Source organism: Triticum urartu, chromosome 4A, assembly GCF_056163025.1.
Source record: "Triticum urartu cultivar PI428250 chromosome 4A, HENAU_Tu73, whole genome shotgun sequence".
Classification (NCBI taxonomy): domain Eukaryota; kingdom Viridiplantae; phylum Streptophyta; class Magnoliopsida; order Poales; family Poaceae; genus Triticum; species Triticum urartu.
In genome coordinates this window covers 503915492-503987580 of record NC_141876.1, presented here as the reverse complement: position 1 = coordinate 503987580, position 72089 = coordinate 503915492, and the positions used below count along the sequence as shown (strand labels likewise).

The 72089-nt window shown below is 47.2% G+C and overlaps 1 protein-coding gene across 1 annotated transcript; it reads right to left on the bottom strand.

Annotated features, from left to right (window-relative positions):
• Nucleotides 1–36837: 36837 nt before the first annotated feature.
• LOC125552362 (uncharacterized) lies at nucleotides 36838–40935 on the bottom strand. The gene is made up of 3 exons (XM_048715876.2): nucleotides 40537–40935; nucleotides 39958–40414; nucleotides 36838–37631 (listed from the first exon to the last, which is right to left on the bottom strand). Exons 1-3 carry the CDS (start codon nucleotides 40706–40708, stop codon nucleotides 37013–37015), a joined length of 1248 nt encoding a protein of 415 aa, XP_048571833.2. The 5' UTR covers nucleotides 40709–40935; the 3' UTR covers nucleotides 36838–37012.
• Between the last annotated feature and the right edge of the window lie 31154 nt (nucleotides 40936–72089).

Sequence of the window (72089 nt, the reverse complement as noted above, 5' to 3'; positions counted from 1 at the left end):
ATGTTCCATAGCTTTCTGTTGTTTAGTTGCAATTTTAGCAAGTGTTTTGTAGCTAGGTTTTGAATCACATTCAGAGTCATCGTCACTAGATGTTTCATAGCGAGTAGTGCGTGTGTTTACCTTGGCACCGCGTGCCATGAAGCAGTAGGTAGGAGTGGAGTCGTTCTTGTCATTTGCGTTGGTGTCGGTGATGCAGTCATTGTCTTCAGTGTTGAAGATGGACTTGGCGACGTATGTTGTAGCCAGACTCGCAATGCCAGAATCAGACTCCACCTCTGCCTCCTCAGATGCGGACTCTTCCTCTGAATCCATCTCCTTTCCAACAAACGCACGTGCCTTGCCAGATGAGCTCTTCTTGTGTGATGAAGACTTTGATGAAGACTTGGAAGAAGACTTTCAGTATTTCTTCTTCTTCTTGTCATCAGAATCATATTCCTTGCTCTTCTTCTTCCTTCTGTTCTCATTGTCCCACTGTGGACACTCAGAGATGAAGTGTCCAGTTTTCTTGCACTTGTGACATGTTTTCTTCTTGTAGTCATGAGCAGAAGCTTCATCATTCCTTGAGCTTGATCGTGAAGATTTTCTGAAGCCTTTCTTCTTGGTGAATTTTTGGAACTTCTTCACTAGCATTGCAAGTTCTCTTCCAATGTCTTCAGGATCATCAGAACTGTAGTCAGATTCTTCTTCAGATGAGGAGACAGCTTTTGCCTTCAAGGCGCGAGTTCGCCCATAGTTTGGACCGTAGATATCTCTTTTCTCAGAAAGCTGAAACTCGTGTGTGTTGAGCCTCTCAAGTATGTCAGACGGATCGAGTGTCTTGAAATCAGGACGTTCTTGAATCATCAGGGCCAGGATGTCAAACGAACTATCACATGATCTCAGCAGCGTTTTGACGATTTCATGTTTGGTGATTTCAGTGGCGCCGAGGGCTTGAAGCTCATTTGTGATGTCAGTGAGTCTATCAAATGTGTGCTGGACATTCTCATTGTCATTTCGCTTGAAGCGGTTGAAGAGATTGCGAAGGACACTGATTCGTTGATCTCTCTGGGTTGAGATGCCTTCATTGACCTTGGAGAGCCAGTCCCAGACCAGTTTGGATGTCTTCAAGGCACTCACACGGCCATACTGTCCTTTGGTCAGATGACCACAGATGATGTTCTTGGCAGTAGAGTCCAGTTGAACGAACTTCTTGACATCAGCAGTAGTGACACCTTCTCCAGCCTTGGGAACGCCGTTCTCGACGACATACCATAGGTCGACGTCACTGGCTTCAAGATGCATGCGCATCTTATTCTTCCAGTAGGGATATTCAGTTCCATCGAAGACGGGGCACGCAGCGGAGACTTTGATTATCCCTGCAGTCAACATAGCTAAAACTCCAGGTGGTTAAACCGAATCACACAGAACAAGGGAGCACCTTGCTCTGATACCAATTGAAAGTGCATTATATCGACTAGAGGGGGGGGTGAATAGGCGATTTTTATGAAAGTCTTCAAAACTTGGGAGTTATGAAGACAAACAGTGAAGATTATGCCTATTACTATGCAGCGGAAGTTAGATTACACTAGGCCAGCCATGGTCATGTATTCAATAGAGTGAAAGCACAGTGACAAACAGCTTCAGTGTAATAAGGATCAAATAGGAAGAAGTTATGAAGCCAAACAGATCATGCATTCACATTGTGAAGACAAATGATAAAGCAAGCACGCAATGACTTCACAATGAGTAACAGCAAGAGAAGGAAGTGAAGATGAAACCAATGACTCGTTGAAGACAATGATATGTTGGACCAGTTCCAGTTGCTGTGACAACTGTACGTCTGGTAGGAGTGGCTAGGTATTTAAACCTTAGGACACACAGTCCCGGACACCCAGTCCTGAACACACAGTTCAGGACACCAAGTCCTCACCGTAATCTCCTTGAGCTAAGGTCACTTAGTCCTCGCCCAATCACTCTGGTAAGTCTTCAAGGTAGACTCCCAAACCTTCACAGACTTCGTTCACTGGCAATCCACAATGTCTCTTGGATGCTCTGAACACGACGCCTAACCGTCTGGAGGATTCACAGTCCTCAAGTGTAATAAGTCTTCAGATCACACAGACAAGAAGACTTAAGTGATGCCCAATTTACTCTGGCTCTGGGTGGTTAGGGCTTTTCTCCTCACTAGGAATTTTCTCTCAAAGGCTTCGAGGTGGGTTGCTCTCAAACGACAAAAGCCGTGCACTGAAATCCGAGCAGCCAACTGTTTATGGTTGTGGGGGTGGGCTATTTATAGCCACTTGGCAACCCGACCTGATTTGTCCGAAATGACCCTGGGTCACTAAGGAATTGACACGTGTCTCAACGGTCAGATTTCGAACTCTCATGGCAACTTTACTTGGGCTACAAGCAAAGCTGACTTGTCCGGCTCTGGACAAGATTTGCTCTCATTGTCTTCACTCGAAGACATAGGTTTTTGATTTAGGCATCACTTAAGTCATTCTGACTTGTTCTCCTGTACCCCACTTAACAGTACGGTGGTTCCTATGACTCAACAAAAATAAAAAGAACTACGAAAGATCTAAGTCTTCGAGTTCCATAGGCTTCATAACGTGTCTTCTGTTGTCATAGTCTTCAATGTGAATATCTTCATATACCACCTTTGACTTCAATGTCTTCATTCATTTTTAGGGGTCATCTCTGGTAGTAAACCGAATCAATGAGGGACTTCTACCTGTGTTTTCCTGCAATTCTCACAAACACATTAGTCCCTCAACTAGGTTTGTCGTCAATACTCCAAAACCAACTAGGGGTGGCACTAGATGCACTTACAATCTCCCCCTTTTTGGTGATTGATGACAAACTAGTTGAAGTTTTCAACGGGGAATATAAAGTGTGAAGTCTGTAAAGGAATTGTCATCATAAGTTGCAAGTGCTCCCCCTGAAGATGTGCATATAAGTTAATTTGCTTTTGGAATGCAAATGCACATGGCAGGTTGTACTTGTGGAGATCAGCTTCAGCTTATGATGACAATCTACTATGCATGTGAAAGTATATGAAGATAATAACATGCATAATGGAAAATGGACGTCTGCAGAATGAGATGAGTGCGGAATTTATCGTCGCACATGCGGAATTTATCTTCGCAAAAGGAGTGGTAAAACAAGTAGCAGACGACCATCGAGTTTTAGTGTTTACAACTCAAAAGAACCAAATGAAGCAAAACAAGAGTTGCAAACACGAAGCAAGTATAACAAAACAAGGCACCCGCCCATATTGACCCGCTTGAAGACTATAAATATCATATGCTTCTCCCCCTTTTGTCAGGAATGACCAAAAAGGTTTGAAGACATAGAGTTTTCTACGCGTTCCCAGGCGCAGCAGGGTCGGTGGAGTTGTTTGGCGGTGCTGAGCTTTGAGGTGCTGAAGCGGGTGGTGGTGAAGTAGCATCATCATCTTCATCAATGATCCTCGCAGTGACGGTGGCAGCAGATGAGGAATACTCAGAGTCTTCAAGTGACGGTGTGTTGCCCATCACAGCCCTCCTAGGAGGTGTGGTGTCAAATTTGAAGCGCTCTGTGAAGCCATCCTCTTCAAGTTCAGCTTCAGTGCAGATCATTGAGAGCCCTTTCCACGTACGACGGCAAGTCTCATGCGTAACGAAGGCATTCTTGGTGGCCAGGTTTCGAAGACGATTGACATCCACCAAGAGGCTCTTCATCTGACGTTTCAGCCAGTCGTGATGCCTATCTTGCTTTTGGTGAAGGGCCACAAGAAGCTCTCGGTCAGTGAGGACACGAGCACGCTTCTTGGGTCTTGGAGCGTTTGTGCTATCTGTGGCTTCAGTTGATGCTGGTGCACGTGTAGTGCCAGCCATAGGATAGACCCTGGACATGGCTTCAACACCTTCAACATTCTGCGTGAAGCTCTGGTGTTCGGCATTCTGAAGACTTATTGGTTGCTTGGCAGGCTCAGGGTATATTGCTTCAGCAGAGATATCCACATCTGGCAGGAAGATGCGATGGTTTCGGGCTGAGGGCTGATACGAAATTATAGAGTGCAGTTTGATCAGCCTCATCACCCAAGGGGCATAGATTTTTAGACCAAATAAGTCCGAGCCTGACGCAGCAAGTTGTCGTATGAAAAGATCCTGTGCATTGAAGCATTTGCCATGCATGATAGAGAATATGAGAGTCTTCATTGCACCCTCAATCTTGGCATGTGGAGAGTGTCCCTTAATGGGCCAGAGAGTCCGCCGGATAATATGATCTATGGTCCTGGACAGGTACTCTAGGTCTTCAACGAAGAACTCAGTTGGATAGGGTGCATCTTGAGGCAATGGCTTCATCATTGAGAGCATCTAACTCATATTGGGTTCAGGTCTCTGAAATATGCTCTCAATAGCTTCAGAATGAAGTTGACACCCTTCCTCGAAGAATTCGCCTGGAGTGGGCAGGCTAGTGAGCTCAATGATATTGAATGCATTGGCTTCATGATGGACATTTCCGGTCATCCACTCCAGGATCCAAGTCTTAGGATCTCTGTTGTAGCCTTTGATGTGGAGAGTGGCATAAAACTGAAGCAGAAGCTCTGCGGACTAGGATTTCCTCTCCACCCTTTCGTCCGCGGCCTCATGTTTTATTATGAGCTAGATTTCCACGATCTAGCCCCAGATTCCTTCCTCCACATTTTGGCGTTCATCGTCGTATGCAAGGCATTCCTCCGCATCCCCCCACTTCGGCCTATGGCTCAAGGTTTTCAACGTGAAGCCGAAAGTGGTCGATGGTCAACATGCAGAGTGTGGCGGCGCCATGGTGAGCAAGCTCCCCAATGTCACCTGGCCCAAGGGGGCCTTCGTGGATACTGTCAAGATATGGAAACAGGAGCGGTTCTGCATCACCAAACCCCACGACACTAAGTGGGCGGCCGCTCCTGAGTTTAGATCCGGACCCCTAATGCGACTCGCATCGTGGATTAATAAGTTCCTGGATTGGGCGTCATCCGATGAAGTGATGACGCTGCATAAGCATATCAAAAATATGATGGAGAAAACACTAGCCTTGCTGATGTGATCCAGGTAATGCTTTTCCGCCGATTCTCCCCTGCTAGCGCCAGTCTCTCCATTTGTGGGAGTTCAATCCGGCTGGCACTCGGACCCTGTAGTGATTCTTTGACATGATGCACGAAGACATCTGGAAGCTGCTTTTCAAGGTCCAGAAGTTGTGGCCGGAGACAACCGAGGACATCGGCCTCGATTGTGCTCATTCGACCACTCTAGTAAGTTTTCTGATTTCCGAACTTAACCTCAACTTGTAAATCCAAGGAGTATGCTAAGCCTTCCTTTCTTCCCTCAGGGCTGGACAAAGAAGCCGGAGCGGATCCAATGTCTGGCTCCGCTAACCGAAGACCCAACCATCCCTTTGCTAACGAGGATGCTAGTCCCGGCGCCGTACCAGGCGCCGGAGAATAAGGCCAAGAAGAAGGGTAAGGAGGCCAGAAGTGGCCTCCGCCGTAGAGGTACTTCAGACGCTGTGTCCGGAGATACCAAAGTTCTCTCCTCCCACGAGGGGGATGAAGATGAAGAGGAGGAGGAAGAGAGCAATTCTCCCCTCAAGGAGGAGAAGAAGAGGGTGGCCTCCACTGACCCAGAAGCGGAGGCGTCCAAAAGGGGGAAAATATCCCTCTCTAATGGCTCGGATTCGGATGCCAAAGCCATCCCCCAGTGGCGCCCCAGGGCAACGCCCCTGGCCAGAATGTAAGTATTCAAAGATATTATGCATATGTCCGGCCTTTTACAAATTGTTAGGATAACATATCATTTATGTATTTCAGTCTGGCCCGTGATCTCCCCCAACCATCATCGTCTTCGGGGAATTCTTTGGCGCCGTAGATGATGGAGAGAGAAACGCCTCTGCGAGCCTCTCCGCCACATGCCATGGATGACATTGAGGTGTTGTCCCAAAGGACCTCTCTAGGCCAGGGAGAGGTGCGGAAGGCCGCTAAAACGGCACCAGAGGGTAATGACTCGGCTGCCGAAAACATGGGGGCACCACCCCCATGGAAACTGACGACGGGGTCCCGGACCAGTCCGGCCCTCGCCGGATACAACTCCGGAGACCCATACGGCTCCGGAATCGAGTGAGCAGCCCCCTTTAAGGGAGGGGGGAGTGCCAACTCCACCGGCGACTTACATCAATCCGGAGCCGCCGGACATATTGAGGGAAGCACTTCAACGTGCTTCTGTCATGGAGGAGCACCGTACCTTGATGGGTACGGTGGTTGAAAAGGTTTAGTCCGCCAAAAGCGGACTGAACGAAGCTTTCACTAGCCTGCTAACCGGCTTTGAGGTATGTGATGTAATTTGCTTAGCCGCTTTTCATATTGGAATATGCCTGTATATAGATAGTAGCCCCTGAGACTCTGTTCGGCTCTTGTGGAAAAAGGGGCCGGACAGAGGATCGAATATACGTCAGAGATAACACACTTGTCTATTTTGATAAACAGGCTTCACTGTTAGTGGCTTCAGCCAAGGACACTGAAGTTTCCGAACTCCAGCAAAAACTGAAGCTGGCTGATAATGAGATCAATCGTATTAACAAGCGGTTCGATGAGGCCCAAGGTATGCTTTTAAAAGACCCTTTACAAGCCTGAATTGTAATGCAGATTCAGAGTTTAAGCTCATGTGCTGCTATGTGTATGATTGCAGGCAGCGCAGCCGGGGTCAAAACCCTCAAAAGTGCCCTTTCCACAGCCAGGGAGGAGGCGAAGGCGACCAAAGTGGCCGCAGACAAAGCGTCCGTGGATTTAAAGACCGAAGAGGTCGCCCGCCACCAGTATGAGGAGAGGGTGACCGAAGTGGAGCAAGCGCTCTAGGACGCCGCCAACAAGTGTGAGGCCTTGGAGGAGAGTAATAAGGCCCAAGCGGTCGAACTCGCCAAGGCCCTTCAAGAGGCAAAGGAGGCGCAGACCGAGTCCCTGGCGGCTCGCGAGGAGACCAAGCAAGCCGCGGCTGGTAAGCCTTTTCTTTTACAGAGTATATTTGGCAGTCGAAGATATGCTTTGATGAATCGACTATGGAGTGCTCCAGATGCTTTTGCGGATCTCCCAAGGAGTCCTGCCGACGCCGCCCAATATTTCCGGGCCCAAGAAGGGAACATGACGGAGAAACTCTTCTGGTCGCAGTACTTGGCGCCGGAGCGGCTAGCGCTGCTGAACAACCAGATGATGCAACTGGCGGAGCTACATAGGATGCCCGGTTTGGCCATGAAGGACATCATAGTCCGGCTATGGCCAGGCGGACCGATTCCGAGCAGTTACTTCGGCTTAGTCAAGCGGCTCGGCGATGCCTTGCCCCGAGTTGACGCTGTCAAGCGCTTGGCATGCATAGAAGGTGCGCGGGTGGCCTTTGCCCGTGTCAAGATGCACTGGGCGAAGATGAAGGCCACCGTCGTGACAGTTGAGTGTCCGCCCGCAGGCAAGGACCACCGCAAGCCAGAGCGCTACTTCGAAGATGTCCTTCGGGGTGCTCGTCTGATAGAGGGTCAATGCTCGAAGGATATTATGTTAGAGTAAATGTATCCGGGCTACCCGGACAATGTATTATAAACCAAGGTTGTGTAATATATTTTATGCATTTATCTGAACTACTTTCCTCCTATGCGGCCGTATGTTATTGTTCTGAAAGTTTACCCGTCGTCGGCTTCAGCCCCACCTAGATGCTAGGGGGGTGTGCGGAATAACATATACTCATTCTTGACCCAACATCTTGGTCCGTAAAGGAGGCGACTTACGTAACGAACTAGGAAATCAGACTATGCAGCTTTAACACTTTCACTTAGCCATAGGAGTTTGACTATGGGGCTAAGGACTAGCCCCTAGTGCGCATGCGGCTGTCTGAACTGGGATGCTTTAGGCGCGTGACCGAGCCGAAGCCGGTCCTTTGTATAAGACGAAAAAAATCGCAAAAGATTTATATTAAGTCACCGAATAGCTGACCAGCTCTCGCCGCATCATGGCAGTCAGTTTTCGGCATTCTCTACTGGGGTGTTTAACCAGACGAACCAGAAACACAATCGCAGTAGTTCTCCCTTTACTACCTTAGTCGAACACGCGAAACATAAGGTGGTAATCACAGGAGTCGGGCAACCCAACTATTGACCAAAGACATGATTCGGAGCCGATTCATATAATGCCATATTCGGGACGCCAAAATATACTTATAAAAGTGTTCGAACTTTTTTGTTGAAGAAAATGTTAATGGCTGAATAAAGCCCCTGGTGATTTAAGTCGTACCGAGGTGTATATGCCAATCTGACGTAAAGGGGGAAAGCAGATTAAGAAATAAGCCAATATGGAACAATGTTGGGCGAAACTATTTTCATTATAATCTGATTGGTATGTTAACACGTATGTCGGAGTAATTGGACACGGATACCCCGAAGACGGCGAGACAATAAATCAAGACATCGGGGCTAGTAAATCCCCCCAGTTCGCCTGCCTGGCCGCTCCTGCCGGCTCCCCGTCCGACTGCTCTGCCCGGCTGGCTACCGACTGCCGGCTCCCGACTACGCCAACTGTTGGAAATATGCCCTAGAGGCAATAATAAAAGGATTATTATTATATTTCCTTGTTCATGATAATTGTCTTTTATTCATGCTATAATTGTATTATCCGGAAATCGTAATACATGTGTGAATACATAGACCACAATGTGTCCCTAGTGAGCCTCTAGTGGACTAGCTCGTTGATCAACAGATAGTCATGGTTTCCTGGCTATGGACATGGGGATGTCATTGATAACGGGATCACATCATTAGGAGAATGATGTGATGGACAAGACCAAAACCTAAGCATAGCACAAGATTGTATAGTTCGTTTGCTAGAGTTTTTCCAATGTCAAGTATCTTTTCCTTAGACCATGAGATCGTGTAACTCCCGGATACCGTAGGAGTGCTTTGGGTGTACCAAACGTCACAACGTAACTGGGTGACTATAAAGGTATACTACGGGTATCTCGGAAAGTATCTGTTGGGTTGACACGGATCAAGACTGGGATTTGTCACTCCATATGACGGAGAGGTATCTCTGGGCCCACTCGGTAATGCATCATCATAATGAGCTCAAAGTGACCAAGTGTCTGGTCACGGGACCATGCATTACGGTACGAGTAAAGTGACTTGCCGGTAACGAGATTGAACGAGGTATTGGGATACCGACGATTGAATCTCGGGCAAGTAACGTACCGATTGACAAAGGGAATTGTATACGGGGTTGCTTGAATACTCGACATCGTGGTTCATCCGATGAGATCATCGAGGAGCATGTGGGAGCCAACATGGGTATCCAGATCCCGCTGTTGGTTACTGACCAAAGAGTCGTCTCGGTCATGTCTACATGTCTCCCGAACCCGTAGGGTTACACACTTAAGGTTCGGTGACGCTAGGGTTGTAGAGATATGAGTATGCAGTAACCCGAAAGTTGTTCGGAGTCCCGGATGAGATCCCGGACGTCACAAGGAGTTCCGGAATGGTCCGAGGTGAAGAATTATATATAGGAAGTGCAGTTTCGGCCATCGGGAGAGTTTCGGGGGTCAACGATATTGTACCGGGACCACCGGAAGGGTCCCGGGGGTCCACCGGGTGGGGCCACCCATCTCGGAGGGCCCCATGGGCTGAAGTGGGGAGGGAACCAGCCCATAGTGGGCTGGTGTGCCCCCCTTGGGCCCCCCATGCGCCTAGGGTTGGGAACCCTAGGGGAGGGGGCGCCTCCACTTGCCTTGGGGGGGCACTCCACCCCCTTGGCCGCCGCCCCCCTAGGAGATCCCATCTCGTAGGGCCGGCGCACCCCCTAGGGGGGCCTATATAAAGGGGGGAGGGAGGGCAGCCGCACCCTGAAGCCTTGGCGCCTCCCTTTCCCCTGCTACACCTCTCCCTCTCGCAGAAGCTCGGCGAAGCCCTGCTACGGTGACAGCTGCATCCACCACCACGCCGTCGTGCTGCTGGATCTTCATCAACCTCTCCTTCCCCCTTGCTGGATCAAGAAGGAGGAGACATCATGCTGACCGTACGTGTGTTGAACGCGGAGGCTCCGTCCGTTCGGCGCTAGGATCTCCGGTGATTTGGATCACGACGAGTACGACTCCCTCATCCCCGTTCTTTGAACGCTTCCGCTCGCGATCTACAAAGATATGTAGATGCATCCGATCACTCGTTGCTAGATGAACTCATAGATGGATCTTGGTGAAAACGTAGGAATTTTTTTTGTTTTCTGCAACGTTCCCCAACAGTGGCATCATGAGCATGAGTAGTAGTAGAAGTAATAGTTGGCGAGCAACTTCATGGAGACACGATGATGGAGATCATGATGATGGAGATCATGGTGTCATGTCGGTGACAAGATGATCATGGAGCCCCAAGATAGAGATCAAAGGAAGCTATATGATACTGGCCATATCATGTCACTATTATTTGATTGCATGTGATGTTTATCATGTTTTTGCATCTTGTTTACTTAGAACGACGGTAGTAAATAAGATGATCCCTCATAATAATTTCAAGAAAGTGTTCCCCCTAACTGTGCACTGTTGCGACAGTTCGTTGTTTCGAAGCACCACGTGATGATCGGGTGTGATAGATTCCAACGTTCACATACAACGGGTGTAAGACAGATTTACACATGCAAACACTTAGGTTGACTTGACGAGCCTAGCATGTACAGACATGGCCTCGGAACATAGCAGACCGAAAGGTCGAGCATGAGTCGTATAGAAGATACGATCAGCATGAAGATGTTCACCGATGTTGACTAGTCCGTCTCACGTGATGATCGGACACGGCCTAGTTAACTCGGATCATGTTATACTTAGATGACTGGAAGGATGTCTATCTGAGTGGGAGTTCATTGAATAATTTGATTAGATGAACTTAATTATCATGAACTTAGTCTAAAATCTTTACAACATGTATTGTACATCAAATGGCCAACATTGTCCTCAACTTCAACGCGTTCCTAGAGAAAACCAAGCTGAAAGACGATGGCAGCAACTATACGGACTGGGTCCGGAACCTGAGGATCATCCTCATAGCTGCCAAGAAAGATTATGTCCTACAAGCACCGCTAGGTGAAGCACCTGCTCTCCCTGCAGAACAAGACATTATGAACGCTTGGCAGACACGTGCTGATGATTACCCCCTCGTTCAGTGCGGCATGCTTTACAGCTTAGAACCGGGGCTCCAAAAGCGTTTTGAGAGACACGGAGCATATGAGATGTTCGAAGAGCTGAAAATGGTTTTTCAAGCTCATGCCCGGGTCGAGAGATATGAAGTCTCCGACAAGTTCTTCAGCTGTAAGATGGAGGAAAACAGTTCTGTCAGTGAGCACATACTCACTATGTCTGGGTTACATAACCGCTTGACTTAACTGGGAGTTAATCTCCCGGATGACGCGGTCATTGACAGAATCCTTCAGTCGCTTCCACCGAGCTACAAGAGCTTTGTGATGAACTTCAATATGCAGGGGATGGAAAAGACTATTCCTGAAGTATTTGCAATGCTGAAATCAGCAGAGGTAGAAGTCAAAAAGGAACATCAAGTGTTGATGGTGAATAAAACCACTAAGTTCAAGAAAGGCAAGGGTAAGAAGAACTTCAAGAAGGACGGCAAGGGAGTTGCCGCGCCCGGTAAGCAAGCTACCGGGAAGAAGCCAAAGAATGGACCCAAGCCCAAGACTGAGTGTTTTTATTGCAAGGGAAGTGGTCACTGGAAGCGGAACTGCCCCAAATACTTAGCGGACAAGAAGGCCGGCATCACGAAAGGTATATGTGATATACATGTAATTGATGTGTACCTTACCAGTACTCGTAGTAGCTCCTGGGTATTTGATACCGGTGCGGTTGCTCACATTTGTAACTCAAAGCAGGAGCTGCGGAATAAGCGGAGACTAGCGAAGGACGAGGTGACGATGCGCGTCGGGAATGGTTCCAAGGTCGATGTGATCGCCGTCGGCACGCTACCTCTACATTTACCTACGGGATTAGTTTTAAACCTCAATAATTGTTATTTAGTGCCAGCTTTGAGCATGAACATTGTATCAGGATCTCGTTTAATTCGAGATGGCTACTCATTTAAATCCGAGAATAATGGTTGTTCTATTTATATGAGAGATATGTTTTATGGTCATGCTCCAATGGTGAATGGTTTATTCTTAATGAATATCGAGCGTAATGCTACACATATTCATAGTGTGAATACCAAAAGATGTAAGGTTGATAATGATAGTCCCACATACTTGTGGCACTGCCGCCTTGGTCACATAGGTGTCAAACACATGAAGAAGCTCCATGCAGATGGACTTTTAGAGTCTCTTGATTACGAATCATTTGACACGTGTGAACCATGCCTCATGGGTAAAATGACCAAGACTTCGTTCTCAGGAACAATGGAGCGAGCAACCAACTTGTTGGAAATCATACATACTGATGTGTGCGGTCCAATGAGTGTTGAGGCTCGCGGTGGCTATCGTTATGTTCTCACCCTCATTGATGACTTGAGTAGATATGGGTATGTCTATTTAATGAAACACAAGTCTGAGACCTTTGAAAAGTTCAAGGAATTTCAGAGTGAGGTTGAGAATCAACGTGACAGGAAAATCAAGTTCTTGTGATCAGATCGTGGGGGGGAATACTTGAGTCACGAATTTGGCACACACTTAAGAAAATGTGGAATAGTTTCACAACTCACGCCGCCTGGAACACCTCAGCGTAATGGTGTGTCCGAACGTCGTAATCGCACTCTATTAGATATGGCGCGATCTATGATGTCTCTTATCGATTTACCGCTATCATTTTGGGGCTATACTTTAGAGACTGCCGTATTCACTTTAAATAGGGCTCCATCGAAATCCGTTGAGACGACACCGTATGAATTATGGTTTGGGAAGAAACCTAAGCTGTCGTTTCTAAAAGTTTGGGGATGTGATGCTTATGTCAAGAAACTTCAACCTGAAAAGCTCGAACCCAAGTCGGAAAAATGCGTCTTCATAGGATACCCTAAAGAAACTATTGGGTATACCTTCTACCTCAGATCCGAAGGCAAGATCTTTGTTGCCAAGAATGGATCCTTTCAAGAGAAAGAGTTTCTCTCGAAAGAAGTAAGTAGGAGGAAAGTAGAACTTGATGAAGTATTACCTCTTGAACCAGAAAGTGGCGCAACTCAAGAAAATGTTCCTGAGGTGCCTGCACCGACTAGAGAGGAAGTTAATGATGATGAAACTTCAGATCAAGTTGCTACTTAACTTCGTAGGTCCACAAGGACACGTTCCACACCAGAGTGGTATGGCAACCCTGTCTTGGAAATCATGTTGTTAGACAACGGTGAACCTTCGAACTATGAAGAAGCGATGGCGGGCCCAGGTTCCGACAAATGGCTGGAAGCCATGAAATCCGAGATAGTATACATGTATGAAAACGAAGTATGGACTTTGACTGACTTGCCCGATGATCGGCGAGCCATAGAAAATAAATGGATCTTTAAGAAGAAGACAGACGCGGATGGTAATGTGACCATCTATAAAGCTAGGCTTGTCGCTAAGGGTTATCGACAAGTTCAAGGGGTTGACTACGATGAGACTTTCTCACCCGTAGCGAAGCTGAAGTCCGTCCGAATCATGTTAGCAATTGCCGCATTCTAGGATTATGAGATATGGCAAATGGATGTCAAAACGGCATTCCTTAATGGTTTCCTTAAGGAAGAATTGTATATGATGCAGCCGGAAGGTTTTGTCGATCCTAAGAATGCTGACAAGGTGTGCAAACTCCAACGCTCGATTTATGGGCTGGTGCAAGCATCTCGGAGTTGGAACATTCGCTTTGATGAGATGATCAAAGCGTTTGGGTTTATGCAGACTTATGGAGAAGCCTGTGTTTACAAGAAAGTGAGTGGGAGCTCTGTAGCATTTCTCATATTATATGTAGATGACATACTTTTGATGGGAAATGATATAGAACTTTTGGACAGCATTAAGGCCTACTTGAATAAGAGTTTTTCAATGAAGGACCTTGGAGAATCTGCTTATATATTGGGCATCAAGATCTATAGAGATAGATCAAGACGCCTCATAGGTCTTTCACAAAGCACATACCTTGATAAGATATTGAAGAAGTTCAATATGGATCAGTCTAAGAAGGGGTTCTTGCCTGTGTTGCAAGGTGTGAAATTGAGCTCAGCTCAATGTCCAACCACGGCAGAAGATATAGAAGAGATGAGTGTCATCCCCTATGCCTCAGCCATAGGGTCTATTATGTATGCCATGCTGTGTACCAGGGCTGATGTAAACCTTGCCGTAAGTTCGGTAGGAAGGTACCAAAGTAATCTCGGCAAGGAACACTGGACAGCGGTCAAGAATATCCTGAAGTACCTGAAAAGGACTAAGGACATGTTTCTCGTTTATGTAGGTGACGAAGAGCTCGTCGTAAAGGGTTACGTCGACGCTAGCTTCGACACAGATCTAGATGACTCTAAGTCACAAACTGCATACATGTATATGTTGAATGGTGGAGCAGTAAGCTGGTGCAGCTGCAAGCAGAGCGTCGTGGCGGGATCTACATGTGAAGCGGAGTACATGGCAGCCTCGGAGGCAGCGCATGAAGCAATTTGGGTGAAGGAGTTCATCACCGACCTAGGAGTCATACCCAATGCGTCGGGGCCAATCAAACTCTTCTGTGACAACACTGGAGCTATTGCACTTGCCAAGGAGCCCAGGTTTCACAAGAAGACCAGGCACATCAAGCGTCGCTTCAACTCCATTCGTGAAAATGTTCAAGATGGAGACATAGATATTTGTAAAGTACATACGGATCTGAATGTCGCAGATCCGTTTACTAAACCTCTCCCTAGGGTAAAACATGATCAACACCAGAACTCTATGGGTGTTCGATTCATCACAATGTAACTAGATTATTGACTCTAGTGCAAGTGGGAGACTGTTGGAAATATGCCCTAGAGGCAATAATAAAAGGATTATTATTATATTTCCTTGTTCATGATAATTGTCTTTTATTCATGCTATAATTGTATTATCCGGAAATCGTAATACATGTGTGAATACATAGACCACAATGTGTTCCTAGTGAGCCTCTAGTGGACTAGCTCGTTGATCAATAGATAGTCATGGTTTCCTGGCTATGGACATGGGGATGTCATTGATAACGGGATCACATCATTAGGAGAATGATGTGATGGACAAGACCCAAACCTAAGCATAGCACAAGATCGTATAGTTCGTTTGCTAGAGTTTTTCCAATGTCAAGTATCTTTTCCTTAGACCATGAGATCGTGTAACTCCCGGATACCGTAGGAGTGCTTTGGGTGTACCAAACGTCACAACTTAACTGGGTGACTATAAAAGTATACTACGGGTATCTCCGAAAGTATCTGTTGGGTTGACACGGATCAAGACTGGGATTTGTCACTCCATATGACGGAGAGGTATCTCTGGGCCCACTCGGTAATGCATCATCATAATGAGCTCAAAGTGACCAAGTGTCTGGTCACGGGACCATGCATTATGGTACGAGTAAAGTGACTTGCCGGTAACGAGATTGAACGAGGTATTGGGATACCGACGATCGAATCTCGGGCAAGTAACGTATCGATTGACAAAGGGAATTGTATACGGGGTTGCTTGAATCCTCGACATCGTGGTTCATCCGATGAGATCATCGAGGAGCATGTGGGAGCCAACATGGGTATCCAGATCCCGCTGTTGGTTATTGACCAGAGAGTCGTCTCGGTCATGTCTACATGTCTCCCGAACCCGTAGGGTCTACACACTTAAGGTTCGGTGACGCTAGGGTTGTAGAGATATGAGTATGCAGTAACCCGAAAGTTGTTCGGAGTCCCAGATGAGATCCCGGACATCACGAGGAGTTCCGGAATGGTCCGGAGGTGAAGAATTATATATAGGAAGTGCAGTTTCGGCCATCGGGAGAGTTTCGGGGGTCAACGGTATTGTACCGGGACCAGCGGAAGGGTCCCGGGGGTCCACCGGGTGGGGCCACCCATCCCGGAGGGCCCCATGGGCTGAAGTGGGGAGGGAACCAGCCCATAGTGGGCTGGTGCGCCCCCCCTGGGCCCCCCATGCGCCTAGGGTTGGGAACCCTAGGGGAGGGGGCGCCTCCACTTGCCTTGGGGGGCACTCCACCCCCTTGGCCGCCGCCCCCCTAGGAGATCCCATCTCCTAGGGCCGGTGCACCCCCTAGGGGGGCCTATATAAAGGGGGGAGGGCAGCCGCACCGTGAAGCCTTGGCGCCTCCCTTTCCCCTGCTACACCTCTCCCTCTCGCAGAAGCTCGGCGAAGCCCTGCTACGGTGACTGCTGCATCCACCACCACGCCGTCGTGCTGCTGGATCTTCATCAACCTCTCCTTCCCCCTTGCTGGATCAAGGAGGAGACGTCATGCTGACCATACGTGTGTTGAACGCGGAGGTGCCATCCGTTCGGCGCTAGGATCTCCGGTGATTTGGATCACGACGAGTACGACTCCCTCATCCCCGTTCTTTGAACGCTTCCGCTCGCGATCTACAAAGGTATATAGATGCATCCTATCACTCGTTGCTAGATGAACTCATAGATGGATCTTGGTGAAAACGTAGGAAATTTTTTTGTTTTCTTCAACGTTCCCCAACACCAACCAGCCGGCTGCCGACTGCGCCAACCAGCCGGCTACCGACTGCAGCCCGACCCGACACCGACAAGACCCTGACGGGACGGCCATACCGCGAACGAGACAGCTGTACCGCGACGCCATCATCTATAGTGTATCTGTCCCTGGGCACTGATTTATAAAGTGCCCCAGGGACAAGGAGGCATGCACATCCCATACACACCTCTCATGGGCATGGTGCCCCATGACCCCTTGCCCCCATGCCACTACCTTAGCTTAGGTAGTAAGCTACCATGCCCACTCCACACTATATAAGCTAGCTCCATCCATCCATCAGGACTCACACCCTCACGCATGCATACATGTTTACTCACGGTGGAGCACTCTCATGCCCACTTGCTAGCTAGCTCATACACACATGAGACATATACAAGTCAGATGCCCATGGCACTGATCTCAGATACAACTCCAGGAGCACTTTGTACTGCCCGATGTACACCCCAAATATATACTCAGACATGCAGGAGTAGGGGTGTTATCTCTCCGGAGAGCCCCGAACCTTGGTAAACTAGCGCGTGCTACTCGCATACCCGTCCCTGGATATTCCGGCAGCAGTCTTGCCCTCACACGAAGCCACCTTGTGGCATATGTCGTCTAGCACCCCCGTGAGAATACCATGACAACGTATTTTTACAGAAGATGCCATAAGCATCAGGGCTATTTTACATGCCACGAACAAGGGAAACCTGTATATAGGTCCTAAAAAGGAAAGATGATCTTGAAGATCCTTTGGACACTCTGCCGCACGTTTGCGCCACTTTGCACCTTGGTGTATGATCCTTTGAGAGGATCAACAATCGAGTATTCATAAGGGGCCTAGACAGGGGCCCTTGTTACCACTAGAAGGTGATGTGGGCTATAAATAACCTGAAAAAGAAAAATAAGAAGGAGAAAATGAAGAATATGATGGTCCGGATAGGGTCGAACCATATTGTGGACTTTGTTTTTGGTAGGCCTTTGTCCTAGCCCATGGTATCTTTAGTGCGTAGTTATGTACGCGCGGTACATATGACGCTATCAGGTAGGGGATTTGACGGAGGCTGAATTGCTAGTCTAGCTCTGGACGACCCGGACTTTCATTCTGCAGGGTAGACCGGACTCATTTAACAGTGTCCGGGGGCTTGACTGTCGATGTGGTATTCGGTTTAACGAGGCCACCCTACACCTTAGCTGCGAGGGCCGTGGTATGCTCCTCGGTACAGAGGGAGCACTCCATGTTTCCATTGACTGTTATAACGCCACATGGTCCAGGCATCTTGAGTTTCAGATAAGCGTAGTGTGGGACTGCATTGAAACGGGCGAAAGCGGACCATACGAGCAATGCATGATAGCCACTACGGAAGGGGACAATGTCGAAGATCAAGTCTTCACTACGGAAATTATCCGGTGAATCGAAGACTACTTCCAGCGTTATGGATCCTGTACAACAGGCCTCTACGCCGGGTATTACTCCTTTAAAGGTAGTTTTAGTGGGCTTGATCCTTGATGAATTGATACCCATCTTGCGGATGGTGTCTTGATAAAGCAGATTAAGGCTGCTACCGTCGTCCATGAGGACGCGCGTGAGATGGAATCCGTCGATAATTGGGTCAAGGACCAATGCTGCCGAACCTCCATGACGGATACTGGTCGGATGGTCTATGCGATCGAAAGTGATCGGACAAGCTGACCATGGGTTGAATTTTGGGGCGACTCGCTCTATGGCATATACGTCCCTTAGTGTGCGCGCTTGCGCTCCCTTTTGGGGATATGTGTAGCATATATCATATTCACTATTTTTACCTCGGGGGGAAATTTCTTCTGTCCCCCTGTGTTCGATGGGCGAGGCTCTTCATCATCGTCCTTATTGGGCGGCCCCTTCCCCTTATGTTCGGCGTTTAGCTTGCCGGCCTATTTAAAGACCCAACAATTTCTGTTGGTATGATTGGCAGGCTTGTCAGGGGTGCCATGAATCTGGCAAGGCCGATCGAGTATTCTGTCTAAACTAGATGGACCATCATTGTTTCCTTTGAATGGCTTCTTCCGCTGACCGGGTTTAGAGCCACTGAATCTGACGTTGATCGCCGTATCTTCGGCATCTTCGTTATTGCGTCGACGCTTGCGTTTGTTGCGTCGTGGCTTGCCATTGCCATCCCAGGCTTCGGAGGTGCCAGGGTCGCTGGTGCTATTGCTTCTACGAGCTAGCCAGCTATCTTCTCCCACGCAAAAGCGGGTCATAAGTGCGGTAAGGGATGCCATGGACTTCGATTTTTCTTGGCCAAGGTGTCGGGCTAGCCAGTCGTCTCGGACGCTGTGTTTAAAGGCCGCGAGGGCTTCGGCATCCGGACAGTCCACAATTTGGTTCTTTTAATTAAGAACCTGGTCCATATCTTCCGAGCTGATTCTCCAGGTTGCTGGACTATGTGACTAAGGTCATCGGCGTCTGGAGGCTGAACATAGGTACCTTAGAAGTTGTCTCTAAAGGCATCCTCCAAGTCTTCCCAGCTGCCAATAGAGTTTTCTGGGAGGATGTTTAACCAGTGTCGTGCCGGTCCCTTGAGTTTTAGGGGAAGGTACTTGATGGCATGGAGGTCATCGCCGCGGGCCACATGAATGTGGAGAAGAAAATCTTCGATCCATACCATGGGATCCGTCGTACCATCATATGATTCAACATTCACGGGTTTAAACCCTTCTTGGAACTGGTGCTCCATCACCTCATCGATGAAGCATAAGGGGTGTGCGGCGCCTCTATATCGGGCGATGTCGCGGCGCAGTTCGGATGAAGTTCGTATGCGGTTTTCGGCCTGGGTGAGGTTGTGCCTGTCGTGCTAGGCCTGATGGCCATCCTCTCGTGTTGGAGCACGCCCTCTTGATCCATAGATTGATCTTGTCTGGCCGGCTCTATTGTCCAGGTCCTTGCGTAGGTAATAGGTATAGCCCGGGGCCACTGCCTCCTTGCCTCGACGACAGGGTGGCACGGGTTGGTGTTCGACGTAAGTAGTCGGTCTGTCCCGTCCACGCGGTGGTTGGTTAGGTTCGTCAACGGGCTTATACTTTGGCGGTATTGGCTCAAGGGCCTCGTCGTCAAATTGTGGTAGCAGCTTGCGCTACATGTAGCTCTTGGTTGGGCGTTCAAGGCCATATTCCTCGGCTGCCAGGACTTTAGTCCATCTGTCATTGAGCGTATCCTGTTCGGCTTGGATTTGCTGCTGCTTCTTGTTTAGGCTTCTTGCAGTGGCGATTAGCTAGCTCTTAAAGCTCTCTTGTTCGAGGGGTTCCTCTGGCACGATGAAGTCTTCGTCGCCGAGGCTCACATCCTCTTCATAGATCGGTAGGTAGTTACTATCCTCCGAGTCCTCGTTCCCGACCAGATCGTCGGGGTTAACTTTCCCATCCTCCCAATCATCATGTTCGGATGTTGGCTTGACAGGGGCTTCGGGGTCTTCGGCATTCTCCGGGGTGTTATTGTCTCCGGTGCCGGTATTGCTGTCATTTTCACGATGCGATTTTGAGCAGCGCCACTGATGTCGACGCTTTGGAGGTGCTTCAGCAGGCTTGTCCTCAACCAGATCCTTCTTGCCGTCATTGTCATCCTCTTTGGGTGTGTCCACCATATACAAGCCATATGTGGAGGTGGCCATCCAACGTCCGCTAAATGGCGGGTCTTGGCCGTGTTCATCTCCAGCATCGTCGTCCATGCCGTCGATGTCTTCGGAGGCGTAGTCCAGCATGTCGGTTAAGTCTTCAACAGTGTCTATGAAGTGGGTGGTGGGTGGGACTTAAAATTCCCCGCTCTAAGCCCCTAGTCTAGGCTGGGCGTAGTTCTGAAGTGATTCTTTTGAAATAGCGAGGGATCGCATTAAGTCCAGAGCCTCGTTTAAGAGCGAGGCTTGGATGTGTAAGCGAGAGTCCGCGGGGCTGGCCGAAGTGAGAGCTTCCTGGCTATGCCTGTTTGGCATGGACCTCGAGAGTTCAGATCTAGAGTCCGGGGGCGAGTCTGGCCTTTCAATGATAGGGGGAACCTAGACTGATTCCGAGTTCGCCATGGACAAGATCGCCTCCGGATCCTCGATAATGATGTTTGTAGCGGAGAGTCTGGTGGACTCCAGACTCCCATCTTCGGAACTGTTAGTTTGCTCCGGATCTAGGGCCAGAGCCGTGGTTGGTGCTACCTCTGAAGCACTGCGTTGGTTTTCCCTTGAAGAGGAAAGGGTGATGCAGTAAAGCAGCGTAAGTATTTCCTTCAGTTTTTGAGAACCAAGGTATCAATCCAGTAGGGGACCACGCGCGAGTCACCTCGTACCTACACAAACAAATAAGAACCTCGCAACCAACGTGATAAAGGGGTTGTCAATCCCTTCACGACCACTTGCAAGAGTGAGATCTGATAGAGATGATAATAATAAGATAAATATTTTTGGTATTTTTATGATATAGATTGAAAGTAAAGATTGCAAAATAAAATAGATTGGAAACTTGTATGATGGAAAATACACCCGGGGGCCATAGGTTTCACTAGTGGCTTCTCTCAAGATAGCATAAGTATTACGGTGGGTGAACAAATTACGGTCGAGCAATTGATAGAAAAGTGAATAATTATGAGAATATCTAGGTATGATCGTGTATATAGGCATCACGTTCGTGACAAGTAGACCGACTCCTGCCTGCATCTACTACTATTACTCCACACATCGACCGCTATCCAACATGCATCTAGAGTATTAAGTTCATAAGAACAGAGTAACGCCTTAAGCAAGATGACATGATGTAGAGGGATAAACTCATGCAATATGATGTAAACCCCATCTTTTTATCCTCGATGGCAACAATAAAATACATGTCGTTTCCCTTTCTCTGACTGGGATCGATCACCGCAAGATTGAACCCAAAGCTAAGCACTTCTCCCATTGCAAGAAAGATCAATCTAGTAGGCCAAACCAAAATGATAATTCGAAGAGACTTTCAAAGATAAACCAATCATACATAAAAGAATTCAGGGAAGATTCAAATATTGTTCATAGATAGACTTGATCATAAACCCACAATTCATCGGATCTCGACAAACACACCGCAAAAGAAGATTACATCGAATCGATCTCCAAGAGAATCGAGGAGAACTTTGTATTAAGATCCAAACAGAGAGAAGAAACCATCTAGACACTAGATATGGACCCAAAGGTCTGAGGTAAACTACTCACACATCATCAGAGGGGCCATGGAGTTGATGTAGATGCCCTCTGTGATCAATGCCCCCTTCGGCGGAGCTCCGGAAAAGGCCCCAAGATGGGATCTCTTGGGTACAGAAGGTTGCGGCGGTGGAAATAGGGTTTCGTGGTGCTCCTGGATGTTTTCGGGGTATGTGAACATATATAGGAGGAAGAAGTAGGTCGGTTGAGCCACGAGGGGCCCATGAGGGGGGAGGGCGCGCCCAGGGGGTAGGCGCGCCCCCTACTCAAGGCCGCCTCGTTCGTTTCTTGATGTCCACTCCAAGTCCTCTGGATCACGTTTGTTCCAAAAATCACGTTCCCGAAGGTTTCATTCCGTTTGGACTCCGTTTGATATTCCTTTTCTGCGAAACACTGAAATAGGCAAAAAAACAACAATTTGGGCTGGGCCTCCAGTTAATATGTTAGTCCCAAAAATAATATAAAAGTGTAAAATAAAGCCCAATAACATCTAAAACAGATAATATAATAGCATGGAACAATCAAAAATTATAGATACGTTGGAGACGTATCAAGCATCCCCAATCTTAATTCCTCCTCGTCCTCGAGTAGGTAAATGATAAAAACAAACTTTTTGATGTGGAATGCTTTCTAGAATATTCTTCAATGTATTTTTCTCTATTGTGGCATGAATGTTCAGATCCGAAAGATTCAAGATAAAAGTTTATTGTTGACATAAAAATATAATATCCAAGTATGCTAATCAAGCAATTATGTCTTATCAAAATACCATAGCCAAAGAAAACTTATCCCTACAAAGTCATATAGTTTGGCCATGCTTCATTTTCGTCACACAAAATGCTCTCATCATGCACAACCCCAATGATAAGCCAAGCAATTGTTTCATACTTAGCCTTTTCAAACTCTTTCAACTTTCACGCAATATATGAGCGCGAGCCATGGACATAGCACTATGGGTGGAATAGAATATGATGATTGAGGTTATGTGAGAAGACAAAAAGGGAGAAAGTCTCAAATTGACGCGGCTAATCAATGGGCTATGGAGATGCCCACCAATTGATGTCAATGCAAGGAGTAGGGATTGCCATGCAACGGACGCACTAGAGCTATAAATATGTGAAAGCTCATCAAAGAAACTAAGTGGGTGTGCATCCAAGTCGCTTGCTCACGAGGACCTAGGGCATTTGAGGAAGCCCATCATTGGAATATACAAGCCAAGTTCTATAATGAAAAATTCCCACTAGTATATGAAAGTGAAAAAAATAAGAGACTCTCTATCATGAAGATCATGGTGCTACTTTGAAGCACAAGTGTGGAAAAAGGATAGTAACATTGTCCCTTCTCTCTTTTTCTCTCATTTGTTTTTTATTTGGTCCTTCTTTCTTCTTTTTATTTTGGCCTCTTTTTTTCGTCCGGAGTCTCACCCCAACTTGTGGGGGAATTATAGTCTCCATCATCCTTTCCTCACATGGGACAATGCTCTAATGATGATCATCACACTTTTATTTTCTTACAACTCAAGAATTACAACTCGATACTTAGAACAAAATATGACTCTATGTGAATGCCTCCGGTGGTGCACCAGGATTGCGATGAATCAAGAGTGACATGTATGAAAAAATTATGAATGGTGGCTTTGCCACAAATACGATGTCAACTACATGATCATGCAAAGCAATATGACAATGATAATGCGTGTCATAATAAATGGAACGGTGGAAAGTTGCATGGCAATATATCTCGGAATGGCTATGGAAATGCCATAATAGGTAGGTATGGTGGCTGTTTTGAGGAAGATATAAGGAGGCTTATGTGTGATAGAGCGTATCATATCACGGGGTTTGGATGCACCGGTGAAGTTTGCACCAAATCTCAAGGTGAGAAAGGGCAATGCACGGTAACGAAGAGGCTAGCAATGATGGAAGGGTGAGAGTGTGTATAATCCATGGACTCAACATTAGTCATAAAGAACTCACATACTTATTGCAAAAATCTACAAGTCATCAAAACCAAGCACTACGCGCAGGCTCCTAGGGGATAGATTGATAGGAAAAGACCATCACTCGTCCCCGACCGCCACTCATAAGGAAAGCAATCAAAGAACACCCCATGCTTCAAATTCGTCACATAACGTTCATCATACGTGCATGCTACGGGACTTGCCAACTTCAACACAAGTATTCATCAATTTCACAATTACTCAACTAGCACACTTCTAATATTACCACCTTTATATCTCAAAACCATCTATCAAGCATCCAACTTCTCTTAGCATTTAAAATTTATAACCAAAGTGAATTACCATGCTGCTCTAAAAGACTCTCAAAATGATATAAGTGAAGCATGCGAGATCAATTATTTCTATAAAATAGAACCACCACCATGCTCTAAAAGATATAAGCGAAGCACTAGAGCAAAAATTATCCAACTCAAAAGATATAAGTGAAGCACATAGAGTATTCTAATAAATTCCAATTCATGTGTGTCTCTCCAAAAAGGTGTGTATAGCAAGGATGATTGTGGTAAAATAAAAAGAAAGGACTCAAATCATACAATACGCTCCAAGCAAAACACATATCATGTGGCGAATAAAAATATAGCTCCAAGTAAAGTTACCGATGGACGAAGACGAAAGAGGGGATGCCTTCCGGGGCATCCCCAAGCTTAGGATTTTGGTTGTCCTTGGGTTTTACCTTGGGGTGCCTTGGGCATCCCCAATCTTAGGCTCTTGCCACTCCTTGTTCCATAATCCATCAAATCCTTACCCAAAACTTGAAAACTTCACAACACAAAAATTAAAAGAAAATCTTTGTGAGCTCCATTAGTAAAAGAAAACAAACCACCGCTTCAAGGTACTGTAATGAACTCATTCTTGATTTATATTGGTGTTAAACCTACTATATTCCAACTTATCTATGGTTCATAAACTCTATTACTAGCCATAGATTCATCAAAATAAGCAAACAACACACGAAAAACAGAATCTGTCAAAAACAGAACAGTCTGTAGTAATCTGTATGTTTAGAATACTTATGGAACCCCAAAAATTATAAAATAAATTGCTGGACGTGAGTAATTTATCTATTAATCATCTGCAAAAATAATTAACTAAATATCACTCTCCAGTAAAAAAAATGGCAGCAATTCTCGTGAGCGCTAAAGTTTCTGTTTCTTACAACAAGATCAAAAAGACTTTCCCCAAGTCTTCCCAACGGTTCTACTTGGCACAAACACTAATTAAACAAAAAAACACAATCAAAACAGAGGCTAGATAAATTATTTGTTACTAAACAGGAGCAAAAAGCAACGAATAAAAATAAAATTGGGTTGCCTCCCAACAAGTGCTATCGTTTAATGCCCCTAGCTAGGCATAAAAGCAAAGATAGATCTAGGTATTGCCATGATAATGATAAGGTAAATCGCGAAAGGTCATCTGATACTCCCTACGTTCAGCAGCAAGCTTTCTTTATGGCAAGCAAAAGTAATCAAAAGGGATAAATTTAATGGGACAAAAGTCCCCAAGATCAAGGTCGGGAGGTGTTGGTTCCTCCTTTGGCCCCTCATATTGCACAATCAATTCATCATTATAAGCATTCTTTTGGCAAAAAGTCATGAGCCTTTGTTCAAGGGAAAAACCTAGCCCGTTGTTTTGGATGGCAAAATTATCATTAAATTTAGAGATTCTATTAACAAGAGCATCGGTAGGAACCTTTTTTCTAAGGTTTTCATTAAAAGCAACATGAGCTAAAGATCGTAAACGCATAGTGTCTCCTTGATAGAAAAGGGTTGCTTCTATGGGAGGACGGCCAGCATCCACCCTATAATGCGCAAAAATTTCATTGGCTTCTTTTATTATAAATCTGAACTCATGAACTAAAAAGATGATTGTTGCTCGCTTAACAGAAGAATGCTCAATATTAGAAAATTCTAGGAAAATCCTTTGTATGGAAGGATGCATATGTAAAAATTGTCTTTCGAGTTCAACTATGAGCAAAGATATAGCATCTGTGAGACTGCTGGTTTTATGAAGGATAGATCCACTCATGGTGGGCAAAGCACCGGCACAAGTAAAGAAATCTTGAATAATTCCCTTCCCAATAATATTACCGCTACCAATACGAAACTTTTTAGTGTGAAAAATAATAGGATTTTCAAGAGGATCATCAATAGAATCAAAGTTTTCTGTATTATTATCCTTATCAATGATAACCTCCCCAGTTTCAGACATGATGGCAACAAATTGCAAAAAGAACGAGCACACAGAAGGCAGGAAGGAAAAAGAGGCGAACGGAAAAGAGGGCGAATAAAACGACAAGGGTGAAGTGGGGCAGAAGAAAACGAGAGGCAAATGGCAAATAATGTAATGCAAAGGATAGAAGTTGTGATGGGTACTTGGTATGTCTTGACTTGGCGTAGATCGCCCCGGCAACGGCGCCAGAAATCCTTCTTGCTACCTCTTGAGCACTGCGTTGGCTTTCCCTTGAAGAGGAAAAGGTGATGTAGTAAAGCAGCGTAAGTATTTCCCTCAGTTTTTTAGAACCACGGTATCAATCCATTAGGAGATCACGCGCGAGTCATCTCGTACCTACACAAACAAATAAGAACCTCGCAACCAACGCGATAAAGGGGTTGTAAATCCCTTCACGGCCACATGCAAGAGTGAGATCTGATAGACATGATAATAATAAGATAAATATTTTTGGTATTTTTATGATATAGACTGAAAGTAAAGATTGCAAAATAAAATAGATTGGAAACTTGTACGATGGAAAATAGACCCGGGGGCCATAGGTTTCACTAGTGGCTTCTCTCAAGATAGCATAAGTATTACGGTGAGTGAACAAATTACTGTCAAGCAATTGATAGAAAAGCGGATAATTATGAGAATATCTAGGTATGATCATGTATGTAGGCATCACGTCTGTGACAAAGTAGACCGACTCCTGCCTGCATCTACTACTATTACTCCACACATCGACCGCTATCCAGCATTCATCTAGAGTATTAAGTTCATAAGAACAGAGTAATGCCTTAAGCAAGAGGACATGGTAGAGGGATAAACTCATGCAATATGATGTAAACCCCATCTTTTTATCCTTGATGACAACAATACAATATTGTTGTTTCCCTTTCTGTCACTGGGATCGAGCACCGCAAGATTGAACCCAAAGCTAAGCACTTCTCCCATTGAAAGAAAGATCAATCTAGTAGGCCAAACCAAACTGATAATTCGAAGAGACTTGCAAAGATAAACCAATCATACATAATAGAATTCAGAGAAGATTCAAATATTGTTCATAGATAGACTTGATCATAAACCCACAATTCATTGGATCTCGACAAACACACCGTAAAAGAAGATTACATCGAATAGATCTCTAAGAGAATCGAGGAGAACTTTGTATTGAGATCCAAAGAGAGAGAAGAAGCCATCTAGCTACTAGCTATGGACCCAAAGGTCTGAGGTAAACTACTCACACATCATCGGAGGGGCCATGGAGTTGATGTAGAGGCCCTCTGTGATCAATGCCCCCTCCGGCGGAGCTTCGGAAAAGGCCCCAAGATGGGATCTCTTGGGTACAGAAGGTTGCGGCGGTGGAAATCGGGTTTCGTGGTGCTCCTGGATGTTTTCGGGGTATGTGAACATACATAGGAGGAATAAGTAGGTCGGTTGAGCCACGAGGGGCCCGCGATGGGGGAGGGCGCGCCAAGGGGGGTAGGCGTGCCCCTACCTCGTGGCTGCCTCGTTCGTTTCTTGACGTCCACTCCAAGTCCTTTGGATCACGTTTGTTCCAAAAATCATGTCCCCGAAGGTTTCATTCCGTTTGGACTCCGTTTGATATTCCTTTTCCGCAAAACATTGAAATAGGCAAAAAAACAGCAATTTGGGATGGGCCTCCGGTTAATAGGTTAGTCCCAAAAATAATATAAAAGTGTAAAATAAAGCCCAATAACATCTAAAACAGATAATATAATAGCATGGAACAACAAAAAATTATAGATACGTTGGAGATGTATCAGTTGGGGCCGCGAACCCTTCGAAGATCAAGTCTCCTCGGATATCAGGGACATAATTTAGGTTCCCGAAACTGATCTGATGACCAAGGGCATAGCTATCGATCTACTCAAGGTGGCCAATTGAGTTGGCGCGCAGTGCGAAGCCGCCGAATATGAAAATTTGGTCGGGAAGGAAACTCTCCCCCGAAACAACATCATTGTAGATGATCGATCGAGTCATTGAACCTTCTGTCGATAGCACAGTGGAACTCTCAATGAAAGCACCAACGTCGGTGTCAAAACCGGCTGATCTCAGGTAGGGGGTCCCGAACTGTGTGTCTGAGGATCGAACGTAACAGGAAACAAGGGACACGATGTTCACCCAGGTTCAGACCCTCTTAATGGAGGTAATAACCTACTTCCTGCTTGATTGACTTTAAGGAGTATAGGGGTTACAAGAGTTGATCTACCTCGAGATCGTAATGGCTAAACCCTAGATGTCTAGCTTGTATGATTATGATCGCCTCTACGGACTAAACCCTCCGGTTTTTATAGACACCGGAGGGGCCTAGGGTTGTACAGAGTCGGTTTATAGAGAAAGGAATCTTCACATCCGAACGCCAAGCTTGCCATCCACGCAAAGGAGAGTCCCATCCGGACACAGGGGAAGGCCTTCTATCTTGTATCTTCACAGCCCATCAGTCCGGCCCATGTCACATAGCCCAGACGCCCAGGGACCCCCTAATCCTGGACTCCCTCAGCCGTACGTTCGGTACTTGATCGGTTGGATCGCAAAGAAGTTCGACTACATCAACCGCGTTGTCTAACGCTTCTGCTTACGGTCTACGAGGGTACGTAGACACACTCTCCCCCTCGTTGCTATGCATCTCCATGGATGGATCTTGCGTGTGCGTAGAATTTTTTTGTTTTCCATGCAACGTTTCCCAACAGTAATATGCATCTGAGGGAGCAATTTAAACACAAGAACGCAAAGAGAACTTGTCAATTTGAATGAGATCTTGGGGTACTTTTACCATCATAGCAAATGGGGCGCAGCAGAACACCGTCCATCGGGAGCGGCTCCCTGACCAAATGATTCGTCGCCATAGTTAGCGAGAACCATCGGCGGGGAGGGGATAGATATGAAGGCGAAGAGAGGGACGGAGAGAGAGAGAGAGAGAGAAAGAGAGAGAGAACTCATTTTATGGAAGGGGATGTGATTGGAGTGAAAAAGGCGGTATTTGGGGAGGGTTGGGATTAGGTGGGCGTGCGGGAAGTTCAAAAATGAGTGGACGAAAGGGAAAATTTGTAACACCCCCGATGTAACTTTCCCAATTTGTACTCCAACTCTTGCCGTTTCCGGCGTTAAGTTATTTTATTTTCTCGGGTTCGGGTCCTTGTCTCCGTGTGTTGTTGTCGTTGTCATGCATCTCATATCATGTCATCATGTGCATTGCATTTGCATACGTGTTCGTCTCATGCATTCGAGCATTTTCCCCGTTGTCCGTTTTGCATTCCGGCGCTTCGTTCTCCTCCGGTGGTCATTTCTAGATTTCTTTCATGTGTGGGGATTAAACATTTCCAGATTGGACCGAGACTTGCCAAGCGGCCTTGGTTTACTACCGGTAGACCGCCTGTCAAGTTTCGTACCATTTGGACTTCGTTTGATACTCCAACGGTTAACCGAGGGACCGAAAAGGCCTCGTGTGTGTTGCAGCCTAACACCCCTCCAATTTGGCCCAAAACCCACCTAACTCTGCTCCATCATCTAGAGCGTTCGATCACGATCGCGTGGCCGAAAACCGCACCTCATTTGGACTCTCCTAGCTCCCTCTATGCCTATTTAAAGACCCCTCCGTTTTCGGATCTCCTTCTTCCCCCGTAACCCTAAAAAAATCCACCTCGCGCGCCGGACATGTCCGTTTCTTGCCGGACGAACACCGCCGCCGCCGCCCGCAGCCAATGAGGGGCTGCCACGTGTCCTCGCCGCCGCCTCCCACCGCGCGGCCCGGGAGGCCCAGGGAGGGCCCCCGCGGCCCGTTCGCCGCCCCGCGCCGCCTGGGCGCCCCGCTGCCCGAGCGCCGCCTCCCTCCTCGCGGCCGGCCACCCGGGGCCATCGGCGCCGCCGGCCGGCGCCTCGCGCCGCGACCCCGCCGTCCGCCGGCGCGCCCGCCGCCGCCCGACCCCGCCACGGCCACCGCCGAGCGCCGCCACCGTCGTCCCCGCCTCCTCGTCGTCCGGCCACTCCGGCGACCTCCTCCGACATCATCCCCGCCGCCGGTCTACAGTGCTCCGGCCGCCTCGATTTCCGTGCGCGAGATCTAGATCCAAAAAACCCTAGGTCAAATTCGTCCAAGTCCCAGAAATTTCAGTACAAGTGCACATGTTCATGACCCCGTAACTTTGCATCCGTAGCTCCGATTCATGCATATAGCATATCAAAATGTTCATCTCGGAGAGTACATCATTTCATTCCATTGCATCTTTTTCTTTTGAGCTCATCTTGATGCCCGAAATGCTGTTAGAAGAGGGCTACTTGAGATATTTGTCAGATTTGCTAATCCGTTTAGGTTTTTGTCATTTTTGCCATGATTAATGTGTGCATGATATGCCCTGATGCTCTACATATGTTTTGTTAAGGGTTTTGTCATCTTTCCAGAGGTGCAACCCATGTATTTTTGTGATGTGTGAGGTGACTAGTGCAAGGTTGCAAAGTGGTGCACTTGCTAATTCTGTTTTCAGGGACTTAGCAATTCCACTAAGTCCTTGATCTGTTTAGCTCATGTTGCCATATGTTCATGTTGTTTCCGAGTGATTCATGCCTCTTTTGAGGATGATCAGTAAGGATGTTTTGTTAATCTTGTAGTTCTCTATCCATCCTTGTATTTGTTTGTAATTATGGATCACCCTAGCTTGAGTCAATCGAGCTCTACTTTTGCTACTTCGTGAATCTGGGCAGATTGTCTACTTGTTAGCGATTTTGCCGATGATGTTATAGTTGATCCGTGCATGCTATGCTATTGTTCTTGCCATTTCTAGATTGCATTTTGTGTATTCTTGATGGGTGTATGCTTGTCTTGCCATGACTTGCACCGTAGTGAGTGCATCGAGCTCGTAAACATGCCTACTTGATATCTGTTTTCAGCATGTTCCAGTTTTCACTAAGTCTGAAAACTGATTACGTTTTTGCTATGTTCACATGCTTGCAATTGTATTTTCTGATCCCTTTTGGCTCAAGGTCACTAAGGGACTTTTGTTAATCTCGTTGAGTAGCTCCATGATATGCTTTACTTTGCCATGTTCAGTTCCTGTAGTATGTAGTTTTGTTGCTCCGAAGAGTGCTATCTGATCTGAAATTCCAGACAAGTGTTAATTTCACTAAGTCTGAGATCTGTTTACCATATGTATTTTTGCCATGCTTGTTTGAACCTGTTAATGGATGAATTAGCCATAGCTCAGTGCTAGACTTTTGTTAAGCATCTTGAATGCATCCCTGCCATGTATTTTGTTGTCATGTTTGGGTGCTGTAGCATGTTTATTTCATTGCATTTAGATGACTACTTGTTGTAAATCGCAGGACATGGCCATATTTGAATCGCTTGCCATTTCCAAACCGTAACTCCGATTCCGGCGTTCTTTATATCGTTTTCAAGCGATTTCATCTCATCTTCCCAGTGGCACACTTGGATTTCCAAGTTGAGGCCAGGGTTCATGCATTTCCTATCATATCTTGCATTTTGCATCCCGCATCGCATCCCGCATAGCATATCATCTTTGCATCATATTGCTTGATCCTTGCACGTGGTTGATTGTGTCCTTGTTGCTTGTTTGTATTGTCTGGGTAGAGCTGGGAGACGAGTTCGCTAACGAGGATCCCGTTGAGTTTGCTTTTGAGGATCCAGTCAACTCTGACAACTGTGCAGGCAAGATGATCATACCCTCGAAATCACTACTATCTTTACTATGCTAGTTTGCTCGCTCTTTTGCTATGCCATTTCTATGATGCCTACCACTTGCTTTCAAGCCTCCCAAATTTCCATGTCAAACATCTAACCCACCTTGTCCTAGTAAACCGTTGATTGACTATGTTACCACTTTGCTCAGCCCCTCTTATAGCGTTGCTAGTTGCAGGTGAAGATTGAAGGCCGTTCCTTGTTGGAACATTTATTTATTTGTTGGGATATCATTATATTGCTATGTTATCTTAATGCATCTATATACTTGGTAAAGGGTGGAAGGTTCGGCCTCTCGCCTAGTGTTTTGTTCCACTCTTGCCACCCTAGTTTCCGTCATATCGTTGTTATGTTCCCGGATTTTGCGTTCCTTACGCGGTTGGGTTATAATGGGAACCCCTTGATAGTTCGCCTTGATTAAAGCTTTTCCAGCAATGCCCAACCTTGGTTTTACCATTTGCCACCTAGCCTTTTTTCCCTTGGGTTCTGCAGACTCAAGGGTCATCATTATTTTAACCCCCCCCCCGGGCCAGTGCTCCTCTGAGTGTTGGTCCAAACCGTCAGCCGACGGTGGCTACCAGGGGCAACTCTGGGCTGGCCTACCGGAAGTTTGGACAATCTGAGTGTGCCCTGAGAAAGAGATATGTGCAGCTCCTATCGGGATTTGTCGGCACATTCGGGCGGTGTTGCTGGTCTTGTTTTAACCTGTCGAATTGTCTTGAAGAACCGAGATACCGAGTCTGATCGGAACGTCTTGGGAGGAGGTCTATTCCTTCGTTGACCGTGAGAGCTTGTCATGGGCTAAGTTGGGACTCCCCTGCAGGGATTGAACTTTCGAAAGACGTGCCCGTGGTTATGGGCAGATGGGAATTTGTTAATGTCCGGTTGTAGATAACTTGAACCTTAACTTAATTAAAATGAATCAACTGAGTGTATTACCGTGATGGCCTCTTCTCGGCGGAGTCTGGGAAGTGGACACGGTGTTTGAGTAATGTTTGCGCAGGTTGCTCTTTAGTTTCTCGCTCGCGCTTTGCCTCCTCTTCTCGCTCTCTTTTGCGTATAAGCTAGCCACCATACTTGCTAGTCGCTTGCTGCAGCTCCACTCATATTTACCTTGCCATACCTATAAGCTTAAATAGTCTTGATCGCGAGGGTGCGAGATTGCTGAGTCCCTGTAGCTCACAGATTACTATTACACCAGATGCAGGGCCTGATGATTCCGCTCCAGGAGACGCGTTTGAGCTCAAGTGGGAGTTCGACGAAGACTCTCAGCGTTACTATGTTTCCTTTCCCGATGATCAGTAGTGGTGCCCAGTTGGGGGTGATCGGGACCGTGTCGCATGTTGGATTATCTTTTATTTTGGCGCCGTAGTCGGGCCATGAGTGTTTGGATGATGTAATGTTATTTATGTACCTTGATTGACGTGGCGAGTGTAAGCCAACTATGTTATCTCCCCTTTATTATTATATTACATGGGATGTTGTAAAGATTACCTTACTTGCGACATATGCCTTCAATGCGATTATGTCTCTAAGTCGTGCCTCGACACGTGGGAGCTATAGTCGCATCGAGGGTGTTACAAAATTTGAGGGAACGTTTAGTATGGGAGGCAAGGATAAAACTGAGCTTTGTTCAGTTTCAGATTATTCTTCCTTCATATTATGCGAGAACAACTTTCTGTAAACTTGCGGCACCTTCACAAATAGTCGTGACCACTTTCATATGAAAAATAGACCACCGTTCATGTGACGCCTTGTTTCTCGCATAAATGTTGGTTATGCTTTGCTTCGTAATGTGTTAATGTATTATCGTGTTCATCGCTAGTTTATTTAGGTTTGCAACACACAGTCATTTTGTTCATGCATGTCACTTGAAGAAAGCACATCCCACATGTGAGTGTGTCATGGCTGGTTTCAAATTCAAGCTCACGGTGCCGGTTGTCACATCACAATTTCAGATTATACTTTGCACACAACAAGATGCCACTGTTAGAAGGATTTGAGAGAGCATGACTCCAAACACGCTACATGCTTTGCAAGCATGACTCAAAGCACTTAGTGATGTGAATTTTTAAGTACTATTCATTGTTTACATCACACTATGGGCTTTCGGTGTGCAAACAACCTTAGCTATGCATGGTATCATATATCCGCCATAGTTGATTGCTGATAAAACTATCTGCATTTGACATTTTGTTTGCTTCTATAATTTTTATCATGGCAATATGTGTTCATGTGGTACCATGTTCCTCACATATTCAAGGTGAACCCAAGAGGTTCGAAATGCACAATCATTTTGTTCGTTTATCATGTGAAGTGTACTGTTGACACATTGTAGTGCTTATGGCTAGTTGTCACGTCATACTACGAGCTTCTACCACGAGCAGGCGGAAACGTTTCTCCATAGGTGAATGTTCACAAAAGTATGTGCATTTGACATTTTATTTTTGTTATTTACTATTGATGGGTAAATGTTCATGTGTTGGGATCTTCATTGCATATCTAAGGTGATCCCAATTGGTTTGCAGTGCACATATGTTTTATTTGTGTGGGTATCTTGAATAAAGCAAGCGCATCGTGTAAAGTGTCATGCCCGGTTCGAAATTAAAGTTTGGAGTGCCAGTTGTCACATCATAATTTGATATATCCTTTAAAACAAAGCAAGTGGAGTGTGCCATATCAAGACCACGCACAACGCAGGCACGTCGAGCATGCAATGTCAGCTCGGTACAAAATATATTGCTCGAACCCGCCTAATTCCTTCAACTAAAAAACATAAAAAATTGCTCGAACAGACGTCTGATTCCCGTGCGTCCTCGAACCGTGGGGCAACGTCGAAACTGCTCTGGTCGATTACCTTTTTTGCATGAGAAATTGATGACCGCATTCTTTTACCACATCCATTTGCATCTTCTTCCTCAGCCATTCCTCGTCCTCGACAACCCCCCACCGCCTCCCTACAGCCATGGACAACAAGAAACTAACAACGAAGACCCACCACATCACCTACCCATGGCACACCCGTGCTGGAGGTGGTGTACACCAGCGAGCCTAGGACTGTGGAGCGAGTCACCGCCAATACGAGCAATGTCTCCAGGAGGAGAGGAAAAAGTTCGTTGGACTCGACCTCGAGTACACCCATTCGAGCAGTTACAAACGACAAGGGGTCACCATCGTGTAACTCGCAATGCGTGAGCATATCCTCGTGTACCACTACTGCGGGTCCAAGTGGTGCCAACCGTTGGATCAATTCCTACAACGCAAATCGATAACTTTCGCTAGCATGGACATGAGGGGCGACAAGATCATGTTTTCCCATGCATGGAAAACGGTTCTAGACGAACAACATGTCGACATCCAAGATAAATTGTGTATCAAAGGTGATGAAGAAAGGGACTCCATGGGTGACCTTCAGCGGTCATCATCGACCCTTCGTACAAGAACATGAAGAAATCATTCCCAAGGGACAAGCACCAGTAGTAGGAGTGGAAGCCGCTTTCCCCGTTGCACCTCGAGTATGCAGCAAAAGATTGGTACATTAGCTACGAGTTCTACTGTAGGATCCTAATCATTAAGGACAGGATTGTGGGAATGACTCCTCTCTCGTAAGAACAAACACGAGGGATCTTCGAGTGGCTGGAAGCGCCGGAAGGGAAACAGTGGGTGGTGAATTGCAAAAACTTGGATGTATACATTCAACTAGTAGTATGTTCATTTAGATTGAGCGAAACATATGTTCTAACTATGATTGTAGTAGGTCAAAGATGTCATGTGTTGTTGCAAGAACTTGGGTGCTGATACGTCTCTGTCGTATCTCCTTTTCCAAACACTTTTGCTTTTGTTTTAGACTCTAATTCGGATGATTTGAATGAAACTAACCCGGACTGACGATGTTTTAAACAGAACCACCATGATGTTATTTTTGTACAAAAATATAAGTTCACGGATTTTGACGAAACATTTTGTTCATTTTTTTATGGAATATATATAAGATACTGGAACGAAGATCCATTGGAGGGGGCCACTTGTTGCCCACAAGGAAACATGGCGCAAACACCCCCGGGGCGTGCCTTGTTACCTTGTGGGGCCCATGTGGTGCCACTGGCCCTAATTCCAGCACTATAAATTCCGTTTCTTCGAGAGAAAAATAAGAGAAGTCTCATCACGTTTTATGATACAGTGCAGCCGCCACCTCCTGTTCTTCATCGGGAGGGGTGATCTGGAGTCCGTTCGGGGCTCCGGAGAGAGGGATTCGTCGTCATTATCATCACCAATCCTTGTTCATCATCAATTTCATGATGCTCAGCACCGGGAGTGAGTAATTCCTTTATGGGCTTGCTGGACGGTGGAGTTGGATAAGATTTGTCATGTAATCGAGTCAATTTGTTAGGGTTTGATCCCTAGTATCCACTGTTTTCTGAGATTGGTGTTGCTATGACTTTGCTATGCTTAATGCTTGTCACTGGGGCTCGAGTGTCATGATTTCAGATTTGAATCATCTATTTTTTTCATAAATATATTTGAGTTATTGATTGTATCTGTTAGTTGTATGCACCTGTTATTGTTCTGATCTGTAGGCCCCAAAGTGACAATAGTTGGGATACTCTTCGGAGATGACTGTAATCTGAGAAGTTCATATATTCACAATATGTTAATGCTTTGTTCCGGTTCTCTAGCCTTAATATTTTTTATTTTTCTTATGGATACCGCTGCCACGCAATGATAGGAATATAATATGAATTTGAGGTTTTTAATTTCAGATATTCAGATGTGGAATGCATTTTTTTAAATCGTGTCCATCCGTGTACACGCCCGGGCGCTTTCACTGGGGTTGCAAGTCCGGCCGTAGATGCTCCGAGGACACCGTGCCGATCGGAACGCCAGAGGCCGGAAAGAAAGGCGAGATGGGCGCCAAAACACCCGGATGCAGCATGCAGCTGAGCAACGAGGAGACAAAGCTGCATGCGGCCACGCGGTCGAAGTTTTCAAAAGCATTGTTGTCAAATTTCTTAGAAGTCCGTCGATTAATTCGTAAACTGTACTGAACAGCAAAAGTTCATGCATATAAACGCACTCCTTCGTCGCTACGACATCACGGGCCTTAGGTACGTACTCCTACGTGCACGTATACGTACGTACGATCGACGCGCCAACGTGAGAGTTGTACATGCATGCATGGACGCCGCGCGCCGCCCCTAGAGTCCTAACCCTGCTCCTCTCCTCAGGGCCTCGCAGGCCACCGCCGAGCCGCCGTGGCCGCCGTCACCGCCGGCGGCGACGCCCATGGGCACCATGCCGAACGAGCGCTGGCGGCACGCGTGGCCGAACGAGCGCTGGCGGCACGCGTGGCACGTGACCTGCGCCAGCAGCCGCGCGGCATGGTCACGCAGCGCGCACGCCTTCTCCAGCTCGCCCCGGGCCCGCTGCCGCGCGCGCCGCGCCTCCTCCAGCGCGGCCCGCGCCCGCTCGGCGTCCGCGGCGGCCTTCTCCTGCATGGCACGCATCATCTCTTCCCTCCCGTCGTCGGCGCCGGACACGCCGTCCGAGGACGCGACTGGGCCGATGGAGAGCTCCAGCTTCGTCGTCGCGTGGGGCTCGTGGGAGGCGGAGAATACGGCGGGCGTGGCGTTCACCGGCGCCTTGGTAGTTACCGGGAGGAGCTGGAGCTCCGGCGGCGGCGTCGACGGCACCCCCGGAGCCGGATGCCTGATAACGACAGGCCGGAGCACCGGGAGCGCCGACGGCACGGCCCCCGCCTCGCCGCGCATCCGGCCGGAGTTGCACGCGTCCTGGTGCTCGATGAAGCTCTCCACCCTGCAACACGAGTAGATCATTAGCACTCAGCACTAACCAACACGACACGCCCATAATCTGCCCCGTCGCCGTCACGGGCATCGTACGCGTGTATATATGTCGCGGGAGATCGAGTACGTACGTACGAACGTACGTGAGTTCGTGCCATGATTCGTGACGTTAGGTGCGTCGTATGCATGCATGATTGCCCGCCCTGCCGCGCGATCGGTCGGTCGATGGCGCCCATACGGCATTTCGGCGTTTGCGTGGAGCGAAAGCGACCACACGGCATGTACCGATCGACCAGACGGACAAGGAGATGGATAGATCGACGGGTGCCATCCAATCGGTCCAACAAGATACTGGTGGCGGTCTGGTGGAAACGTGTACCGACGGCCCCTCCGAGATGCATCGATCACTTCAGTTCTGGCCGGGACCAAATGGCGGTGCGATCGACCCATCGAGGTCGATGTGCGTGCACTGTGCAGTGAACACTGCACTGCCACATGGAGCCAGCCAGCCACGGCACACCAAAGGGGCCACGCCATGAACTAGCTTGAACACGACTCTTGATCGAGCTGCACGCAATATACAGCTCGTTCCTCTAAAAGCCCAAAATTTTCTTCAAAAAAATGTAAAAAAGTTTATAGCTCCGGGAGAGGAGATTAACGTGCATGGGTGCCCGCCCGGCCGTTACATCTATCTTACCCGGTCGGTGACAACTGACAAGAGTGTGACTGCCAAGTGCCAATTATTAAAGTGTAGGTAGCCCAGTGCCGTTGTTTTTTATGCGGCTAGAGCATGCACATGGGCTCCTGTCCTGGCGCCCGTGTCCGACCGTGTGGCGGGCGAGACGAGCGATCGAGAGTGGCGCGCGCGCGCTCCCTTGTACTTTGGTGGATCAGGCGGGGTCCGAGGAACGGGGCAGCTTGTCTCTACCTGGCTAACTACTAGCTAGCCTGCCTAGTGCTCGCTGCTGTGGCCAGCTCCCCTGCTGCATGGATCGCTACCCGTATGCACAGTGGTTCCTCTGTTCAACGATACGTGACATCTAGGGCTTCCACTCGCTATCCAGAGTCACCATCTTTGACTGATATTATTCATATAGTGGGTAATGTTAATGGACTTTTTTTTTAATAAAATGATATTGTGAAAGCATTTCAAGGAAGTGTCATATTTCGACATGACAATTTATCTAAACTGTGCATATGGTATATTTTATTTTTCCTTAGAGACTACTGTTTTTTGATAATTACTCCCTCCGTTGACAAATATAAGATGCTCTACTTATTTTATTCATTCAGATGTGTATAAACAAATTATGTACTATGTTTGTTCACTCGTTGCAGTTCGTATGTAGTCTATATTCAAAGCGTCTTATATTTGTATGCGGAGGGAGTAGTATTAGATATGAGATGCCTTTAGATTTTCTAAAACTATCTGACAAGGTATTGTGCCATTAGCTAGCCAGTGCACGCATGCGACTGGTTAACCTTTCTAATTTTTGCGGGGTTAATTAACCATGCAGCTAGTAACCCATTACATGCATGAATAACCTTGTGACTGCTAATGATACCTACTGTAATATTCTACTTATGTCGTTTGCATAATCTCGCACACCCATGCAGCAACAGTGTTAAGCGAGTGGTAACATAATTAGGACGGTTAGGTGCTTCTTTGAGTTGAGTTTACGGGAGCTATAAGCTAGCGCCTAGCACTGTTCTCTTTGAGGACTGAGGAGACAGTTTTTGGTCGATGTGCGGTCGCTTTCCCGTTGGAATTTTCGGTCCTACCGCGATCCGCCACCGAAATGATCATACGCCAGCATCCTAGTTTTTTTTTTAATTTCTCGCCTTTTTTCTTCCATGGACACATGGATACTATGGAACCCACTCGACCTGGATATATGCCATCAGTTTCAGGTCCCAGTCCGCGTCCGTACGAAAAAACTCCACTTAGTAGCTACTAAAAATTGTGGTCAGCTAGCTAGCTTGCTAAACTATGGATCGATCAAACTCTAGTTAATTCATGTCGGCTGGCTACACTTGTAGTTGTATCTCTTTAATCTTTCTTTTGATTTGATGACCGAGTGGAAACTCGTTAAAATTCTGAACTAACACGAAAGCTTTTGTCTTATCTCCACCCACCCATGGATCGACCGATCTCCATGGCTCTACTTCTCCCACAAAGACATGCTATATAATCAAGCCCTTTCGTGTTCAGGTATATGATAACTCTAGTTCGTTCTCGTGAGAGAAGTACGATCGACGTACGTCCCGAACCGGTGCATGATCTGATGCATGAGGCATAAACAACGGTGGCCGGTAGCGGCGTCGATGGTACGTACCGGGAGAAGACGCGGCCGCAGTCGCAGGAGTGGCCGCGGGTGCCGCAGGTCTTGAGGTGGGCCTTGTAGTCGGACTGGACGGCGTAGCCCTTGGCGCAGCGGGCGCAGACCCACTGCCGCCGCCCGCCGTGCTTGCGCCGGAAGTGCTTCTTGATCCCCACCAGGTCGCCCAGCGCGTGGGCCGGGTCGTGGTGCAGGCAGCTCGGCTCGGGGCACACGAACACGCGCTTCCGCGGCACCGTCGTCGCGCCGGCCCCTCCCGCCGTGCCCGCGCCGCCGTCCTCCCCCGCCGACGGCGCCGGAGCCCGCTTCACCAGCCGCCAGGGAACCTTGTGCCGCCGCCGGTGCATCTGGAGGTTCTGCTCCCGCTGGAACCCCTGCCCGCAGATCTCGCACACGTACCGGTCCGACTCCAGCAGCGTCCTCGGCGTTAGCGCCACCACCTCCGCATCAGGGTCTAGATAATAATGTACCAAATGCACATATGCACGTACGTAAGTGCCAGCCAGTGAATCCACGGCGCACTAACCAAGTGCATGCTGATCGATCCACATACAACGTTATGATCCACGTACGTACCTGGCGTGCCGGGAGGGCGCCTCTTGCGCTTGGCGGGGGAGGGCTGGTCGGTGGCCGGGGGAGGCGGCGCCAGCGGCGGCGGCGGCGGCGGCGGCTGCTGCTGGGAGGAGGGGGAGGACGAGGAGGTGGAGGAGGAGGCCAACATTTGGTGGTGGCTCTTGACCAGTGCCATAAGTGTTGGGGGCTTTCTCCTTCTTCTTCTTTTAAGGGCTAACCTTACTAGCTACGCACGTACCCTTGCACACAACCGGCTACGTCGCCTCGCCTTGGCCTCGGCCTTTGGCTTGCCTCCTTTCCCTCTTCTCTTTTTGCTCCTTAGTGGGATAGGGGTGCCAACGGAGGCTTTATGGGGTGGAAAGGTGAAGGTGCATTGTGCTTGTGTTGTAGAAAGGCTTGGGGCATGAGGGGATCATATATAGCTAGGGATGGGAGGGGAGGAGGAAGGGAGTGAGGGTGAAAAAAAGGGCTTTGTCTATATCTCTTTGCTTGCTTTTGTGCTTGCTGCATCGGTGCGTGGGTGTGGCTCCCTTTCTTTGAAGGGGGAATGTGTCTCATATACTCATTGGATGGGCAGCTTTTATCAAGGCTTTGTTTGTTTGTTTTGGTGGTTTTTAAAGATGGGATCATGTGACTAGTCTCCCCCTGCCAATCTCATGGACACAATTAATGGGATACATGCTTGCTTAGCTGCTTGATTGAAAAGATCACCTCTTTAATTGCATGTGTTTGTGTACATGTTGCTGAAGTACTCCTGCTATCAACTCTTTCTCTCTCTCTCTCTCCTTCCACAGACAGGAGTTAGGCAGGGAGATGGGACTTCACTCTATCATGCAGTCTTTATTATATAGTAGATACAGTATATGGAAATATATGTCCATGGGAAAAAAGGACCCTCTAATGCACAATTGTTAAGAATTTTATATAATTTCATGTAACCATCCACATTTCTCGCCCTCACTCTCAATTACACCCTACGCTAGAGTGCCAGCAACACTCGGCAAAGGCCCAAATACACTCGGCAAAACCTTTACTGAGAATTGTTCTCGGCAAAGACCGCCCGGTGTACACCTCTCAGTCAAACTGAACTTTGCCGAGAACCAACCGCCGGGTACTCAGCAAACCGTTTGCCGAGAGCCAAACTGTGTGTCTCGACAAAATAAAGCGACTTCGCGATAGCTGTTCCACCATGTCCTTGCCGAGAGCATACACTCGGCAAAGTGGTACACGTTGCCGAGAGGCTCTCTCAACCCTAATTGTTACCAAGGGTAGACTGAGATCAACTTGCTTCCACTAGGAGCTTAACGCTTTCTCGCCGTCGTATTCGAAGCCACCAGGGTATACTGTTAGGATGGTGTGGCTGAATTTTTTTAGGCTAGTTGCTAGGAAAAAAATGGAGCGCCTATCACTCTGGCATTTGAAAACCTTTTTTTTGCACCATCACTTTTTTGAGGATCACTAGATTACGATCCAATGGCCAGAAATAGAGCATTGTTCATCTTCAACCTAACCTTCTTCTTCCTCCCGTGAAACGGTTGGCCTGCTTCGTCCCATCCTCTTGGCATCAGCACCAGAGGTTGGCAGCGCTCCCCATATGCCTTGGCACACTGCGCTCCTCTCAACCTCTCCCACCGCCATGATAGCCACCGCCATGACCATCCAGCTAATTAAGGTCCATCCTCCCCCGATCCGCAACAACTCTGGCACCTCCCTCCCCACCCGCACTTGTCAAGTTTCAGCCCGCCGGCTATCGTCGGCTTCCCTCATCCTCAACTCGCCCTTGATGATTCACAAGTATAGAGGATCAATCATAGTCCTTTCGATAAGTAAGAGTGTCGAACCCAACGAGGAGCAGAAGGAAATGATAAGCAGTTTTCAGTAAGGTATTCTCTGCAAGCACTGAAAATAGCGGTAACAGATAGTTTGATAGTAAGGCAATTCGTAACAAGTAACATGTAGCAATAGCAACAAAGGTGCAGCAAGGTGGACCAATCATTTTTATAGCAAAGGACAAGCCGGAACGTTCTTTTATAATAAGCAAAGCGTTCTCGGGGACACATGGGAATTATCATCTATTTACTTTCATCTTGTTTATTTGATTCACGTTAGCTAGTTTGATAATTTGGTATGTGGGTGGATCGATACTTGGGTGTTGTTCTTACTTGAACAAGCCTCCCACTAATGATTACCCCCTCTCGCAAGCATCCACAACTACGAAAGAAGAATTAAGATAAATCTAGCTATAGTATGAAACATATGAATCCAAATAAGCATGTTACAGAATAACATATAAACTAGGGTTTAAACTTCTATCACTCTAGCAACCTATCATCTACTTATTACTCCACAATGCCTTCCCTTAGGCCAAAGTATGATGAAGTGTCATATAGTCGACGTTTACATGACAGCACTAAAGGAAGCAACAACATACATATCATAAAAAATCGAACGAATACCAAATTCACATGATTACTTATAACAAGACTTCTCCCGTGTCCTCAAGAGCAAAAGTAACTACTCATATATAAATCATATTCATGTTCAAAATTAGAGGGGTATTGAATATCATTAAGGATTTGAACTTATAATCTAGGAGGTGCCCAAGGGGGGGGGTGCGCCAGCCCTAGGAGATCCAATCTCCTAGGGGGCGGCGGCCAGGGGAGGTTTCCCTCCCCCCCAAGGCACCTAGGAGGTGCCTTCCCTCCTTGGGACTCTTCCTTAGGGTTCCCCTTTCACCCTAGGCGCATGGGCCCTAGGGGAAGTGGCGCCCCAGCCCACTTTGGGCTGGATCCCTTCTCACTTCAGCCCATGGGACCCTCCGGGATAGGTGGCCCCACCCGGTGGGCCCCCGGGACCCTTCCGGTGGTCCCGGTACAATACCGATGACCCCGAAACTTGTCCCGATGGCCGAAATAGGACTTCCTATATATAAATCTTTACCTCCGGACCATTCCGGAACTCCTCGTGACGTCCGGGATCTCATCCGGGACTCCAAACAACATTCGGTAACCACATACAAGCTTCCTTTATAACCCTAGCGTCATCGAACCTTAAGTGTGTAGACCCTACGGGTTCGGGAGACATGCAGACATGACCGAGACGTTCTCCGGTCAATAACCAACAGCGGGATCTGGATACCCATGTTGGATCCCACATGTTCCACGATGATCTCATCGGATGAACCACGATGTCAAGGACTTAATCAATCCCGTATACAATTCCCTTTGTCTATCGGTACGATACTTGCCCGAGATTCGATTATCGGTATCCCGATACCTTGTTCAATCTCGTTACCGGCAAGTCTCTTTACTCGTTCCGTAACACATCATCCCGTGATCAACTCCTTGATCACATTGTGCACATTATGATGATGTCCTACCGAGTGGGCCCAGAGATACCTCTCCGTTTACACGGAGTGACAAATCCCAGTCTCGATTCATGCCAACCCAACAGACACTTTCGGAGATACCTGTAGTGTACCTTTATAGCCACCCAGTTACGTTGTGACGTTTGGCACACCCAAAGCACTCCTACGGTATCCGGGAGTTGCACAATCTCATGGTCTAAGGAAACGATACTTGACATTAGAAAAGCTTTAGCATACGAACTACACGATCTTTGTGCTAGGCTTAGGATTGGGTCTTGTCCATCACATCATTCTCCTAATGATGTGATCCCGTTATCAACGACATCCAATGTCCATGGTCAGGAAACCGTAACCATCTATTGATCAACGAGCTAGTCAACTAGAGGCTTACTAGGGACATGGTGTTGTCTATGTATCCACACATGTATCTGAGTTTCCTATCAATACAATTCTAGCATGGATAATAAACGATTATCATGAACAAGGAAATATAATAATAACTTATTTATTATTGCCTCTAGGGCATATTTCCAACAGTCTCCCACTTGCACTAGAGTCAATAATCTAGTTCACATCGCCATGTGATTAACACTCACAGGTCACATCGCCATGTGACCAGCATCCAAAGAGTTTACTAGAGTCAATAATCTAGTTCACATCACTATGTGATTAACACTCAATGAGTTCTGGGTTTGATCATGTTGCTTGTGGGAGAGGTTTTAGTCAACGGGTCTGAACTTTTCAGATCCGTGTGTACTTCGCAAATTTCTATGTCATCTTGTAGATGCAACTACTACGCTACATTTGGAGCCATTCCAAATAACTGTTCTACTTGGAGCTATTCTAAAATGTTGCTCCATTATACGTATCCGGTATCTCTACTCGGAGCTATCCGGATAGGTGTTAAGCTTGCATCGACGTAACCCTTTACGACGAACTCTTTTACCACGTCCATAATCGAGAAAATTCCTTAGTCCACTAGTTACTAAGGATAACTTTGACCGCTGTCATGTGATCCATTCTTAGATCACTCTTGTACCCCTTGACTGACTCATGGCAAGGCACATTTCAGGTGCGGTACACAGCATAGCATACTGTAGAGCCTATGTCTAAAGCATAGGGGACGACCTTTCGTCCTTTCTCTCTATTCTGCCGTGGTCAAGCTTTAAGTCTTAACTTCATACCTTACAACTCAGGCAAGAACTCCTTCTTTGACTGATCCATCTTGAACACCTTCAAGATCATATCAAGGTATGTGCTCATTTGAAAGTACTTTTAAGCGTTTTGATCTATCCTTATAGATCTTGATGCTCAATGTTCAAGTAGCTTAATCCAGGCTTTCCATTGAAAACACTTTCCAAATAACCCTATATGCTTTCCAGAAATTCTACGTCATTTCTGATCAACAATATGTCAACATATACTTATCAGAAATTCTATAGTGCTCCCACTCACTTCTTTGGAAATACAAGTTTCTCATAAACTTTGTATAAACCCAAAATCTTTGATCATCATCAAAGCATACATTCCAACTCCGAGATGCTTACTCCAGTCCTTACAAGGATTGCTGGAGCTTTGCATACTTATTAGCATCTTTCAGGATTGACAAAAACCTTCCGGTTGTATCATATACAACCTTTCCTCAAGAAAATCGTCGAGGAAACAATGTTTTGACATCCTATCTGCAAGATTTCATAAATAATGCAGTAATCGCTAATATAATTCCAAAAGACTCTTAGCATCGCTACGAGTGAGAAAGTCTCATCGTAGTCAACTCCTTGAACTTGTCGGAAAACATCTTAACGACAAGTCGAGATTTCTTAATGGTGACATTTACCGTCATTGTCCGTCTTCCTTTTAAAATCCATCTGCACTCAACAGCCTCACGACCATCGAGCTGTTCTGTCAAAGTCTACACTTTGTTTTCATACATGGATCCTCTCTCGGATTTTATGGCCTCGAGCCATTTATCGAAATCCGGGCCCACCATCGCTTCTCCATAGCTCGTAGGTTCATTGTTGTCTAGTAACATGACTTCCAAGACAGGATTACGTACCATTCTGAAGTAGTACGCATCCTTGTCATCCCACGAGGTTTGGTAGTGACTTGATCTGAAGTTTCATGATCACTATCATAAGCTTCCACTTCAATTGGTGTAGGTGCCACAGGAACAACTTCCTGTGCCCTGCCACACACTAGTTGAAGAGACGGTTCAATAACCTCATCAAGTCTCCACCATCCTCCCACTCAATTCTTTCGAGAGAAACTTTTCCTCGAGAAAGGATCCGATTCCAGAAACAATCCCTTATTGCTTTCGGATCTGAGACAGGAGGTATACCCAACTGTTTTGGGTGTCCTATGAAGATGCATTTATCCGCTTTGGGTTCGAGCTTATCAACCTGAAACTTTTTCACATAAGCGTCGCAGCCCCAAACTTTTAAGAAATGACAGCTTAGGTTTCTCTAAACCATAGTTCATACAGTGTCATCTCATCGGAATTACGTGGTGCCCTATTTAAAGTGAATGTGGTTGTCTCTAATGCCTAACCCATAAACTATCGTGGTAATTCGATAAGAGACATCATGGTATGCATCATATCCAATAGGGTGCAGTTATGATGTTCGGACACACCATCACACTATGGTGTTCCAGGCTGTATTAGTTGTGAAACAATTTCCACAATGTCTTAATTCTGTGCCAAACTCGTGATTCAGATATTCATCTCTATGATCATATCATAGATATTTTATCCTCTTGTCACGACGATCTTTCAACTTCACCCTGAAATTACTTGAACCTTTCAATAATTCAGACACGTGATTCATCAAGTAAATATACTCAACATCTACTCAAATCATCTGTGAAGTAAGAACATAACGATATTCACTACATGCCTCAGCACTCATTGGACTGCACACATCAAAATGTATTACTTCCAACAAGTTGCTTTCTAGTTCCATTTTACTGAAACCGAGGCTTTCAGTCATCTTGCCCATGTGGTATGTTTTGCATGTCTCAAGTGATTCAAAATAAAGTGAGTCCAAACGGTCCATTTTCATGGAGTTTCTTCATGCATATACACCAATAGACATGGTTCGCATGTCTTAAACCTTTCAAAAACGAGTGAGCCCAAAGATCCATCAACATGGAGCTTCTTCATGCGTTTTATACCGATATGACTCAAGTAGCAGTGCCACAAGTAAGTGGTACTATCATTACTATCTTTTGGCATGAACATGTGTATCACTACGATCGAGATTCAATAAACCATTCATTTCAGGTGTAAGACCATTTGAAGGTATTATTCAAATAAACAGAGTAACCATTATTCTCCTTAAATGAATAACCGTATTGCGATAGACATAATCCAATCATGTCTATGCTCAACGCAAACACCAATCTCGATGGTAGAGGGAGCGTGCGATGCATGATCATATCAACATTGGAAACACTTCCAACACATATCATCAGCTCACCTTTAGCTAGTCTCTGTTTATTCCGTAGCTTTTATTTCGAGTTACTAACACTTAGCAACCGAACCGGTATCTAATACCCTGGTGCTACTAGGAGTACTAGTAAAGTACACATCAACACAATGTATATCCAATATACTTCTATCGACCTTGCCAGCCTTCTCATCTGCCAAGTATCTAGGGTAATTCTGCTCCAGTGGCTGTTCCCCTTATTACAGAAGCACTCAGTCTCGGGTTTGGGTTCAACCTTGGGTTTCTTCACTAGAGCAGCAGCTGATTTGCCGTTTCATGAAGTATCCCTTCTTGCCCTTGCCCTTCTTGAAACTAGTGGTTTCACTAACCATCAACAATTGATGCTCCTTCTTGATTTCTACTTTCGTGTCAAACATCGCGAATATCTCAAGGATCATCATATATGTCCCTGATATATTATAGTTCATCACGAAGCTCAAGCAGCTTGGTGGTAATGACTTCGGAGAACCATCACTATTTCATCTGGAAGATCAACTCCCACTCGATTCAAGCGATTGTTGTACTCAGAAAATCTGAGCACAAGCTCAACAATTGAGCTTTTCTCCTTAGTTTGTAGGCTAAGAAAATCGTCGGAGGTCTTATACCTCTTGACGTGGGCACTAGCCTGAAATCCCAATTTCAGCCCTCGAAACATCTCATATGTTTCGCGACGTTTAAAAACCGTCTTCGGTGCCTCAACTCTAAACCGTTTAACTGAACTATCACGTAGTTATCAAAATGTGTATATCAGATGTTCGCAACATCCACAAACAACGTTCGAGGTTCAGCACACTGAGCGGTGCATTAAGGACATAAGCCTTCTAAGAAGCAATGAGGACAATCCTCAGTTTACGGACCTAGTCCGCATAATTGCTACTATCAACTTTCAACTAATTTTTCTCTAGGAACATAACTAAACAGTAGAACTAAAGCGCGAGCTACGACATAATTTGCAAAATCCTTTTGACTATGTTCAGGATAATTAAGTTCATCTTATGAACTCCCACTCAGATAGACATCCCTCTAGTCATCTAAGTGATTACATGATCCGAGCCAACTAGGCCGTGTCCGATCATCACGTGAGACGGACTAGTCAACGTCGGTGAACATCTTTATGTTGATCGTATCTTCTATACGACTCATGCTCGACCTTTCGGTCTTCTGTGTTCCGAGGCCATGTCTGTACATGCTAGGCTCGTCAAGTTAACCCTAAGTGTTTTGCATGTGTAAAACTGTCTTACACCCGTTGTATGTGAACGTAAGGATCTATCACACCCGATCATCACGGCGTGCTTCAAAACGACGAACTGTAGCAACGGTGCACAGTTAGGGGAGAACACTTCTTGAAATTTTAATGAGGGATCATCTTATTTACTAGCGTCGTTCTAAGCAAATAAGATGTATAAACATGATAAACATCACATGCAATCAAATAGTGACATGATATGGCCATCATCACTTTGCTCCTTTTGATCTCCATCTTCGGGGCTCCATGATCATCATCGTCACCAGCATGACACCATGATCTCCATCATCGTGTCTTCTTGAAGTTGCCACATCATCGACATGCAAGTCGTGATTCCCTTGACAAGAACATGATCAATCTCATACATCACATATATCATTCATCACATCCTTTGGCCATATCACATCACATAGCATACCCTGCAAAAACAAGTTAGACGTCCTCTAATTGTTGTTTGCATGTTTTACGTGGCTGCTATGGGTTTCTAGCAAGAACGTTTCTTACCTACGCAAAAACCACAACGTGATATGCCAATTGCTATTTACCCTTCATAAGGACCCTTTTCATCGAATCCGATCCGACTAAAGTGGGAGAGACAGACACCCGCTAGCCACCTTATGCAACTAGTGCATGTCACTCGGTGGAACCAGTCTCACGTAAGAGTACGTGTAAGGTCGGTCCGGGCCGCTTCATCCCACGATGCCACCGAATCAAGATAAGACTAGTAACGGCAAGCATATTGAACAAAATCAACGCCCACAACTACTTTGTGTTCTACTCATGCATAGAAACTACGCATAGACCTAGCTCATGATGCCACTGTTGGGGAACGTAGCATAAATTCAAAATTTTCCTACGTGTCACCAAGATCTATCTATGGAGTCATCTAGCAACGAGGGAGGAGTGGATCTACATACCCTTGTAGATCGCGCGCGGAAGCGTTCAAGAGAACGGGGTTGATGGAGTCGTACTCGTCGTGATCCAAATCACCGATGATCCTAGCGCCGAACGGACGGCACCTCCGCGTTCAACACACGTACGGAGCGGAGACGTCTCCCACGCCTTGATCCAGCAAGGAGGAGGGAGAGATTGATGGAGATCCAACAGCACGACGGCGTGGTGGAAGTAGCGGGATTCCAACAGGGCTTCGCTAAGCGCTGCGGGAGGAGGGAGATGTGTCACGGGAGGGAGAGGGAGGCGCCAGGCCTTAGGTATGGTTGCTCCTCCTTTTCCCCACTATATATAGGGCCAAGGGAGAGGGGGGAGGCACAGCCCTTGCCCCTTCCTCCAAGGAAGGGTGCGGCCAAGGGGTGTGTCAAGAGGCCCTCCTACCCCCACTATATATAGGGAGCCCAAGGGGGGGGGTGCGCCAGCCCTAGGAGATCCAATCTCCTAGGGGGCGGCGGCCAGGGGAGGTTTCCCTCCCCCCAAGGCACCTAGGAGGTGCCTTCCCTCCTTGGGACTCTTCCTTAGGGTTCCCCTTTCACCCTAGGCGCATGGGCCCTAGGGGAAGTGGCGCCCCAACCCACTTTGGGCTGGATCCCTTCTCACTTCAGCCCATGGGACCCTCCAGGATAGGTGGCCCCACCCGGTGGGCCCCCGGGACCCTTCCGGTGGTCCCGGTACAATACCGATGACCCCGAAACTTGTCCCGATGGCCGAAATAGGACTTCCTATATATAAATCTTTACCTCCGGACCATTCCGGAACTCCTCGTGACGTCCGGGATCTCATCCGGGACTCCGAACAACATTCGGTAACCACATACAAGCTTCCTTTATAACCCTAGCGTCATCGAACCTTAAGTGTGTAGACCCTACGGGTTCGGGAGACATGCAGACATGACCGAGACGTTCTCCGGTCAATAACCAACAGCGGGATCTGGATACCCATGTTGGCTCCCACATGTTCCACGATGATCTCATCGGATGAACCACGATGTCAAGGACTTAATCAATCCCGTATACAATTCCCTTTGTCTATCGGTACGATACTTGCCCGAGATTCGATCGTCGGTATCCCGATACCTTGTTCAATCTCGTTACCGGCAAGTCTCTTTACTCGTTCCGTAACACATCATCCCGTGATCAACTCCTTGATCACATTATGCACATTATGATGATGTCCTACCGAGTGGGCCCAGAGATACCTCTCCGTTTATACAGAGTGACAAATCCCAGTCTCGATTCGTGCCAACCCAACAGACACTTTCGGAGATACCTGTAGTGTACCTTTATAGCCACCCAGTTACGTTGTGACGTTTGGCACACCCAAAGCACTCCTACGGTATCCGGGAGTTGCACAATCTCATGGTCTAAGGAAACGATACTTGACATTAGAAAAGCTTTAGCATACGAACTACACGATCTTTGTGCTAGGCTTAGGATTGGGTCTTGTCCATCACATCATTCTCCTAATGATGTGATCCCGTTATCAACGACATCCAATGTCCATGGTCAGGAAACCGTAACCATCTATTGATCAACGAGCTAGTCAACTAGAGGCTTACTAGGGACATGGTGTTGTCTATGTATCCACACATGTATCTGAGTTTCCTATCAATACAATTCTAGCATGGATAATAAACGATTATCATGAACAAGGAAATATAATAATAACTTATTTATTATTGCCTCTAGGGCATATTTCCAACACTCACAACGCCATCGCCTTTAGCCTCGCGCTTCGCAGAAAGTCACTGGCGCAAAGAAAAATCTTAGGTACCTGATGTTTAGCAAATGTGCAAAAAAAAGAACCCACTTGTTCGTGCCACCCTTGGATTTATGTAGCTCCACAGTAACCCTGGCACGAAGCACCTACTTCTTCTCCTTATATGCCTCCTCCACGGTCTTCAATGGTCCATAAGAACCACCCCCACGATGATGATACCGACTTGACCACATTGTCGCTTCCTACATTGTTGGACGCTACCCTTGCTCCCTACTCTGCTCCTACATCATCTATACACCGTGTGTAGACTCGCTTTCCAGCATCGCTTGTCGGGTTTCTTCCTTTATCACAACATTTCGAAAGGGGATATCCTCGGGCCTTGGGCTTACATGGCCATGCACTAATCCTAGCCCATCTCTACGACATCCAAGAACCTCCTTCTTCTCCTTATCTACCCTCCTTCGCGGCCTTCATTGATCCGTTGGAACCACCCCCACAACGTTGATACCAACCTGACCACATTTTCGCCTCCAGCATTGTCGGCCACCACCCTTGCTTCCTACTCTCCGTCGTACATCATTCATGCATGGTGTGTAGACTCACCATCTAGCACATGCCACCAGGTTTCTTCCTTTATCACAACATTCAAAAAGGGGATATCCCCCACCCTTGCATCTATCGATGCACACATATGAAATAATCTCAACAGATAGATTCATGTCATTGCTCTAAACCGTATTGACTCTGTCAAATATGGGGATACCTCCCCCCCCCCCCCTCCCTTTCCCGATAACTGGGAACCCAAACCCGGTCCAATGTCACATTCTTCTATTGACCGGGAGAAACAAAGAAGCATGCCGAGGGAGCGAATAGGGTGTAAAATGAAGTTCTTCTAGAAATCTCGTGTCTGTTCAATATATTGACCGCTCTTCTCCATCAAGGAATGATAAACTCTTGTACAACAACATATCATGGATATCCATATGCTCTTACTTAAAAAGAAAAAGAATGCCCTCTTTTCTTTGTATCTGCGTGCATCAGGTACACACGGTTGTTGGTGCCTTGCTGACCCGGCTACTAAAGCCAGTTCTGCCAATCATAAACTATGCAGGAACAGCTCACCCCATGCCACTGTAGTGATTGCTTTGCTGAAAAAATGCCTCACTGTTCTAGTGAGCAATGGGTGGGATGATGTGGGGGAAGATTCTTCACACATGCAAGCGATTGTCTTTGCCCCCGGCCAAGTGCATGCCCTGATCCCTATCTACGACCCCCCTTTCCCCCTCACTAAACTAACGGCGGCAATGAGATGGCATTGACATCTTTATCCCCCCAACAACTAATAAAGTTTATTTGTCTCTTGGCTTTCGACTTTCTGCTGAGATGGTGGCCGCATGTGTAGCTCATTAACAATCCGGAGTAAGTTGCACACACATGTCTTTGTTAACCGATCGATCCGGCTGGTCCTAGCTTTCCTACATCGGTTCATAAGTGTATTGTCCTTTTTGCGAGGCTGTGGCACGCATAGATTCGAAGGAGGGGAAAGCCGGCATCTTTCGGAGATGAAACTAAGCCATGGACCGGCCCGGCGAACAATCCATCTTCTTTTCCTTTCAGCAGAATTTTGGTTCTTGCTTTTGGATTTTGAAACTAGCGACACTAGTTGTACTTTGTGAACTGTATGATAGGGTAGTAGTTAGTAGTATAAGCAGATTTTCATGATATAAAACATGCTTGTAGATGGTAGCTAGGGCTTAGATATTGAAGAGTTTTTAGTACTTGCTCTTTATGTTTGATTGGTCAATGCTTATTACAATTATTAAGAATGTCAAAGGCTTTTAAAAAACGGCATGGACAAAATTCATATTGCTGGTTTTAAGATTTCCCATGGCCATCCTCTCTTGCATGCATGAATACAAAATATAAATCATGTATAATCAAATGAGGGAAAGGGAAGGACAAATTCATGAATGAATTAGGTGGCTGGCCTCCCTTCCACATGCACGCACGTTGGAGGAATAAAATTTTGTTATATGCTGCGCCTATTTTGTATTGCCCCATGCATCTTGTTCGCCCTGGCTGGTAAGCACTAGCTAGCGGTAAGCACGCAGCATCATCAGTTAGTACTACTGCTGCCGTATATTAACAAGCGACTTTATGCATGGCGTAATCTTATTGCTTTTTACATATTTTTATGGGTCCTTTTATTAACTCAAAATGTAGCATCAAACAGGGAGCAACACCACACCTCTGAATACCTACAATACAAACAACCAAACACCAACAGACTGACAAAAGAAAATAAAAAAACTGACATATTGACAACCGTAGAGTCATATAGGACCAACACTATATCTATGCTGCATTGCTTTTTATATGTAGCAACACAATACAAAAGGCATTTGGAGGGTTTGCTAAGAATACATTATTTCCGTGTACAGCGGGCGGCACCTTTGTCCCTGCCCGTTCGCCTGTTTCATCATTTGGGTCTCTTGATGCAAATGCAACATGCACGCTCGCTCGCCAAAGTGTGCAAAGGTGGAGCGCTACTTTTATCTCTGGGTTGCGCTCAGTTATCTCCATCATCATGGCGCTGCTAGCTCTCGTGCCGGTGTGTGTGCGCGTGTGTACACGCATGTACATCTACACGCGCGGCGTCCGGCTTGCTCTTGCTCGTGCTCCCGAATCCCAACCAGGTTACCAGCATGAACTAGTGCCTACATGGCCATGTGTGTCAATCTGTAATTGTACTCCTGCGCTTTTGCAGAGTCCATGGCGTGCAGGAGAAAGAAGGTTTTCACTGTGTGTGCACTGGAGCTTGCCGGTATCGCGTGTGACATTTTCAGTCAACTTGGCAAGCTAGCTAGCTAGGAGGTCATATTTCAGAATCTCTTTCTCCTAGTATTTTTTTTAGGCAGTGGAACCAGCTAGAACTCCTGTCAACGAATCATAAGGTGCGCACAAGCAAAAGAAAAACAAATCTTTCCGTTCGATTTTTCATACTTTTTTCCCAATCTAATATGAACATGTCGGCATATTCCGGGCCTGAAGATGTGAGAGCATCTTTTACCGGTAGTAGGAACCTGCCGATTACGAGTTCCAGGGCCTTTCACCGCGGTCAGTGGACGAAATCAAATCACCAGGAATTCCTCTCCGGTCCATCACGCAGGCACAAATTTTGAACCTTTCAGTCGCCCATCCATCCGTCTATCCATCCGTCCATCGATCCCATGCTAAGGTAGTAGAGAGATAGCAAGATGCCGTAACTTTTCTCTGCGAGTACGTAACGTATACAGTGCATTCAGACAGACTCTCCATCCATCTATCCCCAGGCAGGCGGAGGCAGGCAGCCCGGCTTTCGCTCCGGCCGATGCAATCATGCAGCTCCCTGAAATGACCTATCAGCCCGAACGGCGCGCAATCCTTCACTGGCACTGCTAGTCAGAGGCACATCAAGCCTGCTCCCTCTAGCCATCTCATCTCATCTCTTCTCGCTCCGGGGGAAAAACATTCTCTACTCGCATCCTGCGCGCTTCTTGGGCGCCGAAACCAATCGAGACCCCCGCTGAAAACCGAGGCTCATGGACAGAGGTGGACGACGACGACGACGACGAAAAAGCCTGGCTGAAACATGCGGTGCAATCAGGCCTATGCCGCTGCGGTCACCGGACGCCAGGCCGGCCAGGGCAAGGCTGCCTCCTGCCTCCTGCAGTCCTGCACTGACTGCGTTCTGCAGCGACTGTGCACGCAGGGAAAGAGAGAGATGTGCGCGCGTGTCTGGTACAAGGTGGTGCATTGGAGCTTTTGCTCAGGGGAACGCGGTGAAAAAAGAAGGGAAAGCAGCGGCTGTTGCTGGTAACCACGCTCGCGATGATTATACCCGCTCGCCTGGCGCAGTGCCGCAGTGGGGAGCGGGGGAAAAGAGAGGAGGCGGTGTTCATCAGAGTCGGTGCCGTTTCCTGCAGCGCATCATTCTGCCTTTCGGGTCTTTTTCACTGTCTACTATCTCGCTCCATTCATGCTGTTGCGGTGTGATTTTCTGATGAACTGCGAGGATGCATGGTCAATGGGCTTGGTTTTCAGATAACACTGTGTCACTGTTCTTAGTGTCTACTATATGCAACAGAGACTGTAGCTGCATGGTGTTGATCGCTAACTGGTTCCTGTAGCCGTATATGGTGTTGAAGTTGAGGAGATCCATGCAGGGTGGTGGTAATTGTGTCAGTTTGGACGGTTGCAGAAGAATGCCATCTTGAGCTTCATGTTGAGCGAGTATATAATACGATTGAATTGGCTAATTCTTTTTGAAAGTGCCGCTAAAATATCAATGTCCACTTGGAACCTGGAGTTTCGGCTAAGATCAGTTCTAATTTACATCCCTGCACAGTGTGGCCATATCCCTTAGCCGTCACCTCGGATCAACTAGCTACCCACAGCCACACGTCCAGTTTCTTCTTCGATTCAGTGCACCGTAAGGTATATGAGGCCCCCTAATCAGCATCTTGCTTTTCTTAAGTTGAAAGTTTTTGGCTAACCCAACTTCAGTAATCCATTCACATTCCATAAATTTGCTTCTATATTTTAATTCTGAGACCATTTGCTACTCATGTAGTTACTTTGATTTTATATAACCACATATGAGTCTTTTTTTAAGAACCAGGCCCACATGTCCTTATCAAGCTTATAGTATTATAACTGCAAAAAACGAATAATTGACATCGATACAGAAATCTAGCTTATAGTAATTTGTCAAGAACAAAGAGGTACTATTGGGCCTGGTCCACAAAGTTGTCCTTTCGGCCCGTTTGAACTTAAGCATGGGCCCCAGAAACGAATCCGATGGTTGCTCATCTCTGAGATGGCAACATGGGTCCACCATTTGCTTCCTTGGACACGTAGATGGGCCTTGCATGGGCCCACTCGTGTTGCGTAAGTCTCAATGATGACTACGAGGCACAGGATACGTGACCCGGGAACTATGATTGTGTTTGTTTTCCATCTATCATGCTGCTTCTCTCTTTGCTGTATACGTCTGGTAATTCCTTCCTAAGCAATAGTGTTGTACTTCATCCGTTCACTTCTATAAGATGTTCTAATTTTTTTTAAAATGGGATGTATATAGACGAGTTTTAGTGTGTGATTGATCACTCATTTTAATTCGTATGTAGTCCATATTGAAATATCCAAAATATCTTATATAAGTGGATGGAGGGAGTACCATATACTGTTACTACATTCATCTACTCGCTCTGCAAAATGAAATTGTAAGTAGTGCGCCAAATATTATTGGTCAAGTCTCGAAAGCGGCTGGCAGCATGGTGACGACACCACCTTGCAAACCCAGATTTTCTTTCCCTACTACATATGATAATAAGATATTTTTTCTGCGAAATCTATATGATAATAAGATAATTCAGTGACATACACCATGTGCTCCTTTCTCTATATAGGGCAAGTAACGATGTATCATATGACGGGAAAGAAATGGCAAAACGTACTTCAATATGGCCAGTAGGAACAGCCCAACAGCAGTGCTATAGCTAGTTCCTAGTTGCATGCCAGTGGCCAAGTGGACGGACAGCCCAAGAGTACACCCATCTAAAAATAGTCCAAAAAATTAATTAGCTACATGGCACTAGGTGTAAACTCATGTTAACCACCACAGTTACAACTACATTGGGCATGACAGTTTGACAAGCACGTAAGCTGGATTTTCAGCGCGCCCACGTCTCATCTGTCGGGTGTCACCTCCCTGTTTAACGCAGCCCCTTGATATGGATCGTTCAATATCCAGATTCGTATGCATGCACGATTAGATTTCTCCTCTGCCATGATTTGGCTATCTGACTATTCATGCACGTATATGCTACATGCATGTAGCAGTTTGCGGCTTGCCATCCGGAGGCTCTTATGCTTGTCGCTACGTACGGCTAACGGAAAGAATATATTCCGATCCGCCGGAGAACAATCGGGATGATAGCTAGCTGGGTCTCTATTTTTCTGTTTCTGATATAAATAATAATCTTAACTTGGCAGCAAGCTTAGCACAATAATATAATCTTCAAGTTGTGTGTATACAACAACACACAAAGTTCACACCACAAGTCGAAAAAAGTCTAAAACAAAAGGAGAAGTGATAAAGGTGGGGGAGCGGAATCAAAGCCTAGGCCACCGTCCCTGCCAATTCTGTCCGACAGTGCGGCTAACGCGAAGACCAAATACGGAGATAATATGTATGTATGAGATTACAAAAATATATTATGCAATTAATAAAAAAAATTGTCTCGACAAATACTGTATGTTTCTGCATAGCCATAATGACCGACAGATCCGTTGTGCCAACCAAGAATGAGCTCTAAGTTTAAAACTAAGACAAAGTAACCAGTTACCAAACATGTTTGGAACACTGCGAGGAGGGTAGATGCTACCTAGATGGTACTCCCTCCGTTTTTTTTAGTTTGCATATAAATTGTGGTCAAAGTCAAGCTTTGTAAAGTTTAACTAAGTTTATATTAAAAACTATCAACAATCAAAATATGAAATCAATATCATCATATGCATCATGAAATGTATTTTCATATTATATAGTTTTAGTATTGTAGATGCTCATATTTTTTATATAAATTTGGTCAAATTTTGTGTAGTTTGACTTCAAATAAATTTTATATGTGGAGTAAAAAAGAAACGGAGGGAGTATACCATACAGATCAAGAGAAATAATAGTAAAAGAAGTGCTTTATCAATTTATCATTTTGATAAAAAAACAATATTTTTACTGCCTTTCCAGTTTCTAATGATAAGATCATCCATTGTATGAAATAAGCTTTGCACACAAAGTTTTCTAACCTAATTAAGTTTCCACGGTTGTCTATTCATATTGGAGCAATCTTTTGTCAAAAACTTATATTGGAGCAAACCAATTAAAGCACAGAAGATACAGTCCTGGATAGATAACCATCTGTAATATTTTCTTTATGATTCTGAGAGCTAACACTGGTTAATTGTAAAAAATTTAGAATTTTTGTAATTTTTTATGTTAATATATAAACAAATACCGTAGAATTGTTCTACGGTTTAGGCTTCAAAAAAAAACTAGCTAGTAGGGTGAACCTAGAAGTGCCCATTATTGTGCAAGCTCTAACAGAACTCAGTAATTTTGCTCATGCCAAATGCTGATGTTGATGGTCATGGTAAAATGCTATTCCACTTAACCAACTTAGCCCAAATTAGGTCAAAGTGGAATGAGACTCTTGGCAGAAAGATATTTAGCACCTTCACAACAGCCGCATGTTTACTCCACATAAATTTGGAGAGGTTTGAATATTTATATATGGTCACTGAGGGTCTCCTAAAGGATAGACTAGATCACTAAATACACCAAGTAGTTCTAAAGAATCAAAATGATCATTTATTAACGGAATTCCAAAAGTTGTGAAATATTCATTTGCATAAGGACTTCAAAACATGTCATATGCTAAACCCGTAATGATAAATAACCGATCTGCAATGAGAATGCTACGAATAACCCATCATGGAAAAAAATGGAGATACTATCAACAAAGAATTTCTCCCATGCTACCAGACGTGTTGAGCTCCTGAAATTTCAGCGTGGGGCATTTCTTAGCCATTTCTTTCTTAAGAATCTTACTTGGAACCATCTTAGTTTTGGAAGTTTCCAAATGAAAGAAATATCACATTGCTTTCATAAGATTGTCCTAGAAATGGAATCTCATCTTTACATTAACCTATGAAATTTCTTTGGGTCCAAAAGAGTCTTGCCAAATGACATCCTTGGTAGTAACCCAAGCCATGTGGTCCCAACAAGGAGATGCTCTTAGGGCATCTCCAGCCGCGCCCCCAACAGGCCCCCCCCCCAGGCCACTTTTTCGGCGCCGGCGTCGAAAAAACGGCCCAGTCGCGCCCCCAGGACGCCGAAAATCGCAGGTTCGGATCTTTTTTCCGCCCGACGGTCACAGGCCGAACCTGGCGCGCTGAGGAGCAGTTGGGGGCTCCGATGCTAGGGAAAAGCACGCCTGGCCCACACTGATAGGGGAAAAGTCAAGGTTTTCTTCCCCCGACTCGCTCGCACCCCCCGCGCCCTCGGCCACCACTAGCTATATCCCGGCGACGGCCGCCGCCCTACTCCAGTAGATAGCCATTCCCCGCCGGAAAATAGCAGCGCTTCGCCGCGGCAGCCCCTCCCACAGCAGCTGGGCGTTTCCGGCCGCCGTTTCCGGCCGCGGAGGCGCGGTTTAACGGCGGGTACACGCCCACCGAGCGCAAGGTGTTCGGCATTTTGCCTGTCTCGGCGATGGACTCGGATGAGGAGGAAGAGCTCGCCGCGCTGCTGGAGGAGGAAGCCGCGGCCGACGTCCAGGAAGAAGAGCATCTCATGGTGCTCGCCGCCCTCGCCCAGCTGCTGGCGAGCAATGAAAAGCCGCGGCGAGGTGGCTCGGCGCCGGGGCGGGTGAAAGCAAAGAACCGGCATCGTCTCCAAGGCTACTGCATGCTCTACTCCGACTACTTCGCCGATGCTCCACTTCATGACAAGAGAACATTTCGGCGCCGTTATCGGATGAGCCGAAAGCTCTTCCTCAAGATTGTGAATTCCATCCGGGAGTTCGACAACTACTTCAAGTGCAAGATGGATTGCATTGGCGCTCTTGGATTCACCTCCATCCAGAAGTGCACGACAGCGATGAGGATGCTTGCATATGGAGCTCCCAGTGATTCACTCGACGACTATGGGCGCATGGCCGAGTCCACCAGCATAGAGTGTTTCTACAAGTTCTGTCGGGCAGTGGTGGCAGTGTTTGGGCCACAATTCTTGAGAACACCCAATGCGGAAGACACTGCTCGAATCCTAGCCCAGAATGCAGCAAGAGGATTTCCTGGGATGCTTGAAAGCATCGACTGCATGCATTGAAAATGGAAGAACTGCCCATTTGGTTGGCAGGGAATGTACAAAGGCGCCAAAGGCGGTTGCAGTGTGGTGCTTGAGGCGGTAGCCACACAGGACCTCTGGATTTGGCACTTCTTCTTTGGTATGCCAGGAACTCACAATGACATCAACGTGCTGCAGTGCTCTCCTGTTTTTGCCAAGCTCGTTGAGGGCCATTCTCCTCCGGTGAACTTCGAGATCAATGGGCACCAATACAATAAGGGGTACTATCTAGCTGACGGCATCTATCCGAGATGGTCGACATTTGTGAAGACGATCTCAAACCCTGTGGCAGGAGGCAAGAACGCCTAGTTTGCGAAGCTTCAGGAGGCTTGCAGGAAGGATGTCGAGCGGGCATTTGGTGTGCTCCAATCTTGATTTGCTGTTGTTCGGTACCCCGCTCAGACCTGGTCCAAAGATCAAATATGGGAGATTATGACTTGCTGTGTCATCTTGCACAACATGATCATCGAGAGCGAGCAAGAAGACCCAGTGTTTGACATTGAACCATACTACAGGCAGGGTCCTCTAGCCGAAGTTGATCACCAGCTACCGGCAACTTGGACTGCCTATCTCAGTATGTGTCAGGAGATCCGAGACCCACAGGTACATCATCAACCGCAGAAAGATCTGATTGAGCACCTATGGAGGCTCAAGGGGGACGCCGTGTGATGAAATACGAGTTTTTATTTGTTGAACTATATAATTTGTATTGAACTATTTGTTGTTGTACTATTTTGTTGAAGTATTTGATTTTTCTGTGATGAAATATGTGATAAAAAATAATTGTGTTGATAATTGAACGCCGAGACACGGCGAAACCACGCCGAATATGAGTCTATTCTCGCCCATATGGGCCCTTTATTCGCCGAAATTGGGCTGCAAAGTGGGCCAATTTCGGCGCTTGGGGGCGACGACTGGGCGCAAAACTGCCCCCAGCGCCGAGTGTATCGCCGGCTCGCCCTCAGGGGACGATTTTTATGCGTCCTGGAGGGCCAACGGCTGGAGATGCCCTTAGACTCAAGATCCTAGATCCCAGACCCCCATGCTCCTCTAGGCCGTATAAGGCATTCCATTTTGTAATGCATTTTTTCTTTTTGGTTATCACATTCTTAGTAAACCCCTGGATCGATAGTTATCCAACTGCCGCTGGATGCGCTATGGAATTTTGAACAATATTATGAATAAAAATTTCACACTGAGAACCTAGCTGTCAAGGCTAAGCCGTAGAAGGACACGTGCTTGCCTTTCTAATTATTCAACAGCTTTTGTTGGCTTTATTCCACACGCTTCATGTCGGCATTGTGTATTTATTGGCGACGCGCTGAAGTCTCCTGATAGTGGAGCTGTAGGTATCCTCTCATAACCAAAGAACTGGATATACTGATTAGAAACATGTTTGATCTCCCCAAAACAGAAAATTGAATTCCCACACAAGTTAATTTTCAGCACAACAGGCTGCTCGGAAGCACAGAGCAATAACTTACGATGTTTGGTCCGTTTTAGATCGTGTTCGATAAAGCGCATTATATCATAAGCGTATCATAAAGTGAAAATGCCATGGTTGACAAAATTGCTAGCACCACATTAATTATGTACTCCCTCCGGTCCTTTTTACTCTGCATATAAGAATTGTCTGAAGTCAAACTCTACAAAGTTTGACTATATTTATATGAAAATATATCAACATCTATCATGATAAAGTTATACAACATGGAACTTTAAGTCATGACGCATCTACTAGTATTGATTTCACATTATGAATGTTGGTATTTTTTTCTATAAAGTTGGTCAAACTTTACGAGGCTTGACTTCAGACAAATCTAATATGCAAACTAAAAAGAACCGGAGGGAGTACTCCTTTTGTTCTCTCGGTGAAACGGCTTAGCTTGGTCCTAGCAAGACATCACAGATCATACACCACAAATCAAGGTTTGTTATTAATTACTCCGAATCAAAGCAAAAGTATATACTTTATGGATCAAGAGGAGCCAATTTTATGTATTGCTGCTAGCTCGCGAGCACTAGTAAAATAAAAAACGTCGGCAGGCAACGCATGCAGCTGCCAAGGAAGCGCTTCAGCGGATTCGTTCGGTCCATCTGATATAATCTGCCGACATACTCACAAACGTGTTAGATAGCGGTAGTACGGAGTACATGATTAGCTAGCTAGAGCCACACGTGAGCGACCAATCTATCGAACGGTGGCCAAAAACCAGGCATACATTTCCAAGAATTAATATTAAAAAAACAGGCAAAACGATCGAGATAGCATAGCAGGTGGAGTAGCAAGTTGTACCTTATCTGCTCGCTTCTCATTCTCTAGCTGCATCTCGACCAAATAACACGTACGATGCTACGTTACGTACTGCATGCACGCCGGCCAAACGGACTCGATCGACCCATTTCGATCAGCCGACGGTCGACAAAGGTGCCACATCCCTTTCCAGCACATTAACCGGCCGTTCTACTCTGGAGCCACAACCCACAAGTCACAACTCACAAGTGCATGCACTAACAGTAGTGCATGCCGCACATACGCATGCATCCAAAGTGCATGCGTCCGATCGTCGCAACCAAATTGGCGACGATCTAGCTAGCGATCGTACTGCCCGCGGTCGCATTCCTCAAGTTGTACCGGTGTCGATCGGGCGCATGATGCGTGCATGATCTCGATACATCTGGCCGCCTAGCTAAGCTAGCTCAACACCGCGCGCAGGTTGCGCTAGGCTGCCTAGGCATGTGCGTGAGACCGGCCGGCTGGACGGACGGCGAGGGCACGGGCCGGAGGAGAATAAGACGGAGGGCGGTCGCGTACAAGCGGAAGCCACCGCGGCCGCCTGGACCCTAGCTCCGTTGCCCGGCCGGCGACAAGGGGATGCATGTCAGGGACGGAACAGCACGGGGTCGCGACGCACGCACCTGTCCTCTCCTGTAGGAAAGCTACCAAGCGCTGTAGCCTGCGCCCCACAGATTTGTAGAGCTAGCCCGGGCCGCTAGCTTGGCCGTCGCAAGCCTAATTAAGCCGGTCCATGCTACACGTACGCATGCATACAAAGGATGGGGGAAGAGTCCTAGTCGTTCCCCATGCTGTTAGCTTGGCGGCTCACTTCTTTTAGAAGATTGTTTTTCGTCGAATAGAAGATGACCCGCACGTTGTCTTAGGATGGTAGGCCAAAAATATGGATAATTAGATTGATGGCGTGAATAATTGTGAGAATTAATTATAATGTGATGAAAAATGATTTGGCTGCCATGCATGATTTGTTAATGTGAAAAGGGTTGCATGCATGGACAAAATAGCTAGTGGGGTGCGCCATAGATAAATGATGTGGCGGACATGTATTTTTATTTGATATATTTTTGATATAATGTGGCGGACATGTATGGTTTGTTGACGTGGAAGTGGTACATGCTCAGGAAAAATAGTTAGTGGTTTGCAACCATTTGAGCATAGAAGATTTAACCTTTTAACTATCGAGAAGGAGGTTAACCCAACCCCCCCCCCCCCCCCCCCCCCCAAAAAAAATTATTGTGAGTCACCTAAATATCTTCAATGTAAATAGCATAAACATCCTCTAATACAACGTCAACAAACCAAGGAGATAAAAGCCACAATCAGCCTATAATAGAATATCATGACTACACACATAAGGGACCGCCCCGGGGACAATGGGGTGACGATGGCTACAATGCTTATGGTGATGGCCAATACCGAGGTTCGTCGTCCACGGGTGACGGCCTGTTAGAGTTGTGTCGAATATATTGTACAAGTTAGGTTACAGTTGGACTTGGAGTCGTACGGTGTGTAGACAGGATATGGAGTCGTGTCCAAGTAGGACACTTGTATCTTAGGCCTCTCATATATAGCGAGGGTAGACACACGATGTAACATATGCCAACGTAATAGCACGGGCACGCGGGGGAGCCGGCGGCATGTGCCGGCACCCGGGCGGCCGGGGTGCGGTATTGTAGCGGTGTCATGGGGAGGAGCGCCCGTAGTCATGCCCCGAGGATGTAGCCATGATGGTGAACCTCGTTAACAAATCTCGGTGTCGTGCCTCGTGTGATTGCTTGGTCCTCGGTAGATCGACGGAGCGTCTCGGATTTATTCTAACAAGTGGTATCATGAGCAAGGTTTGAAGAGGTTGCGATTCCGTTGATTCAGAGGAAGGAGGCCGAACCGTGAGTTGATTTCGTTCGTCATGAAACGGCGTTCGTGGGCATCAGCAGAATCGGTGGCGGCAGAATAGCAACCGAAGCAGCAGCGGTTCTCAGCGCCGTCAGCGGGATCGAAGCCGCGCCACCCGCGGCCGGTACAGGTGGCTGCAGCGCATCGGTGGATGCAGCACACGCGTGGCGGCGGCAGTGCCGAATTGCAAGGCAGCAGATCCGATTGAGGGTATCGAATACGTGCAGCGGCGGCGGCTTCAGAACGTGTGTCAGCAGGAGACGTGTGGCGATCGGCGAGCAAGGCGCGTATTGCAGGGCATGGAGCCTGGCTAGAGGCCCAAAGTACAGACGCGGAATCAAGGCCCAAGTCACGTGAGGCCTATGTGCGGTTGTAACGGGAAAACTCAGGTGGACTTGTGGCTTGCAAGGGAGCTTGACGGCATGTCTAAAGTGCTGGAACGCACAGGGAAGCCAAGGCATGGTCAAGAGGCACGTGAGAAGCTGTGAGGGGAGATTTGTTTGAGAGAAAAAGGCACGTACATGCAGGCTGGAGGCAGTCAATGAGCGAAAGTATTCATCAAGGGAAGAACCCATCAAAAATACGCTTTGGAAGCAGTCACGAAGGGCATCAAGTGTTATGTCTAGAAGCAGTGCAATACGTGGAGCATGGCTTGGATTAAAGGTTCTATATTTGCGATTTTGCTTGGTGCACTTCGGCACATGCACGGGAAGTGTTGCAGCTTGGTTACTTTTTCATGGGTCGACCGTATGGTAGACAAGGATGGAAATTTTTTGTTGGCACAACAGGGATGTTTGAAGTCATTGACAGAAGTAAAGCAAACTAAGATGGAAGTATCATGTGATGGATGTGTTTCAGGGAAGATGATTGGGGAGTCTGGAGTGTGATGTGACAAGGATCATGCATACACATGGCGTCAAGGCAATGCACGGAGATGTGCGGAGGCGGACACGGCGCAGGATGGAGCATGGTTGTAGTCGGATAATTTTGGCTGGGTCGGACTGGACAGTCTGGCGGATCGACGTGGATGTTGGTCAAAGCATAAGACAATGGTGATTTCGGCGACGACGACATAGGAGCGTGATGCTGATGGTGACCGACTTCTGAGACGTGGAAACACGTGGTGCGGGCCTGAGGGCTTGTGCGGCTTCGACAGACTATGGCGCAGGGTTGATTCAAGGCAGTGTACACATGAGAGAGCTTGAAGTCGACGGAGCGCGGGGTAGCAAAGCTGCAGCTACATGGAGTCATGTTGAAGGTGGAGCTGGAGTTGATGGATGACTACACTCTGAGTTGATGGAGGGGCTACGGCGTAAATGCATGGAGAGTCGAAGCCTATTTCAGCGGGATAGCGAGAGACACGTGGATCGGATTGGGGCCCAATGGTCTGATGGAGACGTGATACTCGGCATCGGTCAGTGATGATCGGTGGTTCTCTGCAGTGGGGGTTGAGTCAGTGTGGGCTAGCTACCCGGGAGACTCGGCCAGGACAGCAGAGGCTCGACGCGGTGATAGCGGCGAGGCGTGCGGCAAGCACGGGACACAGCGACAGACCAAGGCACTAATGGTGAGACGTGTGGTCATACAAAGTGTGCAGGGATGCTGAAGCAGTGTTGACGAGTAGCAGATTCAAGTTGGTGACTGGGTCTATCGGTGCCGGTTGATGGACAGGAGTTGACCATGGAGAATCTGAGAAAGTGGCGGAAAGTCTGAAATTGTCAAAAGCTGGGAGAGTACATGGCCGTATATTCTGTGGTGTTCAGTGCACATGGCAAAGTGCTGATGACAAGTATAGAAGGAGGCGGAGTGCTATAGCTATGGGACATGTCAAAGACTATCCGAGAAAAGGGTGAGACAACTGTGAATTTGACTTAGGGTGATACAAGGCGACGGTGAAAGTCCTTCAAGTTTCAGATAGACGGTCAAGAAAGAGCGGTGGCATTGAGTTCAGGTAACTCTTATATGTGGCGTTCAATATGCGAGTTGTTCATTTTCACGCAGACAGTGGTCGGTGTGTGATGGTGTTGAACGGATTCTCCGGAAGTTGGGAGCACAAAGTAGAGCAATGAGGAACTTCATTATGCTCGAGGGTTGACTGTGAAGAAGACGAGAAGGGACTACAGTTGCAGGTGGAGTCACATGGAGTCTGGGAGTAGCAGCGGTGCTCATGACATATCTCAAGTCCAATGTACATGGAGGTTCGACGCACGGGCGAATTCAAGATGGTGAAGAATATTCGCCAAGGTGGAGTTTGTTAGAGTTGTGTCGAATATTATTGTACAAGTTAGGTTACAGTTGGACTTGAAGTCGTCACTATTAGGAAAAGGCCTACTAATGGCGCACCGGTTTTGCCTACTAATGGCGCATCACCGATGCGCCATTAGTAGCACGCCACTAGTAATTTTTACTAATGGCGCACCACTGGTGCGCCATTAGTATCTGGTATACTAATGGCGCACCATCCAGTGTGCCATTAGTATATAACACCATGCGCCATTAGTGTGCCTCCCAGGGGCCATATTTAACCATGTGCTTTGGCACACTAATGGCGCACTACGGATAGATGCGCCATTAGTATACTTGGCATACTAATGGCGCACTCTGTCTTGATGCGCCATTAGTATCCTTTGGCATACTAATGGCGCACTCTGTATTGATGCACCATTAGTATCCTTTGGCATACTAATGGCGCACCTTGTGGTGATGCGCCATTAGTATGAATATTTGTTTTTTTTACTTTTCTGATTTTTGCACAGGTTACAAAATATATTATTTGACAGAATATAGACAGTAGCACACAACAACAGCAGATTCATCGAATACAATAGAAGATCAGTCTCCGAATACAATTCATCATATTAGTCTCCGAATTCAAAAGACCGAACAAAGATAAAACATTACAAGTCTCGAGACCGCGAGTATCGAGTTTGTCTTCACATTACAAGTCGATATCAATCATCTAAACTACCATCACATAGAAGAGAGCTGCGGTCATCACAATGAGTATCATCGCGATCAAACTGGTCTTCATCCGGTTCCTCCAACGCTCCCTCCTCTCTCCCGCTAGATAGCGGGCGTATCTAGATTCGGCCTCCGCCCTAGTGGTGTACCCTTTGTAACTGTTACCGCTGAAACGGTGAACCTGTCTCCGACACTCCTCGCAGTCGTCGTAGACTCCGGGAACCTTACCCTTGTACACGACATACGACGGCATCTCTATGCACAAGCCAAACAACAGACAATACATACATAAGCAATATATAAGTATGCAACAAAAGGATCGGAAGAGAAAAGCAAGACATTAATAGCATGATTCATGGTCCTACTAATAAATAGCATCGATTACATCTAAGTTGAACGACTGTCCAAACCAAAGAGACATACAATTCATTAAAGTTTAATTACAACATGAGCCAATCAATGTTTCAGAACTACACATCACTACTTTCGACTCGACTCATAGACAAGAGCGTGGATGAAGCCGCCGTCTGTCGTGATGGTCATGAAATCACGGGCGTTGTCAGCCTGCATTTGTAGCATTCCGTCTATCTCAATGTTGGACGGTTGATATCTGAGGAAGAACTGCAGCGAGGTATGAAGGACATCTTGATGGATGATGTTCGCAAACTCCGACTGGATGCGAAAGAATTCTTGTCTGATGTCCGCGTCCTGGATTGCCGACAAGCTCGCGGCCCAATCTTTGAGATTATTTGGTAGCAGAAGGTGATGATGGTCCCTTACGATCACCCGCATGTGATGGAGGGCGTAGTAGGCATCCTTCTGACCGCCAGGCGGCTGCTTGACGCAACAAAACGTCGTATTGTGGGCGAACACGTGCTTGCCGTACTTACGAACTGCCCTGATGAAGGTGCCTCCAGATTTGGCGTAGCCAGGGAGAACATCATCAAGAACTTTCTTGATATTTGTGTAGTCTATCTTGGAGTTACGGTTCGGGTCGAAATACGTGGCCATGGAATATTTCGGGCTTAAGAGGATGAGTGTGCAATGTGTGTCACTGCACAGAACACGGAATGTTAGAAAAAAAAGAACGATCGAAATCTAAGAAATCATATGTTACGGGGCGGTTAAGGGATGACTTACTCGGGAAAGTAAGGCACAAGGAAGTTATCCTTATCTGGGTTTGCCAGAATGACATCTTCGAGGTGTGAACTCGCGACTTGGCGATCCCCAGCGCTGCTCAAGAGCTTGGCACGCATGTAGAAGGGGTCGACGATCACGATGTCCGGGGTCTTGTCTCTAATGATCCGCATCTCCATACTCAGCGAAAACAGCCGAACAAAGGTGTAGTGTAGTGGATGAAGGTTGAACATAGCAAAGATGTCATCAAACCGCAGGACGATCGTACCCCCGATGGCGCCATCCACAAAGCCCTTGCCCTCTGGCACTTTGGCCACGAAAACCGGGTATGCCACATCATTCTCTCTGAGACGCTGCTTCTCCAAAGAAAGAACACTGTCGTGCAGACTCCGCATAGCACCGGTTGCAGCACTGAGCATATTTGTCGGTAGCATCGCCCTACCCGCCACATGCATCCTCCTCGAGATATCCTTAGGTGAAGGTGGCCCGTCCTGAGCACGGATCGTACTCGGTGCCGGCTGGCTCGCACCGGCGGCCTTTTTAGTCGGCCGTTTCCGGCCCTTCTTCTTGATCTGCTGTAATGGGACCGAGTTCTGCTCACAGACCGCCTTCTTAAGCGTGTTGGGGCTGATAGTATTTGGCACTTCCGCTATCTGAGGCTCGGTGAAGGCGGCAGCTAGAGGCATCTCCTGAGAACTGAACGCCAGACGACGCCTGTTGCAATTGGGTTTCTCCGTCGTACCAGCTAGATCGCGGTCGTCTTGTTTGGGTTCTTGAGAAGGAGGCCTGCAGAACTCGTCACCGTACCCATGTTCGGCAAAGTACTTATCGACATTGGTAAATGTACCATCGTCGTTGTCGTCGTCGTCCGGATCCTGTGCCATATGCATGTCCGGATCCTGTGCCATAGGGATGTCCTTCATGTCCGGTAGCGTTGCGGCGTTCTTGCCATGGCTTGGCGCCGGCACGACTAGCGGTCTTGTCTGTGGGTGGTGTCCCCCGCCCGCAAACGAATCTGGCTCTTCGGCCAAAGAAGGGGGCAGCTTACGCAGACGCTGAGGGTCATCTCATCTTCTTCGTCGGCCCCAGCGGGTCGAATCGGAGGTAACAGCTCGTCGCAGCCTGGCAGCACCCGAACCACTTCAACCCTATACATTGTGAGTGGCATCGGATTACCGTGGAATACGGGGTTGCCTGGTTGAACGATTCTGCCCTTGGCGACATCGACCAACTCGCCGCCCACGAAGTGCAGGAGAGTGCAAGGAACGTTGGCGGCGCCCTGCGAAAACATGTAGGGCGTCAGGGATGCCCAGTCAAAGGCAAGGAGATGAAGTCCTCGGCCGAGAGGCTTAGTTACCTGATGCCGTCGATCTCGGCTAATGTCGAGGCACCGCCAACGGCGGGCGTGCAACTGATGGAGGGGCCGCTTGCTGGCGAGGTGCCGGCCGGCGTACACCCGGGTGCATTAAGCTCCAATGCCGGCGTCGGAGACACCAATACCGCCGCCGCCGGAGACACCGATGGCGCCGCCGCCGTAGACACCAATACCGCGTCCGCCGGAGACACCAATGGCGCCGCCTGCGCGTTTTGTGAGTTGCTGGCCGTGAAGCTGGGAATCGGGGGCGGCCCCTGTTGGCCACCCGCAATCCACGTCGTTATCCCATGAATCAAGGTAGGCATAATGCCGGTAAGCGTCGATCCCAGTTGTTGTTGCACTTGCTCTTGGACCATCTCCGGAATGCGCGCCACTTGCGCCTTGAGTGCTTCAACCTCGCGCGACTGGCTTTCCGAGCTGGTCTTTTTCTCCTTTCGCCCACCAGCGCCATAGTATGATGACCATTTTGTGGACAAGCCTTTGCCGGCCACATGACCAGCTAACGTCGGCTTATTGAGCTTATCCCTGTTTTTCATTACGTTCAATGCCCTATTCAAAGGGGTGTCGAAAGGGGAGCTCTGAGACGACCCCGCGCTATTGCTTTCTTTTTCCTGCGGAAGGAACATGAGCCATTTAGAAATATTGGGGATTAATTAGAATGCAACCATATGGAGCTAATTACACGGGGGTGTATTCCTTACCAGAACAAGCTCAAGCTCCTTGGTCTTCGGATCCGTGGTAAGCTCCTTTGTTACCGGGTCCTCCTTGTATCGGGCCCTGAGAAAGTTCCTGGTCTCCTTGTCACTGTATTTCTCGAAGCGGGGCGGTAGGCCTTGCTCGGCACGCTCCGCGTCCTCCTTGTCCCATACAGGCTCCGCCACTCTGTAACCGTCGGGACCAAGTTGGTGGACCCCTATGTTCAACTGCCGCATTTCTTTCCCCCACTGACTTGATTCGAAGGTTGCGGGGCTCTCGCACTTGATCTTGAACTCCTTGTAGTCATCTTCGCTCATCAAAGGATATTTCGCCTTGATCTTCTCATAACTATCACCTTTGTCAATCATTGCCTTCACTGTGCTTTTTCAAGTAGACAGGGCCGTGCTCATCATCGTGAGGGCGGCACCGTTCACTTTATTACCCAAGAGGCGTGTGTTTGCGAACTCAGCAGGGAACTTGTATCATTCGTGCAGCTTCGTGAAGAGGAGGCTGCACAAATTCTCTCGGTCCTTATGCCTTAGGTTCTCGGTGTTGATCGAGGCGGTGCTCCAGAGAATGCACCCGAGCTGAATTGAGTACCCCTTGACTACGTGTTTGGGCGCCGTCGGATGCCCGTCGGAGTTCACTTCAGTAAATTCCTCCCTGACGGTGCCGAGCACGTTCGGGCGCTGGTCCTTCCGTTGCCTCTTCGGTTGGCTGCCATCTGTGCGTGCACCGCCATCATCAGTGGTGGCATCCGCGGCGCCATCATCAGTGGTGTCATCCCCGACGCCACTAGGGGTTGTGTAGTCAGGATCGGTGTCTTCCGCGGCGTCCTCATAGCGGTGAGGTTCTTCCTCCAACTCCTGGGACAGCTCCCAGAATTGCTTGCCGCCCGAACCACCGGCCTCATCGTTGTGGGACATGTTTCGCTCTAAATAGGAAAAAAGTTTGGTCAAAAAGTTGGTTATTGTCAAGGAACAAGATCATGGTCTCATCATTTAGGGTTTGTCGATACCGAGGCATCCTAAAAGCTAAGCTTTTATCATTTAGGGTTTGTCGACGTCGAGGCACCCTAAAAGCCTAAGCGTACATCATTTAGGTTCTCATCGACATCGAGGCACCCTAAAAGCCAAGGTTTCATCATTTAGGGTTTGTCGACGCTGAGGCACCCTAAATGCTAAGTTTTCATCATTTAGGGTTTATCGATGCCGAGGCACCCTAGGTTGGGCCTAATCACTTGGCACTAATCAGTTGGCTCTATTGCCACCTATGTTGGGTTTATCATCTAGGGTTTATCGATGCTGAGGAGAATTTCTAAGTTGGGCCTAATCACTTGGCTCTATTGCCACCTATGGTTTAATGCAGCAAGAATAAAGGGGCAGTTGATCCTACTTAATTAAGTACTAAGATACCCCGACCCATGCATTAGTAGCAAGTACCTCATATGTCCGATTTTTAGCAAAGTCATGCTAAAATTCACGGA

Bases quoted from the DNA above. Each gene is read 5' to 3' on its own strand.
- LOC125552362 (XM_048715876.2), bottom strand. From the start codon at position 40,708: ATGGCACTGGTCAAGAGCCACCACCAAATGTTGGCCTCCTCCTCCACC. The intron at 40,415-40,536 runs GTACGTACGTGG...ATTATTATCTAG, and splicing joins GCGCCCTCCCGGCACGCCAG to ACCCTGATGCGGAGGTGGTG. The intron at 37,632-39,957 runs GTACGTACCATC...CTCGTGTTGCAG, and splicing joins TGCGGCCGCGTCTTCTCCCG to GGTGGAGAGCTTCATCGAGC.